Source organism: Ixodes scapularis, unplaced genomic scaffold (genome assembly GCF_016920785.2).
Source record: "Ixodes scapularis isolate PalLabHiFi unplaced genomic scaffold, ASM1692078v2 PGA_scaffold44__24_contigs__length_19508400, whole genome shotgun sequence".
Lineage (NCBI taxonomy): Eukaryota > Metazoa > Arthropoda > Arachnida > Ixodida > Ixodidae > Ixodes > Ixodes scapularis.
In genome coordinates, this window is record NW_024609873.1 from 15328778 (window position 1) to 15400866 (window position 72089).

Genomic DNA, 72089 nt, shown 5'->3' on the forward strand with positions numbered 1-72089 from the left:
TATTTCTTGGCCCCGCTGCCATAGGGAAACGCGGAGCAACCTGGTCACCTCTAATAAAGCTGGTCGTGCCCATAAGATTTAGCTCAGAGAAGTTTGGTCGACAACTTGTGGTACTTTTTACTGTGAGAATTGTAAAAAAGAAGTGTAAATTTCGCCATATGTTTGTAAAATAAATTTTTGAAAAAGAGTAAGTAAGCCTTCGCTGCGGATCAAACCAGGGTCCACTGCGTATAAAGCGGACACCTTTCCAGTGTGCAACGCCACCGCTTCAAAAAGTAGTTTTGACAATTCGTTTTATAAGAGGCCCAACAAGTTTTGTGTCGTTGGTATAGCCATTTGCGGTCGAGATGTACGACGTAGTGCGTATAGCTTTACTCCTCCCCAAAAGCTCTAGCGTGGCTCTAGCTGTGTCCTTCAAGTGGAGGCGCGGTAGATACTAAGGTCAGAATCCATAATCTTTATGCAACCGCAGTGAAGAGTGCAAGCGTTACGTGTAGCAATTTGAACTAACTGTACTGTTCAGCACGGTAAATTTTTCTCAAGGAGTACGAGGATGTTCTATGTGTACGCTTTGATGCTCGTGGTCTCCCTGGTTCGGCCTCGAGGCCTAGCGAACCACGCGTATGCTTTGTTGCTCGAGGTCTTCCCGGTTTGGCCTCAAGGCCTAGCGAACCAAAGCTTAAAATTTTCATACACCGCCTCCGCTCTGCAGCCAAGGCTAGCGTCGCGCATGAGCAGTGCGACATCTTCGTTGCGGACGAGAAAACTCAGTTTACAAATTTTTCTCATTGTATGGGTTTTCATGTTGATTACTCCTGAGGAGTAAAGCTATACGCACTAGCTCGTGCACCTTGACCGGAAGTGGCTATACGACAATGCGGAGAGCTCTTGCCATTTGGGTGACCCTTTTCGGACGGTGTGTATATTACTGGCAAACTCCTTGACCCTTCCCCCCGCCCCCCGACTGCGTTCAGGCCTCTTCGCAGTGAAAGTCTGCGGCTGCTAATGCCATAACTATTAACCCACGAAATCATTACCCTGTACCTGCCGCTTTGCGCCGTTCATTGAGCAACCCAAGCTCCGCTGTTCCCCATTGCACCTCTGGAAAAAGAGTCCCATACCATTTCACCGAAGTTCCGTCGAAAATGCATTTTTTCTGTGTTATTTTAAAAGAAAAGTCCTTAATATCGCCAAATGCAAAAAAAAAAAAAAAAAAATCTAGAAAAAAAAAGCAAGGTAGTTTTGTGGATCCAAACGGGTTCTGCTGTGTCTGAAGCAGACACCTTTCCACTGGACTACGCTTTCCCTTCGAAAATTCGTCGTAACCATTCGTTTTATACGAGTTTCGCGTCGTGCGTATAGCCCTTTCCGGCCGATGTGCACGACGTAGTGAGTATTGCTTTACTCTTCCATGAAACTCTCGATTTACCCTGCAAAAACTGGTGTTGTCTAGAAAACTACGCCACTACCCTTTTCTGTTGCGAGACCCGTGCAACGGGCTTCTCCGAAATGCGAATCTGAAGCATTCGCTGAAGTCGAAACATCATTATCGCATGACCATAGCGCGTAAACAAAACAGGTTGTTTGAACAGATTTCATCACACTTCGAACACATTTCTTGGTGTATTTCAGACTGGGCTGTCTTCATGCTTTAGCCCAGTCTTGGGTTTACCAAAATGCTTCAAAAGTGGTCGGTGAAAACCACTTTTGCAACTTTGCACCCTCTTCTAAGTAAGAAGGACATAGTTCTAAGTCAAAATGTGACGATGTATCAATGAGAACTTGATTGGACCATCATGTCTGACTACAACTTTATTTTAGTGTGGAAACGAAAAGGTTTGCCGTGGTGGAGTTCCTCAAAGAGAAGTGTGGAGGCTGTCCCGTCGTCATGGGTCATCGAGGACAAGCGAGGCGAGCAGCTATGCTACTGGCCTGACAACATGTCCGGAGTGGAAATAAAAAAATTATGTGAAAGTGTCTCACATTCCTGATGGAGGGTGGCCACGCAACACTGTAAGGATTTTGCTAATATGCAGTGGGTTCTCTTTTGTTGTTTGTACACCTCTACATATTTTGTTAAATCATGTGGATTTATTTACTCTTCGTTACCATACTTGTTCACATCAGCCTTCATTGCGTCCCTCTTTTGAAGTGCAGCTGCTCTGTTCTCTTCAGTGAGCTTTATTCTCCTGTTGGTGACAAGTTCCCATTTACAGTAATGGTCATAGCAGATTTTTTATGCACTAAAATTGAATGTCAAAAAACATTGGGCATTGCGGGGCATAAACATGTTTGGCAGAATTTCTAGCCTGTGCTACAGCTCTTTATTGTCTTCTTTCACGAGCTGTATATACCGTAAAATACGAAGCAAGCGCCCATTAAAATTTGGAGATAATCGCGAAATAGTAGGGGATGGGCACTCGTTAGGTCATCAATTTTAGATATATTTGTACTGAGCATAATTTTTTAGATGTTAGAAAATTGGTGGGGTGGGGAGATGGCCGGTATTTTAAGGGTATGTGCAAAGTATGATTATAGTTCAACTGACAGTTTGTGTAGCGAAATATGTACCTGTGATGTCTCGTCTTTTGTACATTGAGACTCAGGTTCTGTCCAGTCAAGCTTCAGTCCATTATTGAGGGTGGGAGGGTACTTACGGTCTTTTATTCTCTGTACAGACACCTACAAGAAGGTGAAATCAAAGCAGGTGAAGCCGAGACTCTTTCCTGTCTTGAGACAACTGATGCTGGCAAACCTGATGACGAAGGTGATACTGTTTACAATTCTGAAAATTGTGTTCGAACAGAAAAGTACAATATTGAAATATCCCGTGTCATCGCACCCCCCTCCACCTCCTCCTCCTTCCCAGTCTGGAATTCACCCAAAAAGCTGGGGTGGGAGATCAAGGTAGAAAACACTCAAAAAAAGCTCATCATACCTTTTTGCTTTGTGGTAAAGCCCAGCGGGACAGGAGATATAACAAATTCAGACAGAGTTATGCTTATGCCCAAAACTCATTTGAAACAACAAACCAACACACAGCCGAAAGTTTGATCCTTGTAGCTAGAGAGACCAAACCTCAGCAAACATCTTTATAGTTACCAGATGTGTGCTGTTAGACCAGCAAACATCTCGTCACTATAGATGTTTGCTGGTCTAACTGAATATATGCCCCGCATACCCCTTCTGTCAATCTGACTTGTGAACACCTTCAGGTTCCTTGGTTGAGGGACCATTTCTTCTGTCAAAGTGTGCTTAAAGCCGCAATCTTACGCCTCTAGCCTTTGCTGGCGTGCAGGCCTAACAATGAACCTTGTGGGATTTCCCTCGCTGCTACCCGTCTCGGAGAATGATACAGCACACCGGTTCAACAACACGTAAATATTCAATGACCGCTATCGCCTGCGCCGCAATCCCAACAGCCCCCGCGCATCCGCTGCGACGGCCTTTTATCAGCGGCGGAGCGCCGCTCGCGTAGCCAGTTGCCCTTGGCCCCCTCATGGTCAAGATGACAACTTATGATTGTCGGAGGGGCAGCCTGGGCCAACCGCTTGGAATCGCCAGGTTGCCCACAACCTGCACGCCAAAAAGAGTAGTAGGAGGAAAAAAATTCAAACCAAGTCAACCAAGCGATAATCAAGAGAGAGTGGCAGCTGGGAGAGCAAAGTTGGGCATTTTGCCAATTAGGAATTGCAGGCTCTTGCGCAAAGTTTCTTGTTTGCTGTGTGTGCAGCCTGCATACAACACGGGTGGCCGGCTGCACTGCAGCAGTGTAGATGAGGCATCCTCTTCCTGTTATTCTATTTATTTTTCTCTGACAACGATGACACTTGACTGCACAAACCGCAGTTGTGACATCACAGGAGAATGCCTGTGTGTTCGCTGGGGGTATTTTTTGCGGAAGGCATCTTTCGGTGTATTTTAGGTAAGTAATAGAATAAACTTTCCTTTTGGAAACAAAAAGAAGGTTCGGCCTGTTACTCAAGCTTTTTTTTTCTTGGCTACAACCCTTCTTGAGTCTTGTGCACAGACAACATTCCAGAAAAAGGGGCATTTGCTGACCTCGCAATCCACAGATTGGCTTGTTTATAAATGCGAAGCATTTCTGGTCGAACCCTTCTTTATTTACGCGCTGGTTGGTCGCTGGGTTGTGAGCTCCCGTCCAGAATCATGTATGCACGAAAGACGCCAAAAGGCCAAAACGTATTCGAATGTCGGCACAACGTCTTGAAAAAAGAAAAATGAAGAAGGGAAACAATAATCAATGGGCGGTACGAGGAAGGCGCAGAGAACCGAACGTCGGTACGAGCTTTTGAATAAGGAGAATAGCAATCAACACCCCCAGAGAAATTTACTACACCCCGCCCAGATTTAGAATTCTGGGTAACTCCCTGGATGACGTGTCCTGCGATCACGCAGAGATGGGCAAAATACATGCAAATATGTATCGAAATACAAATACAAAATACTTCGTCAAAAATGTATTTAATTACAAATCTAAGTACATTTCCAAAAAAGCATTTAAGTACAAGATAGAAATACAACCAAATGTATTTGGTCTCCTCCGAATACTTTTTGTACTTTTCTGGGTATCTCAAATTCTGAGATACCCAGAAACCCTGCAACGGGTTTCTGGGTATCTCATTTTAATTTTGCATCGCACACTCGGGAGTTAGCGTGCGAGGCTCTAGTAGCGAAATAGAAATATATTCACAAAAAAAATGAGAATAAATTATATATTAAGCTTGGACGTAATAGGTGAAAAAAGTACAGAGTTTCAAGCAGCTTTTTTTTCGATTACATATTACATCGATTACATACCAGCAAAAACCGAGACGACCAAGACGCGCAGCACTAGCTAGAGAATTTTTTATTGTTGCAACTCGCACCTGTTACGAAAATCTGAACGACCCGCGCATTTAGAATGATCCAGGCAAAAATATGGATGGAAATCAGGCTGGAAAGCATCACAAGTTGTGAAAGGCACTTATTTAGCCAGTCTGCCTGTGAACGTCGATTTCGTCTCTATTCTTGCCCTGGACTAGCACCGTAATCACAAAGTCACTAAACGCTTGTGCTTGGTTGAGAGGCACTGCATTCGGTGCATAACGTAGTTTTCTTCCTGCTCTGGACACTGAAAATAAATTTGAAGGATGTATTTTCGCCCACAAAATTGTATTTAATTACATTTGTATTTGAAATACCCACGTTTCTGTATTTAAATGCGCACGTCAAATACATTATTCAATTTGTAATTAAATACAAATGCAAAATACACAAAGTATTTGAAATACGTATTTCAAATACTTGTATTTGAAATACTGTCCATCCCTCCGATCACGTATGATTAAGCAACTTTGTGTTGCGTGATGATCATGTAAGATTAGCACTAACCTTAGGACTAATTTACGTGCTTGCACGACACAAGTCACGTAATTACGAACCTCTTAATTCAGCGTAAAAGTTTCAGGTCAGTTTCACAGCAGTTATGGAGAAACATTTACACAGTACAGTACTACAAAATGCTTCGCATTTCAAAGAGAAACTGTGCAGTGACTTAGCCATGACTTTTTACATATTGATCGTTCCATTCCTTTTAAAAGGGACATACAAAAACACATTTGCTTGTGAACAAAATATCATTCTATTATTTCATTAGATTTTCTTTGGCACTAGCGTCCTTCGACCTTGGGTTCACAATAATTGTCGAGGATGAACGAAGGAAAGCTTTCTGCAATCTCCTTCGTTTTTATGCTTCACTTACTCCAATCTTGCAATCTCAGTATCGAGGAGGACAAAGCTTTTGTAGGGGCGGACAATGTCTTTGTATTTTATAGAGTATGTGGTTCTTTCCCATAAAGTGGGGTGGGCGATGTCTTGGTGATGATCAATAGCTCGGTATATTGCGACAGGTTGATTGCACAATTAATAACTCTTGTTTTAATTTACCTTCAGTAGCAGCCGGCGGATCTCAAGACAGTAACGCTCCCAGCAGCACACACGGTAGAAAGACTTTGCCAGCCCCGCGTGAGTGTTCAGTACTACACCACAAATTTATTGTTGGAATGGTTTTGACTAATGAATAATTAAAATATTATGTTCCTTTCATCGTATGTCAATGGCATGCAGTTGAGGATGGCCGGCATGAAATAGAAAACTGCACGCAAAAGGAAGGAAGGAATATAATAGACAGATGACATAAAAGTATTCCAAATTCTATAGCCTGCTCTAGTAAGATTGATGGCAGATAATGCGACGTGAGAGCACAGGTCTCAAGCATGATTTTAAAACAGAGCACTACTTTTACGTCTCCATCATAAGTATTACCACAAGAGAGCCATGGAGACAGTTTGGTCAGTAGTGGAGACTTCACTAGCAAGCCTGCACCTGGAGTCACACATTTCTCCAGCATTTGCAGTGTGAACTGATTTTAAGCAACATTCGAATAGTCGCATCCACCTGTGACCAAAAGAAAATGTATCATGAGACGATTGGAGCTTGCGAGATGTCGACAGCACTTTAGAAGTTGCTTCTTTTGAAAAGTTTGCAAAACATTGTCTTCAGAGAAGCTAAATATAGTGACTATACATTCTTAAATATGGTGTTACGGTGCTATAATTAAGACAAAATATAGATGCCGGCCAGCTGCGGTAGGAACATTTGAGTATTTACTGAACAGCCGCCGCAGCACGTGCCCGAACATACTCTTCTATGTTGTCTGTATCGGTATATACCTTAAGTCGTGTGATCTCTCTAGAGCAGACAATTCTTTGTGGGAGTGCAGGTTAATTAAAGCATATTCATAAAACCATTTCTCTAGCATAATTCTGAGCAGTATTTTAGTATAACCAGATATTGCAAGTAAGGGGTTTGATTGTGCATTGAATATTGAAATATTTACCAACTAGAATTTATGTTTTTTGTTTTCAGAAAGTACTACTACATGGAGTTTCTAAATAATGTTTCGACTCTAAAATCGCCCGCAAAAATAAGGGACTTGACGTATGAAGGGAAACTTACCTCGAATAGATCTTTTACAGGTCGGATATGCACATTATAATTTTAAGTGTCAATTCTGAGTACAAAGTCGTATTTTAAAAAATACTTCATGCTTTTAAATTGGTCCAGTTTTTTTATTTTCTATTTTTTCACACTAGAAGTAGAGACTTAAATCTTTAATGGGTGAATGCGAGTAGTAAAATGTGTATTCAGGTTAAGGTGTTCATATGGGACTAGTAAAATGCGTATTCGTGGTAAGTTTCAAATTATGTTCAGTTGCTTATTTTTGAGTCTTTCAAAATAAAGTTACAAGCTAAAAATAATGACCCGTCAAAAATTGGCGACTGAGCGTATAAGGTTGTAATTTATCTCTAATACACATTTTACTTGTTCCATTTACACGTCAAAAATTTACCTGTAGTTCAAGTGTCTAAGTCCGAAAAGTATAAAAAAATAAAAACTCACCAATTTAAAGCTTCTTTATTTTTTGTGCTTGGAATCGAGACAACATTATGCGTAAATTCGACCTGTAAGGGCTTATCCGAGATAAGCTTCTACTTAGTACGTCGAGTCCCTGATTTTTGCGGGCACTTTGAGTCAACTTTCTTTGAAATGCCCTGTAGATTCCGTGTTACACTGTAAACGACTTTTTGTTTTTTGCTAGGTTCGTTAATTTCGTGGTATTGGCAAATCTGAAGTTTTGGAATTTTTGCAGGTACTAATTTTCGCAAAATGGAAGGGCTTTTGTTCTTTATTCGTTCCGGAGACCTATCTTTTTGCGAAATTAATGAAATTTAAGTACCGGGGAACATCAAGACTTCTACAGTACTTTCTGACATTTTTGCATTGCATAGTTTAGGAAAATTTTATAATCGGTCAAAATTAAACAAAGTTGTTATTTATAGTTGGAGGTCGTCTTGGCAAAGCATCCTCTCAAGGTAATAAGCATTTCACATCTCGCTCTATACTTCATTTGATGGCATTTACATACCTACCTTTTGTTCTCTAATACATGCACTTGAGGCTTAAAGCGGCATTAAAGTGGTTCCAGAAGGAGATCATTTTTATGTTATATCGTTTAAAAGGTATTAGTACATACAAGACCTAGATTGAAAACAGCGTCATCATTTCGAGACAAAAAAAATCATGCGGACTCTTTTTTTCTGGCGAACTACATTCTCTGGACCAATGAAAGTCCTACAATACGTGCAGATTCTTTACTATTTTGTTATAATTTGTTTTGAAAAGAGTGATGCGCACACATTTGGATAAGACTCCGCTTTTTGACTACGGGCGATGCCACCGCTTGCAATTGGCCGACAAATGCCCTTCGTCGACCACTTCACTCTGGGAAATTTCCCAGGGAAAAGGCGTGTGGGTGATCTTTGGGAATGTTTTTAACATTAAAATATTGCGTGCAAGATTGTAATTTTGGGTTAGTTACAGTGCTTGGAGTGTGTAGAATGAGTTATCGCCATAAAAATGTGATTTCAAAAATCCCTTCAGTGCCCTTTTGCTTTTGATCTTTGCCATATGCTGGCATTCAATGGAAGATTCTATCATTCGTAGAAAGCCAGAACAGAAATTAATCTTTTACAACCCTAGACTCTAGAACAAACAAGTTTGACAACAGACGCAGTTCCATTTTGTTGTATTCCTGAGTTTCACTTTGTAAAAGATGCATTTCACCAGCTCGCCTGCTGCCTAACTACTTCATAATCAGGGCATCTTTTAATACATGTGAAGGTTTGGTTTTTTTACTGTTGTTTCCTTATTCTTAGCCTCACTTCGGGGAGATCATTTCCTTGAGCCAGGCAAACAGCGGATGAGGACGGAGCCACAGCTGGTGACATGTGAGTCTAGCATTCAATTTCTGAATCCGGCGCCAACTGAGAGGGGGGAGGGAAGAAAGGTAATGACATTTTACACGATATGTCTGCTTCAGGAGAGAAATATATTACATGCAAGACATTGGGACAATGGCCGTAATATCTTTGTGTGCCGAGGTTTTGCTGGAAGCTCGGCACCGTGTGCTATCTCACATGTCTGTCGTATGGGAAATAATATGAATGTGTGAGACATTCAGGCAAACTGTTTTGTCCGTTCTCACACAGCATGAACACTCAGAATAGGTTTGTGACCTCTTGTGAAAAGAATAATTATTTTTTGATGAATGGTAAGAATTGGTGTTTGCTATGGCTGTATATATACAATCTTGCCATGTGCCTTAATGGGTGAATCCGGCTATTTATTGAGCAACCCAAGCAAAATACATTCTCTGTATACCCAGACGTTGCTGTTCCCGGCATAATAGTTTGCACCCCTACATTAAGATTCGTTATTGAAAAAGATGGCGATACCCAAATCAGCATTCACGTTTCACCGCGCTTTCTAGTTGCATGACGTCACAAATGAGCATTTTTCTACTCAGACAGGAATCCTAAGGAACACATTACCTCCCACTTTTTTAGTGTTAATGAGCAAGGGCTTTCACACCATTCATTATGCACCATCAATCATTTTGTAATCAGTCGGAAGTTGTACAGCCTAAACAGCGAAAAACAGACATCAGATATAAGCATTGGTTCGATGCTGCCAGTGACGACTTTCACTTTGAAGTGAACGCCAGATTTTCATATACTGCCGGTTGCCATCTTCTGACAACACTGTCAACTTGGCTGCTATAGCTTGCAGTGCATGCTGCAAGTCAGATTTAAAAATTTAGGATATTGATTTTCTTGTTTTTTTTTACAAGGTTATTCTTTAAGTACAATTTATGCTTATGTTTCTGGCACTGCATACTTGCTGATAGATTTGTTCAGTTGTTTTGGTCGATAAATTTTGATGTACTATTGCAGTCGTAATTTTAGGATTTTTTAACATTTAGATGGCACCTGCTAGAGCGACAATATTTTGGCCCATGATAACAAGCATCTGGCAGATAATTTTAAAATATTGCCCACTGCTTGGCTGTTCTTTTGGGTATTAGTTATAAAGAATTTGATGTATTGGTTTCCAGTCTAGCAGGGGCTACTGAATTCTGGTGATGAGAGCACAGCGTCAGCAGAGGCGCTGGAGCACACTACCACTCGTTAGTCTTGTAATCACAGATTTAGTCGTGTGCTACTTATTATAGCTAAGCCTTTTATCCAGGTTGCTGAGCATCTTCAAAGACATGAAAACTTTCCATAAATACTGAGGTAATGATGTCAGTCGTGAATAAAAATAAGGGCAATCTTCGGCAAAACAGTCAAGGTGATAATGGTACCATACTCATTTCTTAACCTTTGGTGGTGCATAACTAAAGTTACGTGTTTTCGGATAAATCTGAAAAAACTCCGAAGAACACTCGCCGGTAAAGTTTCTGTCAACTCGGATTTATCCGAAAAACAGAATTCCTAGGTCACAGCGACAAATAAACAGGAAAAAAAATACGGAGTTTTACAACTAAGCTTTATTAGAGCACAAGGTCAGTGGTCCCGAGGAGATGCTACTTTAGTTTCCTTTGAAATTTGAACTTGCTGGAAAAAAGGGGTTTGCTTTCTAACACGTTGAGATTCCTTCGGGACAGCGGGCCATAGTACCTGGACGGTATTTATGTTGTTTTCAAATTTTTAAATTTTATGCAGCAAAATAAACTTTGTATTTCAAAGAATTGGGAATCTAACAAAAATAAACTCCCATAGACACCGAATCCCCAGCGAAAAATAAACTGCGAAAAACACTGTCCGAATTTCACGTGAAAAAAAAAACACGGAATCCTATACATAATGACAAAAAATAAAGCAAAGAAACGTGTGAAGAAGGGTTGCCAAATTTGTGGAATGTCTATGAGGTCCCATCGACGTTCGGCAAAGTGTATGTTGAACAAACCAAGCGATGTTTCAACGATAGGGCGAGGGAACGTGCCTTGTCTATCAAGACTATCTATCAACTACAGTGCGTCAGATGCCCATGTGCCCCTACCTTGCATGGGTCGAGGATTCTTGGCAGGCTTAAAAATGAAACTGAAAGGTACATTTTCGAAGAATATAACATTAAGGCGAGGGAAGAGACAGGCTTAGTAAGTGCTCCGTCAATGCATCTAACGAATAAGGGCTCCACATTCCTGCGCCGTGTTCTCGTATGTTGTGTGCTCCATGTTGTCGTATTCTTATGTCCCTGTCTTTAAGGCGCTTATTCTACATGAGGTGTACATATTTACTGTGAGGAGAAAAGGAGGCAGAGGCCCCTAGAACTGCCACTTTTCTCTAGAGGATAGTGCAGTAAACTTTCAGTTTCCTTTGATTTTTGTTTTTTAGAATTCAGCTGACGTGGAGTACGGCTTTTGTGCTCCTCTGTACTAATATTATATTTCTGTCTTTTTGCCGGTAGATATATGAAATAATCATTCTGTTAGGCAAATTTGAGCTTTTCATGGGAGTGCAAATTAGCTTAATTAATTTCAGAACAAAATGCGTTGGAGAACAAATCTCGTTAGATATATATTCAAAATGGAACTAGAACAATTGAAAACGAGCGTGTTGGTTAATAGATACAAAACTTGAAAGTATAAAACAGAGAGGACGAGGACGAGAACAGGACATCTTTCAAGGTACATGAAAGATGTCCTGTTCTCGTCCTCGTCCTCTCTGTTTTATACTTTCAAGTTTGGAACTAGAACCTACAACTTCCCAGAAAAGAAAGTACTATTTATTGCTTCGTTTCACTCTGAACTTGTCGTAAACAACATTTAAAGGAAAAGCAATAAACCCTTTGTGAAATTCAATCAGTCCACTTTCATCACTATGATCATCATCTGAAAAAATGGCATAAGTTCCGTACTAATAGCGGCCTTCTGTTTACTGGTGAAGGAACAAGTTGAAGAGACTTCTAAGCTGAGTATTCAAAGCCTGTGCATTCGAGACGTAAGCACGATGCGAAGTAGGAATTGAATGCAAGAACTGCGTAGCAGCTCATTGCTAACTTGGGCCCAGTCAATTTGTTAGTAGCATACACTCGATTTAAAAGCACGTTTAGGTATGGAACTTTATCAAGGCGTCTATCTGTGTTGGCGCTGCGTTTTGACTGGTTGCATCTTTGTGGCCAACAAGACTAAAAGAGATGATCGAGAAAGAACTGTAAACAGTGAAGGGCACATTTTCGTTTGCCCTTGACTTGTGAAAGTGACGGTGCCCGATAAAATACTGCAGTCTACAGGTTTATTGCCGCCATTACTACAACAAAAGTTGACCCTCTATTTCAGACCCCAGATGGCACTGAATTTCAGAAAGGGTCTTTTCAAATTCCTGTAATAAGATAAATAAACATCCCAAACAAATCGGTTTAATAATTAACGAGAATAATAGCGAAAAAGTTGCGATAGGAAATACATAGCGATGGGGGCTGCGATAACCTCTGAACGTTTGGTTCTTGATTTTAATGCTTCGGTAGACCTTACTCCGTAGGAAGTAATAGAGTAAAACCCTTTTAAATCGAGCATCACAGGACCGACAAAAATATCCGAATCATTCGAAAGTCACATAGAATTAATAACAACACAAATATTGTTATTTCTGTGGCGTATTCTTGATTTACGCATGTCGTGCAATGGCCTTCTGCTTTTTTGCAGAAATGTGTGCTGTATGTCACGCGCACCTCAGTGATTGAGAATGTCTTAGCAAAATTCCTGAAACACGGCAAGCCTTTGTAGCATCTTACGGTGCGATGCAGCAAAGGCTCCTCACAAGTCGACCTTGGCCGAAACATGCTTTTCACCGGTGGCTTGTACATCTACGATAATCTCATTGTTTTGGGTGCACACTAGCTCCACCTTTATCTCATTTATTGGAGATCATCAATACGATGCTGGTTACAGCTATCGTAATAAGGCATGTCCATTTTCCTTCGTTCCTTGAAATTGTGCTGCTCTTCGGGGTTAGTTCAGGTTAATCATTGCCATGCTCGACTTCCTTCCAAGTCACAGGCAGGCAGCATACGCTAATGAACATGTTGCTGAGACCATGTTGATAGTTTTAATGATCTAGTTTCAAATTAACACGGATCAAATGAACAAGGCTTTACCATACTGTAAATTACTTAATTTTCGAAAGTCCCTAGGTTCCGCGAATGTCCTACAATTCACAAAAACTAAATATCACAGACATTTCCAGTAAATATTTAAACACATTGGAAGCAACATTCAGATCCTACCACGTTGCAAAAGTTTACACCGACGAAAATTTAAAATGTTTGAGCTTTGACTGATATCACGAAAAATTGAGGTGTCAGTCTGTGACTGCAAAACGTTTTAAGACTACTCAATTTCTTTTTTGTCACATGCGCTCGCTATGGTGCCCTAGGGCACTCTTTTATTTATTTTGCTTGAAAGCACGATCGGTCAGTCGTTTGGATAATTGTTCCATCTCCGCTGACTTCAGAAATTATTTGTGTTAAGTGACATGGTTACCTTTAGCTCACCTGCTATGTGTTTACCTGTAGTGAATGCAGGCTGTACACGCACATTGCAGCAAGAGCGAAAATAATTACCAGTGTTTTTCGTGATATGACGAATTTTCACAGAGCTTGAATAAAAATTACTGGTATCGCTTTGATGACACAAGATACGATCACAGCCAAAATATTACAAAAAGAGGACGACGCAATCCCAATTAATAAATATATTAAAAATGTGACCTACTGCGCCCATCTGCTCCTTAGCAGGACGCCAGTGGGTTAGGGATCGCTGAAGCAACACTCGGCTGGTGGTCAACATCTCGAAACTGCTAACGTGATTGGGCCATTTGCACGTGGTGAGGGGTGCGTGTGATGTCATTGTATTCCTTCTTCCGGTAGATTTCCACTGTTGCCGTTGCCCCCGAGCTCCTAGTCTCAGTTTTGTCGATCATGTCCTACTACTAACAATACCGAGCCAAAAAGTACATCTTCTAATTCAAGGACGTTGACCGCACTAAAAACAGTCGCAATCCCAAAATAGAAACATAAACCGGAGTTGCGCTTTAAAGAAAATAGAGCTTGTAGTAGGAAACCTTTAAATTTGGGCAACTTCCAGTCGGCATATAAAGCAATCTGTTATTTTCACTCAACCCATGCTACAGTAAATTTTCAATGTGCGACCCTGACGAAAACAATCTTGCATATACTTAATTAGTCTTCAATAGCATTGGCTGTAGCTTACTGCACAGCAATCAATTGTCATGGAGTAGAGTTGTCTGTGGTGGAGTGTACATAGGGGTACACCCTGTTATTTTTACCCTTGCAGTGACTTTAATGAAAGATGGTTATTTTATTTGATTAAGGTTTTGTTTCCACCGTCTATTTTCTGAAAAGAAAAAAAGAAGTGCCATAGAATCAAATCGAATTCTGAGGAGCTAAGTCATAAGCAATATTGTCACGAATAAACAGGCGAGGAACCAAAGAATAACTGGGAAAACGAAAACGTTTAATGGGGGTGAACTTGTGCCCGAAAATAAATAGGAAACAAACGATAACAGCAAAGCGTCGCGGGCGTCGAGGTCGCTGAAAGAGCAGAGTCGAACTCTGGGGCGAAACTGACTCGACAAGGTCACGGGCGGCCTCTTATATAGAGTGAGTCACTATCTCGAAGATTCGGCGGAGAAGGTTCGGGCGTAGCGCGCTCGGGGCGAGAATGAACAAGCACTTTCCAGAACAACAAAAGCAGGGATAAACGTTATCAAGAAGTTATCAAGTTCTCGTTTATTCTTGCTTATAGAAGCAAGAATAAACGAGAACTTTCTACAAGTCCGTGACCCTGCGCGTTGCAATATTTCATGTACATACGAATAGTGCTCATTGCTAACATATCTAATGCTTGATTTGCTTTGCTTATCATTCAGCCTCTGAAACCCATCTGCTCAAGATCGTCCTAGTAGTCCGTGCTCGAAACAAGCACATTGAGCAACACAACGGGGAGCTCTTGGCCACGATGGGGCAAGTGCTCCGGCACCTGGTGGTTGTAGAGCAGTGTCCGGAAGCAAGGCCACAGGAACAGGCCAGACCCGATGTACCCGAGCTCTTCGAGATGCCAATCTCTACAATGGAGGAGTTTTGGGCTGCTGATAAGCGCCTCAGGAACGCCACAGACAGGGCACTGCTGGCATTTATGTCTTTTTTTTTTAATTTCTAAGTTATGAATAAGAACAGCTGTTATTGTACAGTTCAGGCACGAACACTTCTCACTAAGCGGTCGGTTTATCGGTGGGTCAGTTTGTAACCACGTACAAAGAGCGTCACGCAAAACCAAGTATAACAAATCGTGTTACACAACCCTACTTCACACCTAATCATATGCCCTTACTTGACTTCTACTATACCAGAGCAAGCAGCAGCAGCAGAAAGAAGACAAAGAGGATAGCGTTAGTTGCTGTGTCTTCCTTGGCACCACAGATCTATGATTGCTTTATTGATACTGATAGGTGGAGTCTGTCCATTAGCAGAAAAAAGTGTGGCAGCAATAAAGTCTTAAAAAAAGAACTAAATAAAGGCCGCGTGTGCTCCACTGTCCCTGAGCCTCCACGACCTCCTGTTGACCCCCTACTTGCCACCGCTGCCCCGTCATTTAAGCCAGCGAAAGAACATTCTTCATGCCTCCTTTGTCTACGACTATGAGTTTTTGACAGGGCATTGCCGCACGGGCAGAAGGCACTAGAGTTTTCGTAACAGATTTATCGTAACTGAAACAGGTTTCGCATATAACAGTAAACAAAGTTTGAAGGGCCACAGAGTAAACTGAGCTATGTAAATGAAATGGATTGTGAATTCTGTCCATGGCTACTAACAAGCAGTGTAGGTATGCCCATAGCTGCATAGCACATGGTAGCCAAGCAGATGTTTATAATCACAAACTTATGATGCCATCAAACCAGCATGTGAATGAGCAGGAAAGGTTTTTGAAAATAAAACTACAAATGCTGTTGCAATAGTGCACAATAATGGAGACTGTTGCTTGTCAGCCCTTCCCTGACATCCTGATCCTCTTATTTCTTATGCTGTGTCTGTGTCATTCTCAATAACACTAGTGAGGGATGTGACAAACATTAGCTTCTTGATGGACATTAGCTTCACTGGATTCAAGAAGTGCAGCATCTAGATTGCACTGGACAGCTTCATGGATATCATACTGTAAACAAGGGGTTCTCAAACATTCTGGTCCCACGGAACCCCGGTAAGCCTAAAAAAATTCCGCGAAACCCCCCAACCCCCTCTCCCCCCCCCCCCCCCCCCCCGCCCCCCAACCTCCCTCCATGCATTTTTGCCGACAGAGGGGCAACACAAGCACAATCTTAGGCGATCTTTGCTTCTGTTGCTTCTCACATATCCCCATACTGATCGCGATTTATATACAAAGTGGAATGAAGGCACTTTGCACAATCCTGCCGCGCGGCATGCCCGGCAGGATTGTGCAATTTGGGTGTTCGTGGAAACCATTTTGAGAATCCCTGCTGTAAACGACCCTTTTTCGCGTCCTCAATATTTCGCAATTTTTTTTAATTCGTGGCTGCTAATTTTCGCTAGGTGGTACAGTCTCAATGTGTTTACATTTTACCGGAATTGTTTGTGAGATCTATTTTTCTGAATTTTAGTCGAATCACAATATTTGCGAAAATTAGAGCCTTGCGAAAATTAAGTCATTTACAATATAAAACATTGCCTTCACCACTGAGCAGATTCAGACGAGGCTCCTGATGTTCGCTCTGGAAGTTTGAACCGTCAAATAATGACGCCACAAGTGTGATTGACAAGCAAGATTTTTCCAAATACGCAGCAAGATAACCATTGCCTTCGTTGGTTTAAAATAATTACGGTTGACTCACATTCGAGCATCTTTGTTATCTTTTGTTCCTTCTATAGGATGAGGATCAAGCCACATTGCATGCAATGTGGCTTGCCACATTTACGTGGCATTCAGATTATTTTATTCTTTGATGTGTTTGTGCCAGTTTACCTTCTCGACATGTCGAAAACTGGTTCTGCTTTTCCGGGAGGGGCAGCTGCTTTCCCTGGGCGAGAGTACCTCTTTCCCGAAGGTCATTTAAGACATGGTGGGGCGGCTGCTGTCCAAGGAGGGGCAGGAAAGATTTTCACTCCTTGGAGAGCGGTCTAAGCTCTCGTTCAAGAGCACAAACGTGTGCAGTGTCATCATCGGTAAGAAATTACTTAAATTTATTACTAGCTATTAATTAGATGGAATTTATATAACAGCATATATGCGCCGAATATGTTTGCTAGAAAGTCTTTAAATATAGGTACTCCGCAATGTCTAAGACGTCAATTCATGTATTTTATATGATTTATTTACATTCTCTATCATTAATTCCTTCTATGCATGTAATCCTAACGCTTCGAAATAAGCGTGAGAAAAAGATTCTGTTTGCCGTTTGGTTAATATTTTGTAATGTTTTTCAGGTTAATTATCAAGTGAATATAATTGAGGTCTGAAGTCCTGAGATGTTAGTGTTTTTTAACCAATCGTACGGTTGAAATTCAGTGGAGTTTCATGTGAAACATCGATACGCTTCCGTAGGAATATGCTCTAGCATAAACAAATTCACTACCTCCCTATATGTGAGACCGGCATTAACCTAAATTACCCAGAAAAAACAAACTCTGCAAACGATTTTGAATTTGGAAAATGCCATATTTACATGCACTAACATCAAGAGGGTATTCCCAGAAAGTTTCATTAGTGTGCACTGCAAGGTTAATTTTTTATAAATTATTTTCGGTCCACCGATGCTTAGGGAAAGGTAGAGGTTGGAGCACTTTAAATGCATTTTTCTCCATTCCACTTTTTGGCACAAATTTCACTTTAGAGAAACTGTCATTCTGTTATTATGTAACTTTGATTCATTTTTAAATTTTTATGGGGTGAAATTTTAAGGGGAAGATAGCTATAAACTTCCACTTTTATTTTTGTAATTTTTCATGCTAAAAAGTGTTTGACGAAGAATGGAAACTTAGAAAACAGTATTTGTGTTTATGTGACTTTTTTTCATGAAAGATGTTATATTATACATATATAGCCCGTCCCGCGTCATTCTGCGGAATGACGCAGGACGGGAAGGACGTGTCCGCCTGCGCTCCGCAAAAAGACGTATGCGGCTCGTGCGAGGCTCGCTTCTACGCGAAGCAGCAGTTTCTTGTCTGCTCGGCAGGTTGCAATCGCCGTTTTCATTGTAAGTGCTTGAACGTCACCCATGAAGAGTACAATTTCTACATGAAGAGTGGCACGAGCGCTTTCAAGTGCTCGGGCTGCACCCGAAGGAGTAGTGCGTCACCGAGGAATGACGCCGCTGCTGGTATCGGAGGTGTGGTTCCCGCTCCTGTGGCGTTCGTCGAACCATCGAATGTGACGCTCGATGACGGTTCCGTTCCGCCCGCTCTGCTACGCCTGATCGAAAGCCTGTCAAGCAAATTGGACATCGTTACGGCAGAACTCAAGTGCCTTAGGGCGGACAACAACAGCCTTCGCTCCGAAGTGCTTTATCTCGGTAAAAGTGTTCATGAACGAATGCCTCTCCCGTCTTCTTCATCAACCATGTACGCGTCCGTCGCAGCGCTGCCGCCTGCTGCACCAACGTCAGTGTTGAGACCTCGAGCTGCAGATTCGCTTCTCAACGCAGTTTCAGGGACGAATCTGGGTGGGGCTGGCTTGGAATCGAGTTCCTCGAAGGGTGCAAGAGCTGCGGGTGAGGAGGACGCTGTGGACGACGGCTACACAACGGTGGGGCCCCGACGGCGAACCAAGCCGTCAGCTGGAATAGCTAAACCAAGTATGGTGACCGCTGTCCCTCGGAAGAATCGTCGTTGGGCACTTTTTGTATCTAGGCTAGATCCGGATACGAGCGTGGACGATGTTCTTGCACTTATCGAACCTCTTGTAGCAGGGAGGCAGGTCCTGTGTTCAAAAATGTTTACACGATTTGACACATACTCTTCCTTCCACATCTCGGGTGACGAGTCAGTTTTCAACGCAATTAACAAATCCGAGGTGTGGCCTGAAGGTAGTATTTTTCATCAGTTCTGGGTCGACTGGGCAAGTGTCGTGTTCCTACTGATGACGGAGTAGAAACCGTTCATGACGCACAAACTTAGCGTGTTTTTCCAAAATGTACGAGGCCTGAGGACTAAGGCCGACGAGTTTTTGTACAATTCAACTAATTCAAGTCATGATATTATATGTAATTCTGAAATCTGGCTTTGTGATGGTATATCAGTCTCTAGTTACTTCAACTCCATCTACACGGTCTATCGGAAAGATAGAGACTACTTGTGTACGGGGCAAACGATGGGAGGGGGCGTGTTAATTGCAACTAAAGTTTCCGTGGCATCGCATAGGCGGTTTGATCTCGAAACTTATTCAGAATGTGTTTTGATCGAGATTAATGCAAGTGACGGATTTAATTACCTGATAGGAACGTACTATTTTCCCCCGTTATCTGATGTAACCACTTTTATTCAACATTTTGAATCTCTCGGTAAGCAGGTCGATTTTGACAAGTTTCGTGTTCAGATATACGGAGGTTTTAATCTTCCGGGTGTAGAATGGTTCATTGCAAGCTTTAAAAAATAATACGTTAACAGCTAGAAAGGCCTTTTTTTGTTGTCTTTTATTAACTTGAGTGGTCTAGAACAATAAATTCAATACCGAATTGCGCAAGTAATATCTTAGATCTCGTTCTTTCAAATGTCCACACTCTAAGCTTAAGTCTGGCTTCCGATCCTTTGGTACAAGTTGATAAGTTTCATCCACCTTTAATAGTCCAGTTATCTCTCCCGTGCAAGTCGCGGATATCGTCAAAACCATTAGCTTCAAGTTTTTTAAAGAGAGATTACTTTGGCTTGTATAAATATATTGAAACTTTCGACTGGTCTAGCGTTCTCGCCATGTCTGATGTCGATCGTTCTACCGAGACTCTAACGACAATTGTAAAAGATGCCATCGACACTTTTGTACCGAAGCGTTCAACAAAGCCATCCAAATATCCTGAATGGTTTTCCAGGGATTTAAAATGTTATTTGGTCAAGAAAGAACATTTCCACCGTCTTTACAAAAAATGCGGCTCTTCACGTATGTACACCAAATTCAGTTTATTTCGGGCCTTGGCGAAGAAACTGTTCAAGCGCGATAAACGCATGCATCTTGACAGCGTAGAAAATAGCTTGTTTCGCCGCCCGAAGACTTTCTGGAAGTTCACGAAGCAACATACCCGTGACGTTAGTCCTATCATCTGCTTACGTGCCTGTTCAGATAACGCCCCGGGTTATGTTTCATCACCTCATGAAGTTGCGAATGTTTTCGTTGATTATTTTGCCAAATGTTTCTTTGACAATCAGCAATCCGTTCTACCGGAGGATAAGGAGCTGATTTGTCACGATTTTTTGAGTTCCATAAGAGTGGACTCTCTTGATGTTGCCGAGGCGGTAAGAAAGTTAAAACCCAAGTTTTCTTCTGGCGTAGATGGTGTACCAGGCTTTGTTATCAAAGGTTGCGGTCAGCTGTTCATTCCTATTTTGAAACACATTTTTAATATGTCACTCAGTTCAGGCGTTTTTCCTTTGCTCTGGAAAAAAGCAGTTGTTCCTATCTTAAAGGTGGTGACGCATCTATAGTTGCGAACTGCCGTCCAGTTTCCCTGCTTTGTGCTTTTTCCAAGGTTTTTGAGATTGTTGTGCATAGCAGGATGACTTTTTATTTCCGTCAAAAACTAAGGCCCTTGCAGTATGGTTTTTTAAAGGAAGGTCTGTGGAAACAAATTTGTGTACCTTTTAGATTACTGTGTGCCGTTTGTTTTAAACAGAGAACAAGTAGATGCAATATACTTTGATTTGTAAAAAGCCTTCGATAAAGTGAGTCACGTGTTGCTTTTGTCCAAGTTACATCTGTATGGTGTCTGTACAGAATCGTGTAACTGGATTAAGAGTTATTTGTCTTCTCGATCAAATAGTCTTCGGGTCGCTGACAGTTATTCCAAAGAGTTTTTTTCAATATCACGCGTGCCCCAGGGTTCAATTTTCGGTCCTCTACTGTTTTTAATTTTTATAAATGATATAGCGTCATGTGTAAAGAACGTTGAACTGCTTTTATTTGCTGACGACATCAAGTTGTTCAAGAGTGTTCACTGTCCTTTAGATTGTGATCTGATACAACATGATGTGTCTAATATAGCACAGTGGCGTAAACAAAATCAGTTATTTCTTAATCCTTTAAAAACAAAAGTGATATCTTTGTGCAGACGCCGTGCGATCATAAATAACACATATCATCTTGAGGGAAATCCGATTGAACGCTTGTCATTTGTAAGGGATCCTGGTGTGTTCATTGACTGCGGATTATCTTTTAAAACTCATGTCTCTTTTGTTGTCAGCTCTGCAATGAAAGTTCTAGGATTTATATCGCGTTTGACCAAGCATTTTAAAAAGCCCCATTGTTCAATACATCTTTTTCATTCCTTAGTGGTTTCAAGGCTCAAGTTTGCTTCTGTGATTTAGAATTCAATTTCTTTAACACAGGCTTTGATTATTGAACGTGTGCAAAAACTATTTGTTCGAAGTATTTATGATAGATGGATTGTACGACGCGTGTATTATGACTATGAATGCTTACTGAATAGATTTTCGTTGAAGCTTTTATCACACAGAAGAACAGTCCATTGAGTTGGTATTCCTGCATAAGATCATTAATGGGGCCATTGATTCTTCATGGCTTATTAGTGAAATCCATTTCCATGTTCCTTTCCGTGCGACGAGACAGCTCCCCTGTTTTGATATTTGCTCACCATGCCGTGTGTCACCTCTTTCTCGTTTACAGACATTGTATAACAGCATTGTGCCACCTCATATTCACATCACCACACCCCTGCCTACATTTCGCTGTCAGATGGACGAACTTCTGGTCACTTCATAGCGCGTCACTGTATATGCATATCTATTTCTTTTTAATGAGTAGGAGTTTTATTTAAGAGTTTTTATTGTACGAGTTGGTGTACCTAAGAGAAGGCCGCTCGGCCGTTTTAGGGCACCCGAAAATAAAGATTATTATTATTATTATTATTATTATTATTATTATTATTATTATTATAGCTATCTGGTCTGAACTGTCCCAAAGCAATCTAGCACATGGAAATGACAAAATTATAAATACTTTCAAAATTATAGTTTTCCTACGCAGACACGCCCACTTTCATCTTTGAACATTTGTAATTTTTGTTTGTACTTCACTCAGGTGAACAAAATTTGCCACAAACGTTATCAGCATCAACAAAAACAAAACCTGTAAGTGTCATTTAAATCGGACAAGTGGTTCAAACATTCACTTTTTTGGGTAGTGACCCCCCTTAAGGGCATTGTTTTTTTAATAAAAAAAACACTAGTATAGTCTGAACAGATCCTGACCAGTACCTTCCATGGAACTAGTATGCAAGATATTGATTTGAACTATCATTTTACTAATCTGTATGATTCAATAATACTTTTTGCAGGGGCAATACGAGCCCGACTGCCGTCATATGTTATGGAGGCAGCGGAGAAGAAGCTAAGCAGGAACCTTTCGGGGGCACCTGACAGAAAAGGCGGCAGGGCCAGGAGGGTCTCGAAAAAGTCCCTGCCTGTCGAGGCTCAAGAAGCTCCTGCGTCCTTGGCCCCCTCCTTTGACGAGGAGCTGGACCCCCTTCCTGAGTTTCCCCACCACCAGTTTGATTGAACAAAACACCCCTGTCATGGTAACAATCTTGTATGTTCCTGTTATGTATATACACTGTAAAAAAATCCCGTCAAATTACTGGAATTGCCAGTTAAATTTTGATGCCGGTACAATTTTCGTTGTGTTGCATCTTACGTGCAAGACAGTAATGAAGCCCTACGGTTTTTGCCCGTAACTTGACCTATAGAGGCACGGCAGAAAACCGCAACTCTCATGCACGTGATCCACATATACGGGAATTGTTCCGGCATCAAGCATTAGCTGGCGTGTTGTCCACAACTTGCGATGGCAAAAAACCGTAACACTTAATGACTGAGCTGCACGTGATGTGCAACGACGGAAATCGTTCCGGCATTGAAAATTAGCTAGCGTGTTGTCCGTAACTTGCAACGGCAAAGAACCGTGAATCTCAATCACTGAGCTGTGCGTGATGCGCGATGACAGGAATCGTTCCTGCATACAAAATTAGCAGGTGTGTTGTCCACACCTTGCAGCGACGGCCAGAGCCTCTGGAACTGCTAGCTGCAGTGACTTAACAAAATGGACGTCTCAGTGAAGAATAAATATAGCATTTTACCGCTATATTTATTGGTCACTGATGAGATGTCTGTTTTGTTAAATCATTGCAGTTAGCAGTTCAACTGGCACTGGCCATTGCTGCAAGGTGCGAACAACACGCCAGCTAATTTCTCATGTCGGAACGATTCCCGTCGTCACGCATTACGTGCAGTTCAGTGATTGAGAGTTACGAGTTACAGCGTTCTGCCGCGGCAAGTTACAGACAACACGTAAACTAATTTTTAAAGCGGGAACAATTCAAATTAGATATCTAGTGCCCAGGGAATGTGACTAGGCTGTGGGCCCAAGCTACTTTCAGGAGTTAATGCCAGCTGCGCATCCCAGAGATTAACAGCTGCTTAAACACTGTGTTAGAAATTGCAGGGAAGTGCACACAAGTTATAGTATTAAGTAAAACACGTTTATACCTTTATTCTTCAGAAATAATTAGTGGGCCATGTCCAGCTTTCATGTGGAGGGCAATCTATAATTTCCTGAGCAATCAAGTAGATATGAAGAATTACAGAACCTGGAAAACAAAGCAAAAAGTATGGAATGTGGTTAGGTCGTGAACAGAATGTGATTACAGAATAAACCACCCAATTTCCGTAAACTATGAGTTACATGTAAGCGCATTGAAAGAGCCTCAGCTGAACTCTGGCGGGCACTAAACAGTGAAACCAACTTGTGACTTACGATACGAAACCGTTTTAACGCGAGAAGTTCGAAAAATGCCTTTGAAGACAGAATTGCCGTGCCCAATGAGTTACTTCAAGCCTGCTGTCACGAGTTAATTTCAGAAGTTACTGTCAACTGTGCCTCCCAGACCTGATTAAAACCATGTTAGTAGGGTTGTGCGAATATTCGGAATTTCGAACAGTAGTTTCGAATAATATACTATTAACTATATTCGCTTTGAGAAGAACTGCACTATTCGTGTTTTTCGTAGTGTTGGCTGCGGCGGGCTAGTCCCGTTGAGTGCGCTTCTTACCGAGCACCATTGTACTGTGGAGAAGCAATACCCGCAGAAGCGAGCTTTGCGTGTGTTGCTTTTCTGCATTACAGGAATGCTCGGTAAAAAGCGCATACAACAGTATAACCTGCCAAAATAAACACTGGGGAAAGTAGAAATTCGCAATTGCGTGTTTGGAAGAAAAGCATAGTACATTGAACGCGGGATCGTGCACGCGTGCCGGCTGTATTTGAAAATAAATGGAAAATTTTTGAATGTGTATATCTACTTCGTGGTAAAAGTTTCAAAATTAAACTGACTGTTATGCAAGAGTATACTATTCTTAGGCAGGGATGCCCTTACAACCTTCGTCTCTCATGCGCGATTCATTATTTTAGAGCGCAGATCTTAGGCGCCCGTTTCCGGCTTGAGCGGCGTTAGCGTCGGCGTTATCGGGCATTGCATTATGGGACGTTTCCTATAATTGCGTCACGAGGGTTACACCGTGTTGGCATTCTCACGAGAATTACGAGGGTTTTCCTCATGAGGATTACCCTCACGAGGGTCCCCAGCGTTACCCTTACGAGGGTTGCAAGAGTTAGTTACCATCGAAAGGGTTACCCTCACGAGGGTTATGAGAGTTACCCTCAAAAGAGTGACGAGGGTCACCCCCTGAGGTCACTTGACCCCCTCCCCCTCTGAGGTCACGTGACTTCAGGGAATCCCCTATATCTCAGTACGCATTCATCCTTCTCTTCAAGAGCTGCGCTCTAATCCGGCGTTACAGGGAATTGTAAACGGCTTTAATTTTTTTAATTCATATTGAAGAAAGATTAATTATATTGCAAGAATTGTAAATTCACTCAATTGGGCACCTCTATAGGATTCAAATTATGTTAACATCCATGGTTTACTTGCACTCTCAAGACATCAGAGTTTCTGCGGTCACAGTTCATAAATATAGATAGAATATACTTGGCTTATAAACGAATAAGTGGAACAACCTTTACGAGTTTAGCTGGGTTTTCGTCCAAGCATTATGGAATGATAGTAAAGAGCGTGGAAAAACTATTCGATATTCAAATCGAAAATATTCGGCCAATACCTCTATTCCCTTCGAACTCAAAATCTACTGTTCGCAACAGATCATATTGTAGTAAAAAATTTCAAGCAAGTGCACGTAAGATGCAGCACGAAGTGAAACTTGTTCACGCCTTCATTCTTGAGAAATAATTCATGGGCCAAGTCCAGCTTTCATGTGGAAGGCAATCTAACTTCCAGAGCACTCAAGTCCACATGGAGAGCTACAGAACCTGGAAAAAAATGTCGAATGTGACTAGGTTATGAACAAGAATGCGATGACAGAATAAACCTCAATTTCTGAAAACTACGGGTTACAGTGTAAGCGCATTGCAGGAGCCTCATCTTAACTCTGGCGGGCACTAAACAGTGAAACCACTTCTTGATTTATGATACGAAACCATTTTAACAAAAGAAGTTCGAAAAATGCCTTTGAAGACGGAATTGTTGCTTCCAGTGAGTTTCTTCAAGCCTGTTGTCCCGAGTTAATTTCAGAAGTTTCTGCCAACTGTGCCTTCCAGAGATAATTAAACACCATGTTATTAAGAAATATCAAGCCAGTGCACATAAGATACAGTACGAAGTAAAACATGTTCATACCTTTATTCATTAAATAATTAATGGGCCACGTCCAGCTTTCACGTGGAAAGCATTCTCTTACTTCCTGAGCAATCAAGTTTATATGGAGAGCTACAGAATCTGGAAAACAAAACAAAGAAATGTGGTATGTGATTAGGTTCTGAACAGAATATGATGACAGAATAAACCTCCCGATATCTGCAAACTATAAGCTACGCATAAGCAGTGCTTGAAGCCTCCCGCAAATTGGGGGGGTCCCAAAAGAAGGGACGATGACAGGGGGTTCTGACGAATTGTATTAGAAGCCCAGAAAATAAAAACCACTGCTGACTCTGTCCCCACCGTACCTGCAACCATCAAAATGCTAATCCCCAAATGTCACATCCCTGAAAACAACCTAGTTTATTGCAAGATGGGATTTTGGTTTCACTAATGCTTGGGAAGGAGGGTCTCAGACCAACAGTTAGAATCAGGGGGGGGGGGGGGGGGGGTCCGAGACCCCCTAAGACCACCCAGACTATAAGCCCTGTACATAAGTGCAGTCCAGGAGCCTCAGCTTAATTCTGGCAGCTGCTAGACAGTGAAACCAACTTGTGACTCACGCTACGCAACCATTTTAGCAAGGAAAGTTTGAAAAATGCCTTCGAAGATGGAGTTGTCACATTCAACGAGTTTCTTCAAGACTGCTGTCACAAGTTAATTTCAGATGTTACTGCCAAGTGCACCTCCCAGAGATAAACAGCTGCTTGAATACCGTGTTAGTAAGAAATTTTAAGAAAGTGCACACAAGATGCAGTGGGAGTAAAACAAGTGCATACATTTATTCTTGAGAATTAATTAGGGGGTCACGTCCAGCTTTTATGTGGAAGGCAATCTTCATAACTTCCACAGCAATCAAGTCCATATGAACAACTACAGATTCTGAAAAACAAGAAAAAACAAAAAAGTGGAACGCGGTTAGGTTTTGAATAGAATTCGATGACAAACTAAACCTCCCAATATCTGCAAACTATACATTAAACGTAAGTGCACTGCAGGAGCCAGCGTGATTTAAGAAAGCTGTAAACCCAAATTGAATTACTTGAAAGGGGCACGGACACAGAAATTAGGCAAGTTAGAGCATTTGTTACATGACAGCACCATAGGTTATTGGACATACACGAAATATTTCAGAATATTTAAAACTCCAATAATTACAAAATTATGTTTTAATGTTTGTCGTTTTTATCTAGTGACCAGGATACCTTGACACAGCTCCTACTGTGGTGACAGCAGCTCGTCTATAAACCACGTGACTCTGATTGAGATGTTGATCTCGTTCTTCTCTACCCGCGTTCGCCACGCCACGCATGTCCGTTACTCAGGCTCTGTACCTGTTTCTTCCTCTGCCGTCTCCCTCCAAAAGTGACGTCGAATTCGAAGGAGCAAGCTGTGCCAGATATTCCAACTGCCCAAAAGTTGGGAGGGAAAAGTGGGGTAAAGGAGCACGTTGGGGCGAGTGACGCCTGGGCGCCTTCTTATCTATGCCTGGAAGTGCATACAAGAGATCAACGAGTGGCACCGCCTCGCCGCTTGGGACTGACTAGGGACACTAAGGGGACAAGGTACGTAGATGTCGTCACCGACGCCTGAAAACATGGTTGGCTCGCTGATTAGGTGGACCCGAGGGTCCCGCAAAAATTAGAATTTTCGTGTAAAACTAATGCGTTCTTTCATAAACAAATTTGGCAGTTTTATAGTATCATGTAATGGGCTTCAGCGACATACTTAGAGTTCATTTTTCTCATTCCTGAAATATCTAGAACCAGTTGAATGCTAAACTAATTTCTACACCTGCTTTTTGTTTTACACGTACACATAAACTGTTTATCTGTACGCAAAATAACGCTTAATCTATTTAGTATTTGTTATTGCGGCTACAAATTCTTCCCCCCCCCCCCCCCCCCGAATGCATTCCACGAAAATGCCCTCGAGGGTAATAAACTTGAACTGAAGTAACTCCCATGAAGCATAGCGTGGATTTTTCATGGTGCTCGAACAACCAAAGCAGAGTCACAAGTCGTCCTACTCGTCAATATAGTTAGGATAAAAATCTATGGTGACTAAAATTGTAGTTTGGCTTTTTGATACGTCACAAAGGAAACATAAAAAAACAGGTACGGATAGAAGTGACTCGGCAAACAAAAGGATTACTCTCAGTGGAGGTTTGCTACCAGGAATTAAAAATAAAACACAAAACAAAAGAAGAGAACTTAAACCATATGGCACCACCTAACCCACGTGTATATCAGTTTTTGTATTGACCAAAGGGGAGCAAAAAAAAAACGATAGAAGAGAAGACACCTCCAGGTGCATTGTGTGGTGGGAAAAATATTATTCGCTTTTGCCTAGCCATTGCAGGTCAAGCGAAGCCCTATATCAAAGAGAGCCCTCGGTGTCGAGTAAACATTTGGCAGTAAAGTTACCAGATGCGGTTGCATGAGAGTTCAATAACATCAGCTAACTGCAGGCTATCAGGATAGAATCGCAAGGATATGTGGAAGCTGGTGAAATTTCGACTCGTGACAACGACAACTGCTTCCTCATCCGGTCCATCTCTTCGGTAAAAAAGGATCTTGATTACCTCCAACCAATAAACAAAAGCAAGCATCCTCCCCATTGACATAACGTAGGTGGCACAGGGTGAGTAGTTGATGTGTGGTACGTACCTTAGAAATAAACCAGAAGTGCAAATGGTGAACTGTGAACTTGGAAATAATGCGTCACTTCAATCTTTTTTTTTCTGGTTCTTTGAAAATCAAATTATTTACAATCTTTCTTATCTGAGCCAGTTATATACAATTGAGAATGGAGGGAACCAGGTTTGTGAACATACGGAGAAAAACTATTTTCCTTGTACCGAACCACACTCCAAGTACAAATCTTGACTAATAGAGTAGCCTACAAATGAGATAAATTAGTGCTGTATCCTGCATGCCAAAAGATGCAGAAAGGCGCTAGCCCAGTGTGATGCAGATGGGTGCTGTGGGAAGCTCTTCGAGTTCAATATTGGAGATGTGTGTTGCATTCTAGAGGTAAACAATGATGCAGTTGAACTTCAAACCATATCATTATCTGAGAATGCTTCAAAGGCAAGAAAGAACAAGTGGCTAATGTTTCCATGCATTAACAGATAAAATTTAAGCATCAGTAACAAAACTTACAAAATAACTGCTTGTAGCACTTATTGTAGCAAAAACATGACTTTTGTAGCACACATTTCATTTCATTTATTTCACACTGCAAACTTAAGGACATGACGTCCTGAAACCAAGAGCACACGCAACAAAAGCGGCACAACCAAGTACTGGGGTAGGGTACCACTAGCAGACGATAGTTGCTTGAACGACGGCAAGCTGAATTATTCAAATACCGAACCTGCAGCAAAAAGATGTCCGAGCGCTCCATCATGGCTGTGGTAGCGTGCCCCGAATGACTGGCGGTGGATAGCGGCTTTTGTAGAGGCATCGTAGCTGAAGACCAGTGCTGGCAGGCTCCTAATGCTCCCAACTTGAAATCCAGCAAGATGTGTCCGAGGAGCCACTGTTTTCCGGCGGTTGGCTCGAAAACAATCAATTCCGTGGCGTCCTGTGGTTCGTCCAGCATACGGGCCCCGCCATTGTTGGCGATGCTCAAAAGTAGTATAATCTGTAGTCAAAAGATGGTAAGTGCTTCTTCACGGCTATGGTAGCGTGTCCCCCACAATTGAGTTTTTTGGAGCAGGCGATTCTGGTTTATCACATTGTAGAAAGCGATGCAAGTACTATAGAACTTCCCGCAGTTCCTCAGAGTGCCGTAAAAACCATCGTAAGCGCAATTATAACACACAATTATTCGCAGAAAAATGATTGCTGTTGGAAGTGTTGTAATAAAAGGGGATAGAAAGCAAAAACACACAACTTTGGCAAGCCTTTAAATCATGATGCAATTACTAAATCATTCCCATCTTCGACAACTGCAAACCAACAAAACTATTTAAACATAGCGAATAAACCACACATGTCACAACAAGCATTTTTTTCTAAAATGAAAATAATGAGAGGAAGATTTATACGAGTGTTCCTCAAGTAATCGGTGCCACGGGAACAATGATTAACACCGGTCTTCCTCCCGCGCAATGCATCAATAATCGTTCCAGCCAATGAGAAGCTACTACAAAAGGAAAACTAAGGGTTGGACACTCTTCTCGGAAAGTGGCCGCTTTTTGCATGAGGACACATTTTAATAGTCACTTTTACGTAGGCAAATATAAGCGAGTAACTCGGGGTTTCTCAATTTCATGAAAGAACAAAATTGTTTTCGCATATGGAAGCTCACCGCGGGACGGAAGTGCTTTGTTTACCTCAGTCCTATTTATTATCGAGCGGTAATACATCATATATGCTGAAAGCATTTAATAAATCATAGCGGCCAAAGCAGGTGGCATGTCGTCATCTGCTTTCAGCCAGCATCTAATTAAGAGCCCCAAGAAAGAGTGTGTTCAACTGCTAGATCAGGGCATGTGTTTATGGGCCCCATTAAATTGCAAAATCTTGCTGTTGGTTACAGGGCTGAGGGTGGTTTTTCAACGTAAATCAGGTTATAAACAGATGCTTGAAGATTTTACGCGAAGAATAAAATAACACTTTTCTATAGACACCATTTTTGTTCCCATAGGTTAGGCACTTTTTACACGCAGAAACTGTATAATCCGCCATCTTTAACGCCAACAGTAAATTGCAAACACACTCCATGGTTTAAGTTGAACGCACTCTTGAACGAGGCTCTCTAACATCTAATGACGTCAGTGGTGCCATCCCGTGGTATGTTATGCACGCCCGGCCGTCGTTAGCGCGGTAGGCCTACCTCACTGATCTCTAATATAGGGGCCTGGGAGGCGCTTAGCCTCGCTCGGAGTCGGGCGCGAGTGAGGCCATCGGAAGAACGATGCTTGTCCCAGAAGCCAAGTGTTTGCTGGGTTTTATAGTGTATTTAGTTAATGTTTTGGTTCAAGCTTTCTTGCATTTTTACGTAGGTTTTAATAATCCCCTTTAGTAATCAATCTTGAGAATGAGGAATTTGAACTTGGGCATGTACACTTAATCAACTAGAATCTCGAAATTATCAGACATCAAATGGCTTCCAAGAAGACCTCTCGGGCCTGCATGAACTGTTATTGCGCAACAAGCAGGCTCTCTTGATATAACAAAAGCAAATCAAGCACCTTGGAAACTATTTGGACCACCGCTCGTAAGAGTGGGAAAACCTGTCAAGCGCTCACTTCCGAGACAAGCCGCTTACATCCGGTGGCTTCGTACCTGTTCACTCAATGCGCCGTCCAGCCCTCTAGTGGACATTAGTGGCTTACCTCGAAACAAACTGCCACAGACATGAACTTTTTTCACACATAAACTCACTGATCTCTATGGCAATTGTTCGATCGCGCTTCCCCGCTCCGCGAGTGCGGCTACAAGACGGCAATCTTGCATGTCGAAAAATCGCGTTTTTGGAGCGTTGCGGAGGATGGCCGCAGCGTGCTGAAGATATGTTCTCTACTTGTTCATCGTCATTTGCCAAAAACTTTTTTTTGAACCCTGTGTAAGCCGGATGCTTGCTGATGAGGACAGGTATAAATTTTTACGGAAGCGCAGTGCCACAAGAAAAATGCACAACTCGTTGAAAGCAAGTTTCGATGGTCTTGCGGCATGATCAATGTTTCCTTAGCATGCCGAAGCACTGAGTCTCCGTGCCTTCGCACGCTTGGATACCGATCAAGAATTGGTGCCGCGGCAAAGTTTTGAAGGTGTGTCGTGCTAGATGTCTTTGCAACATATATCGGCTAAAGAGTTCTGGAGCGTCCAGGTGTTCAGGCGAGTTGGTATCAATTAAGGGGGGAAAGCAATCTGTACAGTTGCTCTTATGCACTATTAACCATGGCTGTGTTTCAAATCTACTCTAATAGATCACAAAGCAGCACAAATAGAGCAACGCTGTAGAGCAAGGAGGGTTTTCAAAGGCGAAAGTACAAGATGGCGAGAATGAAAATCTTTGAAGCGCGGTCCATGAGGTCGTGAACAGTCTGTTGACCAATCACAATTAGGTGAGCCGTGCTCAAACCTCAAGTGAAATTAAGTAGGTTGATAATGAGACACCCTGATCACTGATGAGGAGCTGTTGTGCGCGCTATTTTCTGAACCGTCTAACACCGAAAAAACCACGTACTTCCCCCGCACTTTCGTCGCCACTTAGTTACAAATACAGTCGTCAGAGTAAAGTAAAACGCTGCTCCGGAGGCACGTACGACTACAGGGACATTGCACTCGCAAAACACATCCACACGGTGTATATTCTTGACCAGCATCCAAGCGTGCTAAGGCATAGAGACGCAGCGCTTCGGCGTGCCAAGGAAGCTTTGACCACGCCGCGAGACCCGCGAAACTTGCTTTCGACAAGTTGTGCCTTTTTTTCTGCGCCACTGCGCTTCCGTAACATTGTCACGTGTTCTGAACGGCAAGTCTCACGTCTTACATAGGGTTTTAAAGAACGTCTTCGGTGAATGACGACGATCGAGTAGAAACCGTGTCTTCAGCACGCTGCCGCCAGCCTCCGCGACGCTCCAGAAGCGCGCTTTCTCAGCATGACAGATTGCCGTCGGGTGGCCGCACTCGGGCTGCAGCGATCAAGCGGGGGTACGTGATCCAGCAATTGTTCTAAAGATCAGTGTAGAAACTAGAGAAAACACGACATGCTCTCTTAAAATCAGTTCGCGACAGCGCTCACTATGGTTATTCAACGAGCGCGGTTCAGTGTATCATGTTAAAATCGGATTTCTCAGGTTCTTACGGCGCCCGAAAGCAAAAAAAAGTACGAACAGAAAGAGGTCGGAAGAGCCAGCTCAGCCCAGAGCAAACCAAACACCCATGGCGATGAGCCCTGTGCCTGCACACGTCCATCGAGTTGAGTGTGATGCGTGGATAGGTTTCCCTCACGCAACTGAGTCGGGAAGCTAAAGCAAAAAAAATTGGCGCTTTTTCTGATTCAGTCCGCGCAATTGCGTTAAGTTACGCGTCTTTGATTCCTTCTGCACTTCGGTTATCTGGCAAGGCGCATGCAAAAATGAGCTAGCTTGCCTTCTTAGTCCAGTTGAATGGTGACAGATAATCGCGGCGACAACGGAGAGAGCTGCCGCCCTCAACGCCTGTGGTGGTTTACGCCACGTTCACGCGCGAGCGAGCGTCCGGGCGCAGCGGCGCACAGCAAGTAGAGATCACGTGACAGACGGTCGCTCCTCCAGCTCCTCTCGCTCGGATGTCTCCGTCCGCAAGCTGAGTGCGCCGGCTTTCGGGTGGGTCTCCTTCCGCCGTTCAGAGATTTTCGCATTGGCGCGAATGGCACATAACATGAGACATCTGCCAACAAGAAAACTGTCCCTAGAGCAAACGTGGTGTGTGTTATGTGTTTTTACTTGAAATAAAAGGGAACACAGACCTGAACTAAGAAATATGTGAAGCCGTACATTTACGGACTCGTGTCGTCATGTCGCCTCTACGGCGTTTTGCCCGTGCGCGCCTTTCACGGCGCTTTCCAGTTTTGAAAAAGGCTGTTAACTTACGTTTTGGTTTACAGTGTAGGCTACCCAGACTGATGTGACAAAATTGTTTTAACAATTGGTCATAACTATGCCAGGGATGTATTTTCTCCAATAAAGAGCGCAAAAATGTTAAGGTCACAGCTTATGCAAAATACGTTCTGTAGTTCTAAAGATGGGTAATGTCAACCAGTTCACTCGTCTAATTACTCTATTCAATCGTATTATTAAAATTAACTGAGAAAGTTCTTATATTTATCCTTAAATGAATTTGGACTCGTAAGAAACTACCTTTTCGTTTTTGTTTTTTTTTCAATGCAATGCAATGCCTGGACTACAAAGGTCACTGGGCTGCAGATGCTGGAAAGGTTTGATGCTGACGGTAGATATATGCGAAGCATACCTGGCATTCCTAGCAAATACAAACTCGTATCCTTGTGGTTCTGTGCCGGGTATGCATGATCCCGCTGGCACTTGCTGTCACTGACTGGAAAATAAACTGGCTCTGACAGTCACTGGCTGGCAAATAGGCTGGCACTCTCTGTCACTGACTGGCAAATAGGCCGGCACTCACTGTCACTGGCTGGCAAATAAGCTGGCAACAGTCACTGACTGGCAGATAGGCTGGCACTGACAGTCAGTGACTGGCAAATAGGCTGACACTGACTGTCACTGACTGGCAAATAAGGTAGAAACAGTCACTGACTGGTAGATAGGCTGGCACTGACCGTCACTGACTGGCAAATAGGCTGGCACTGATTGTCATTAATTGGCAAACAAGCTGGCAACAGTCACTGACGCAAATAGGCTGGCACTGACAGTCACTGACTGACAAATAGGCGGGCACTCGCTGTCACTGACTGACAAATAAGCCGGCAACAGTCACTGACTGGCAGATAGGCTGGCACTGACCGTCACTGACTGGAAAATAGGCTGGCAGTCATTGTAACTAACTGGCAAATAAGCTGGGAACAGTCACTGATTGGCAAATAGGCTGCCACTGACAGTCACTGACTGGTAAATGAGCTGGCACTCACTGTTGCTGACTGGCAAATATGTTGGCACTCACTGTCACTGACTGGCAACCGGCACTGACTGGCAAATAAGCTGGCACTCACTGTCACTGACTGGCAAATGAGGTGGCATTCATTGTCACCCACTCGCTGGTGTTTTAGTGTACCACAGCTAGCACGCCGGGAATATACGCTGGCAGCTTACTGGGACAAGCTTGTCAACCCAGCGTAACAGTGTTTCGGTAGGTACCCGGTGCTGGCGAGTGACTGGGAATCTCACTGGCCCGTTGTCGCCTCAGTAGGATCTTGCCCGCAGACCGGTACCGCCTCATTCCCAAACCGGCGAGTTGTGCTATTTGAGAACAACAAAAAAAAAACTAGGTAATTGCCCTCAAACGGATATTTTACAAGTTTTTTGTGTGTATTCAAACACACTAGATGGAATCTTTTCCTCATTATGGCGGCCGTAATCACCCGCGGTTTGAGGAGACCAAATGAAGGATAGTGCGTGTTAAATCGCGGGTTTATGTTCGTCCCGATTCATCCGCCATGCTGAAATGATTTTCTTCCTCATTCACGCTAATTTATGTGACGAAAATCATTACGATTGGTAGGACAGTCCTCGTGATTTCTTGCAATTTAGTGTGCATACGAACTGCCGTGGGAAAGTCGTCCGGGGACCAACCATTCACGTTAAAACGACTTACTAAAAGTCCCTAATGTGGCAGTCGTTGTATATTGCTTAGAGAGCCGGAGGCCCCCCACTCTCTATGATGTTAACTCCTTTCTGTTCGCACTCATTTAGCCTAGCTCACATTGCTGCCGGTAGCATTTTATATATGTTTCGCTCTTGGTGAATATATTTTCTCTGCAATATTTGGGGTGTCAAAAAAAGTACAGAAGAATCTGAGAAATATTTTCTGACGTAAAATACTTTTCACATTGTATATCTGCACATAATGAAAGGATAGTTATTCTTTGTACTTTTTACAAAACTTCAAGGACTCGTTTTGTTTTATTAGTGTCTAGTTTTCAACTGTATTTTTTTACGTTTATAACACAAATTCTGGTCGCATTGTTCTTAAAACCTGCACCCTCGTCTTTTGGGCTCAACGACATAGTCTCCCCAACTTAGTGATGCAGGGCGGCTGAGTAAAACTTTGTACCGTTAATTTTACTCGAAACATGGACTTTAAAATTTCAGGGAGTCAAATTGCAAAAGGCGAACAACCAAAAACAAAACAAAGTTTCACCCTAACGGATACCTTTAACGTAGGATGTTTTTCATCCTCATCTTCATGATCCATTCTGCGTCAGTGCTTATCTGTTGTCTTATTTTTACTCCCGATGCTATTTTTTGGTTTTAACTGCACAATGACGTGAGACAAACAATGGAAATAGGGAGACGTATGTAATTGAGTCATTCCCCAGTATCGCATACAGCCGCTAACTAAATAATACGCCAAGAAAAAATGAATAAAGTGTCGAGCCAAACGGCCGAACGCTCCCTCTCTCCTATCTTAGAGAATGCTATCCATGGGGGCACTCCCGGAGCGCGCAATTTGCGTAATCCACGATCAATACGTTACTTAGCACCCGAACGTGTCACATCTCGCATCCCGCAAACGTTCCGCGCAGACTGCATTACGATAATACGCCAAGGGCCGCCGAATGTTAGACGTCACGGCAGTAACTCTATCGGCCTCGAGGAAGTTCTCGGATTGGCTCTGACTCGGATGCCCTGTCTGCTCGCCGCCGTCGCTGTCACCCGTTAGGTGAGCTCGGGTTCATCGCCCATTCATCGTTGTAAATGAAACGCGGCATGACAACCCGAATCTTCTGAGTGTTGGATGGCACTTCCATCAGCCGCTTATTGTTCAGACGCTACCTTTGGCGGCGGACTTTCTAAGGCCGGTGTCCTCAAGGGGCCCGCAGTCATTTTGCTCTTATGTGCGGCGACGCTAATGTTCCTTTGACGGTGTACACGTTCCGAACACAAAGTTAGCTAATATTCGCCAAATATATTGGTATGTGACAAATCGGAATAACTGTCAAGCCTGAGTTCGGCTGTGACGTGTCTCAGCTTAACCTGGAGGGAACATGAGTCTGCTGGAAGCAACACATGACAGACCAGCACACCATGGCAGTCGGCTGAGTGCATGCATGCAGAATGAGTAGTGACTTTCTCGTTCATTTCCCGATGACGGTATTCTTTTTGCTGCCTGGTGTCAGGTAATAGCGGACGGCGTCATGTCACTTATCTTGGCGTTTCATCGTAAAAAAAGGACTCGATACACTTTGTTTTGTTTTTTGACGTGGTACCTGTTTAACACGGACCAGTCTATGGCAACAAGTTTACCGTACGTCGACGTCCGAGCACTTCGTATCATTTGAGCATTATGTGCTATTCTTTTTTTTGTTCCTATTTTCTGAAGTGTTAGAATCATATTGTGTACGGTGTTAATTTTTAGCTTACCTGGAGAGTATACCCTCTTATTGTCGCTGACATATTAGGAATTCTAAGGCGTGCTCAGTCCCAAATATCCTATTATTCCGCTTACTACAAATTCTAGATTATTTGAGCTTTTATGCAGATATCCAACTCAACTCATCCTCGATATTGCGAATGCGTCATGTTTCAAACACTAGAGTATACATTTTGTATCATTATCACAAATCTGTCGTTTAAAGAAACAAACGGAATTTAAGCATGTATTAGTATGAATTTAGGCATGTCTGTGAATTCAAGTGGATGTATAAAGTTTATCGCGCGTATTTTTGGCTTTGTGTATATTGATTTGAGGTTCTTCACCATTAGAATTGAATTAAATTGAATTTAATTGAATTATCGCTCCTCGACCGATTCAGTTGTGGCATGAGCCAATATGAACGCTGAAATATGAATAGCGAAGCAAGACGTGTGAACTTAACACAGAATTTTAATAATGGTGTAGACCGACCGTGAGCCTTGAAACGGTTTTGAGGGAACCATATCTGTAGACTGTTGCAGACGATCGGTAAAGGTCGTGCCCCCTGGCATCGGAAAACTGCATCGGCATTATCGAGAAAAGAAAAATTTCCGTGTGTATATTGGGCGGGAGGGGGGGGGGGGGGGGAGGTATGAATCGCAGAAACTGAAGTAAATAAAATTCGCAAGTCGAAAACATAGAGAACCTAACTTGGTATATCTACTTATAGTCCGGCTCTTCCTTTTTACTAAAATTAATGCGCTTCTGCGACACAAAACCTGGCGCCCCATGAGGTGTCGCCACTGGCAGTGCGAAGTTCTAAAATTTTCAAATGCTAAAGGGAAAGACGATTTTTCCGACAACACTGGCGCTCGATCTTTCTGACGACGACTTGAAGTTGGTTCCTTTTGTCGAAAACAATTTAGAAAATGGTATTTTATACTACTGCCTGGGCACGAAGTGAGGGCGCTTGTTGGCGGCAAGGCATGGGACGGTCGGCTTGAGTGATCGTCAGTGATCCCACTCATGAGTGGGAATGCCGAGGTATGCCAGCGAGACGTGGAGGGCCCAAGGTCTTCAAGGAGTCCAGCCAACAACAAGGCTCGTTCGGAATACCCTGAAAGAGGGCGTCAGTAAAAAAGCGTCCATCATCAACTTCGTTGTTTCTGTGGCCCTGCACTCGTCCTAGTGCCCGGATGAGCCCCGCTCTGCCTCCGGTGTAAGAAGACCGGCCAAATCCGAAAGGACTGCCGCGTACTCCGCTTTCACGATTGCCACCACTACGGCCATAGAAAGAAAAACTGCGTCAAATCTTAGCAGTGGCAACGGCCGGGCCACCTTCGGACGAGACCGGCGATCTAACTATGACCGAAGCGGAATTGAACTTGCTGCCCCTGCGGACGCCTCCGAAAGGATGCGTCCTGCTGCGCCAATAATTGCCAAAACGCCAACGTTTAGAGCCAGGGAACCTACTCTACGGGTCCAGCTGCACGGGTCCAGCTCCCCTCGAACGCTCCCTCTGGGGGACCACTGCAAAGCGGCAAAGATACGCCTTTCATAACGCCTGGTGAAGAGTCGCAGTAAACATCCGAGGTACCTGAACCAGACGGTGGGTCTTCAGCTCCGAGCTGGTGTGCGCTAGCCCACTCGGTCACCAATCCCCCTTTCTCTCACCACGCAGTCGTATTGGTGTGCTTAGTAAGAGCAGAGCTCAAAGGAAAAAAAAACTTCGAGTTGGAGCTCCAGGAAAAGAAATGAATTCCTTTGAGAGGACAGGTCTTCAATTAAACAAATAAAAGACACTTTCTGAGGTGCAAGCGAAGTGGGCGTGGCAGACGCCGCCAGCTGGGTTTTTTTTTTTTTTTTTTCAAAGAGAAATTTAATTACTCTCCGGTTCAGCGAAAAAAAAGGCTGCACAATCGCGATCAGAAGGACGCTCCCTCAAACATAATCTGCGAATCTTAGTGAGGAAATCCTTAGTCTGGGTGTCTTCGCGGAAGATATATGTAAATACAAATCGAAGCTGCTCTTGATTCTAGAGGAGGAATACGAGGGAGCAATGGTGCGATGTAGGCTGCAAACGCTACAGCTCGAGGAAAAAACCGGCTAAAATTTTCTAAACTAAAGAACGTATGGGCGTACGCAACAACCAAAGAACATCGCTACTAGCTGGAGATGAGATTGTTTCGAATCAAAATAGAATGGAGAGAGAACTGGTTGCCACGTTTACAAAACTGTTGGAAGGAGGGCAAGGGATACAAAGAGGGCCTGTCTAGACAGATTTTTTGAAGTTATGCCTGAAACTCCTTCCGAGATCTCGGAAGGAATTAACAGTGAAATGACAGACAAAAAAATTGAATACGCGATTAAAGATCTCAAAGTCAGGAAGTCACCGGAAATTGACGGTTTAGGATCACAGTTTTACAAAAAACTCGCACCTTTGCTAACCCTGCTGCTTAAGTCCGTATATATGGGTATTTTCAAGGGCATTTGCAGCCGCCGTCAATGGGACAAGCATTAACTGTACTTATTCCGAAGAACAACACTGCCTCCAGCGTTACGAGTGTAGATACCTTGAGACCGATCAGTCTACTGGTCACAGACTACAAAATCCTTGCGAAAATTCTTACCAAACGCCTGGAGGTGGGATTAAGCGGCATCTTTGGAGAGCACCAGCCCTACGAATTTAAAGGCACATCCATAATTATAAACGCGCATACAATGATAAACATTTAGTGAAAAACCCGAAACTGACCCATAGACAGACGACGACAAGGACGAGAAGGAGAACGTCTCAAAAACAGCTAAACCTTTATTGAGCAAAGCACACTTTATATAGGGTTGAAAAAAGAAGGAAGGAAAGGGAACCTTTCTTCACATCACCTCTCTCCAAAAAAGGTACGACACAAACTCTCTCCACCAAACACACGACACCAGACCTCTAACAATAGGGTCAAACCAAAAAAAGAACTGACAGCACCAAAGATAACACATAAAAAAAAGGCTGGGAAATTAACAGATTGCACTGGACCTTTCACTAAGAAAGTCAGCTATAAAACGACACCACACAGACACAAAAAGTTTCCAATACCATTAGAGATTTAGAAATGACCTCAATTCCGTATCTAAAGACAAAGAAGGCTTGTTCACTGCATTCCCATGCTTCGTTATTGCGATTGACTCTTTCAGCAGGCGCTTGTGGTCGTTTTTTTCTGTTACAATTGTGGTTGTATGGTACCATAAAGGCTCGCAATTCCTACACTCCTGAATATGCTTGGAGACCGCGGAATACGGATCCTTGTTTTTTTACACAACGTTTATGTTCACCTATTCTATCATTAATACAACGCTTCGTTTGACTTATATAGCATCAACCACAATCAAAAGGGATCTTGTAGACTATACCTGAAATACATGAAACACACTTTTCCCTCTGTTTTTTTTAGCAACCTTTCTGGGCGGAAGCGAACGGAGTTAACGGTTGCAAACTGCTATCTGTGCTAAACACCATGCGTAAAACAAATTTATCACCGACTGATTTTAAATTGTGTGAGATTTTATGAAAAAAACGGTACGACTACTAATTTTTCGTGCTCGGGCATTTTTCTAATTTGTTTGCCTTTTGCAACAATGTACGGAAGCTGGTTCGAAATGAATTTCTGAGGATACTTTGCAACATTAAGCCTGGAAAACACAATTTTAATCGAAGTCATAATGGAGTGCCAATAATATTTTTGAACCGCGTTGTTAATCACGTTTCGAACCAATCCTGCATTGATATGCTTTGAATGGCAACTATCAAAGGGAAGTACTGGCTTAGCCAATTTCTTTGCCATACGACCATCATAAACCAGGGATCAATCCGAGCTGGAGGTCTAAATACTGAAGTACGTTATTGGCTGGTTTTTTTATAGAAAACTGCAACTGCGGTGCCTCTCAGTACACGGTATTCTCAATGAAAGTAGCATGGACTGAGTCTTGGACACATACCAAAATGTCATGCACGTATTTTCTAATAAGTACTGAGCTCGGGTGTTAAAAGTTTGGTCATCTCATGCAATTTTAGGTCTAAGCTCCGGATCTATATTTCTGAAAGGGCCGGGGCAACAGCCGAACAAAAACATGCGCCTTGACGTCGAAGGTAATTCCGCTCATCATAGTTTACATCAGTCGATTTTAGATATAGTTCAAGTATCCTTAGAAAACCATTGATCTCTATACCAGACTGGGGCTGAAACCAAACTTAATTCTCCTCTAGAATAGAGCGGACCCTAGAAAGCAAAATGGCTGGTTGGAGTGAATAATACATATCCTTGATATCACGGGAAAAAATCATGCAAAAGCTCACAATGAAATGGTTGAATATCTGATATAAAACTCATGGAAGAACCTAATGCTAGCGGGCTTTTGAAATCTAAGCACGAAAAACATTCTGAAGGAACGTGGAGACAGTTTTTTGTCACTTGCCATCTTCGTTGATAACTACTCTCAGAGGAAGGTCAACCTTGTGGTCTTTCAAAACGAACTTAATGGCAAACGTATCCTTCAAGTTACCATTCAGTCTAGCAGCCAAGGACGTAAAGTCACTGTCCCTAAAAGTCCTTACTATTTTTTTCTTGTGTCGGCCCAGATCCCCATGCGCAGAATGAAATAACCAGGAAACAGCGAGGTTACATTTCTCAAACTTATTGGAAGGCAGAACAGCAAACAGCCCCGGTTCGTCTGTTTCAAGAAGCTTCACCTCTTTCTCTTCCAGCTTTTTTTAAGCCGGGTTATCATCCTAAAGTTTCTAATATCTTTCCTGTACGAAGCATCTACTTAGGACGACATTCTCTTAAAAACCCTTGACACAAGAGCACTTTTCTCAGCTGGTTGTGACGCCGCGTTAGACATGACGTTAATTGCAGAACAAATATCTAAACGAGAGGGCTTCTTTACATTCACGCAAAACTTCGGACCATTGGCTAGACACTTCTCAGTTGACTTGGTGAGTTGAACGCCAAAGGGATTTACAAGGGCAGTTTTCATCGCGGTAACCGTTGACATGAACCCAGGTTTCGGTGACTTGCTTGTTCTCATCTTCTGCCTCGGGGACCTGAAAGTTGTATTACAGTCTTTCAAATTTAGAGCTTGCCACTGAGTAAATAAAGTCGAGGCTTGAAAGTAAAGGCGTATGTGTTGGTTCGGCTGTCGCCCCGACCCTTTCAGAGATATACCTCCGGAGCTTAGACCAAAAATTGCATGAGATGATCAAACATCATCACCCGAGCTCAGTACTTATTAGAAGATACGTGGATTAGATACTGATATGTGCCCGTGACTCAGCCCATGCTGGTTCCATTGACAATACCTTGTACAGGGAGGCACCGGAGTTGCAGTTTTCTATAGAAAAGCAAGCCAACAAACTACTTCAGTATTTAGACGTTCAGCTCAGATTAGTCCCCGGTTTATGTTCGTCGTATGGCAAAGAAAAGGCTAAACCAGTACTTCCCTTTGATAGTTGCCATTTAAAGCATGTCAAGGCAGGATTGATTCGAAACATGATTAACAACGCTGTTCAAAGGTCTTATTGGCACTCCATTATGACGTCGATCCAAGTTGTGTTTTCCCGGCTAAATATTGGAAAGTATCCTCACGAATTAATATCCAAGCAGCTACCGTACGCTGTTGCAAAAGGCAAACGAATTAGGAAAATGCCCGAGCACAACAAAATAGCAGTCGTACCATTTTTCATAAAATCTCACACAATTTAAAATCAGTCGGTGATAAGTTTGTTTTATGCATGGCGTTTAGCACATATAGCAGTTTGAAACGGTTAACATCGGTCGCTTCCGCCAACAAAGGTTGTTAAAAAAACACAGGAAAAAGTGTGTTACATGTATTTCCGGTATAGTCTACAAGATCCCCTTTGATCGTGGTTGATGCTATATAGGTCAAAGGAAGCATTGTATTAATGATAGAATAGGTGAACATAAACGTGCCCTTGTAAATTCCTTTGGTGTACGGCTCACCAAGTCAACTGAGAATTATCTAGCCAATGGTCCGAAGTTTTGCGTAAATGCAAAGCCCTCTCGTTTGGATATTTGTTCTGCAATTACCGTCATGTCTAACGAGGTGTCACAATCAGCTGAAAAAAGTGCTTTTGTGTCAACGGTTTTTAAGATAATGTCGTCCTTAGTAGATGCTTCGTAGAGGACAGATGTTAGAAACTTTAGGATGATAACCCGGGTTAAGAAAGAGTTGGAAGAGACGGGGTGAAGCTTCTTGAAACAGACAAATCGGGGCTGTTTGCTGTGCTGCCTTGCAATAAGTTTAAGGAGAAATAAAACCTCGCTATTTCCGGGTTATTTAGTTCTTTTAATGGGGATCTGGGCCGACCCAAGGAAGAAATAGTAAGGACTCTTAAGGACAGTGACTTTACGTCCTTGGCTGCCAGACTGAATGGTAACTTGAAATATACGTTTGCCATTAAGTTCTTTGTAATGACCACAAGGTTGACCTTCCTCTGAGAGTAGTTACCAACGAAGATGGCACGTGGCAAAAAACTGTCTCCACGTTCCTTCAGAATGGTCTTTCGTGCCTAGATTTCAATAGACCGTTAGCATTAGGTTATTCCATGAATTTGATATCAGATATTCAACCGTTTATGGTAAAGTTTGCACGATCATTTCCCTGGATATCAAGGATTTGCATTATTCACTTCAACCAGCCATTTTGCTTTCTAGGGACCGCTCGTTTCTAGAGGAGAATTTAGTTCGGTTTCAGTCCCAGTCTGGTATAGAGATCAATGGTTTTCTAATGATACTTGAACAATATCTGAAGACGACAGTGGTAAACGATGATGAGCGGAAATACATTCAACGTCAAGGCGTGTGCATTGGTTCGGCTGTCGCCTCGGCCCTTTCAGAAATACACATTTGGAGCTAAAGCCTAAAATTGCACGAGATGATCAAATATTATCACCCGAGCTCAGTACTTATTAGAAGATATGTGGATGACATTTTGGTATGTATCCGTGACTCAGCCCATGCTGGTTCCATAGGGAATGCCATGTACAGGGCGGCACCGGAATCGCAGTTTTCTATAGAAAAGCCAGCCAACGACGTACTTCAGTATTTAGACCTCCAGCTCAGATTGGTCCCCGGTTTTCGTTGGTGGTATGGAAACGAAAATGCTTAACCAGTACTTCCCTTTGATAGTTGACTTTCAAAGTATGTCAAGGCAGGATTGGTTCGAAACATGATTAACAACGCGGTTCAAAAGTCATTGTTGGCACTGCATTATGACTTCGATTCAAATTGTGTTTTCCAGGCTAAATGTTGCAAAGTATCGTCAAAAATTCATTTACAACCAGCTTCCGTACATTGGCGCAAAAGGCAAACAAATTAGAAAAATGCCCGAGCACAAAAAATTAGTAGTCGTACCGTTTTGTTCATAAAATCTCACACAATTTAAAACAGTCGATGTTCAGTTTGGCTTACTCATAGCGTTTAGCACAGATAGCACTTTGAAACGGATAACTCCGTTCGCTTCCGCCCAGAAAGGTTGTTGAAAAAAAACACAAGGAAAAGTGTTACATGTATTTAAGGTATAGACTTCAAGATCCCTTTTGATTGTGGGTTATGCTATATAGGTCAAACGAAGCGTTGTATTAATGATAGAATAAGTGAACATAAACGTTGTTTAAAAAACAAGGATCCGTATTCCGAAATCTCCATGCATTTTCAGAGCGTAGGAATTGCTTGCCTTTATGGAACTCTAGAACCACAATTGTATCAGAAAAAACGACCACAAGCGCTTGCTGAGAGTGAATCGCAATAACGAAGCACGGGAATGCAGTGACCAAGTCTTCTTTGTCTTTAGATACAGAATGGAAGCGATTTCTAAATCTCTAATGGCATTGGAAACTTTTTTTGTTTTTGTGGCGTTTTATAGCTGACTTGCTCAGTGAAACGTCCAGTGCAATCTGTTAAATTCCCAGCGTTTTTTTAATGTGTCATCTTTGGTGCTGTCAGTTCTTTTGTTGGCTTGACCCCATTGTTAGCGGTCCGGTGTCGTGTCTTTGGTGGAGAGAGTTGGTGTCGTTCCTTTTGTGGAGAGAGGTGATGTGAACAAAGGTTCCCTTTCCTTCCTTCTTTTTTTCAACCCTATCTAAAGGGAGCTTTTTTCAATAAAGGTTTAACTTTGTGTAAGGCGGTCTCCTTCTCTTCTTCGTCGTCGTCTGTCTTTACCTCAGTCTCTGGTTTTTCACTAAAATGTTTAATTTACAGCAGTTCACTTGTGCCCTTACGTTCTGCTCATACAATGATAATTATATGTCAGAGAGGGGAGACGGAACAGTACCCAATCAGAGTACTGCAAGTAGACCTTAGCAAAGCGTTCGGCAGAGGGTAACACTCCTTTCTTTTTGCTCTTTTTGAACGATGCCGCCTAGGCGGAAGGTTAACAAAGTCCAGAAAATTCTGCTACAAAGAGATTGTAACTTGGCGTTTAGTGAACGGACAACAAACTTCCCCAATAGAGGTCAAATCGTCAGTTCGGCAGGAATTCTCGACATTGCTTTTGCTAGTCCCGTTATATTTAGAGACTTACTGCAAATAAATAATGGCCGATGTCAATATTTATGGTGTTCATCTAAGTTGCGAGCCGACAAAAATACTAGCCAATGCAGATGACGTCGCTTTGATCTGTTCGTTGGAGATAGAGCTGGAGCTGTCGGTGAATCATGTAAAGGATTTTTGCAAGGTATGAGGAGCAGGAATGAATCAATTTAAATCAACCGGATCATGGCTTGGCCAGTGGACGTCCAAACCCGAGGAGTACATGGGTATAAAGGGGTCTTGCTCACTCAACAATTGTCTTAGTGTTCGACGGGCAACAAAATCCTTGAGTACTGGCAACGAAGCAATACAAGTTATTTTGTTTATTATTTATTTAGAAATACTAACAGTTTCCATCGGAAACTTTAGTAGGTGGTTACAAGGTAAAATACAAATTCCATAGTTTATAGTGCAATCTTGAAAAAATACAGTGAGGAGGATGGGATTACACTCAGTGGAGACAGGAGATCCTCCTGTGTCTAATTTTTAATAGTATGTATTACGCTTGTAAAAGGAAAAATAATATGAGACCACTAGAAAAGTGTGAATCGATGTGAACAAGTAGAATCCACATAAATGAAGTGATTGCCCAGAGCAGTTGAGAATGATTCTAGAGATGTGAAGTGAACAAGGGTGTCAGGTAAGCTATTCCACTCAGACACTACTCGCGGAATGAATGAGTATTTGAAGAAGTTGTTGTTACTCTGGTGTTCTGCGAGTTGCTTTCCACGATTCCTTCTCGTAGCTCTGGAAATGTGCGAAGTAACATATTTCATTTCGTCTATAAGGATTTGGTCATTTCATATTTGAAACAGGAACCTTAGTCTTGAGGTTTTGGTCCTGTTCTCTAATGGTGCTAGTTGAGCTAAATTGCATAAGTGGGACGGTGAGTCAGAGTAGCGAAATTTATTAAAAATAAAACTTGGAGCCAAGCGCTGCACCTTTTCTAGTTGAGCGAGGTGTGTTTTACAGTGGGGGAACCATATTCCACTGTGGCACGTACCAGTGCTTTATAGGCTATTAAACATTTTAGTGAAAAACCCGAGACTGCAGTAATGACAGACGACGACGAGGAAGAGAAGGAGAACGTCTCAAACACAGCCAGACCTTTATTGAGGACAGGACCCTTTATATAGTGTTGAAAAAAGAAAGAAGGAAAGGGAACCTTCTTCACATCACCTCTCTTCAGAAAAGACACGACAACAACTCTCTCCATAAAAGACACGGCAGCGTACCTCTAACAATGGGGTCAAACCAACAAAAGAACTGACAGCACCAAAGATGACACACCTTTACAAAAAACACGCTGGAGAAACAGTAGATTGCACTGGACCTTTCACTGAGAAAGTCAGCTATAAGACTACACACACACATAACAAAAAAAGGAAATAATGTTAACAAACCATTAGAGATTTAGAAATCGCTTCCATTCCGTATTTAAAGACAAAGAAGCATTGCTCACTACATTTCCATGCTTCGTTATTGCGATTGACTCTACGGAAGCTCCTTGGAAATGAATTTTTGAGGATACTTTGCAACATTTAGCCGGGAAACCACAACTTGAATCGACATCATAATGAAATGCCAACTTGACTTTCGAGCCGCGTTGTTAATCATGTTTCGAACAAATCCTGCTTTGACATGGTTTGAATGGCAAGTATCGAAGGGAAGTACTGGTTTAGCCTTTTCTTCGCCATACGACCAACATAAACCGGGAACCAATTTAAGCTGGAGGTCTAAATACTGAAGTACGTTGTTGGCTGGCTTTTCTATAAAAAAACGCCAGCTCCGGTGATTGTATGTACACTGTATTCTTGATCGAACTAGAAAGGGCTGAGTCACGGACACATACCAAAATGTCATCCCCGTATCTTCTAACAAGTACTGAGCTCGGGTGAACATGTTGGATCATCTCATGCAATTTTAAGTCTAAGCTCCGGAGGTATATTTCTGAAAGGGCCGGGGCGACAGCCGAACCAATACATACACCTTGATATTGAATCTATTTCCGCTCATCATAGTTTACCACTGTCCACTTCAGATACAGTTCAAGTATCCTTACAAATCATTGATCTCTATACCAGACTGGAGCCGCCTCGGCGCCTCCGAGGAGAGAGCACTGGCCTACGGATCCCCATTTTCGAACCGTGGATCCCCACGGTTCGAATCCCGGCCGAGGTGCCCGCAATCTGGCGGAGGCTTATTGCGGAGGAGGCGCCGTGTAACCGAGCTTTTGGTTGCACGTCAAAAGATCCCCAGGTGGTCTAAATTAATCCTCAGCCCTCCGCTGGGGCGCGCCAGATGCCCGTGGGTGGTTTGGCGCGTAAAACCCTCAAATTTGACTTTGACTATACCAGACTGGGACTGAAACGGAACTAAATTCTTCTTTAGAAACGAGCGGACCCAAGAAAGCAAAATGGCTGGTGGAGTGAATAATACACATCCTTGATATCCAGGAAGAAATCGTGCAAACTTTACCATGAAACGGTTGAATATCTGATATCAAAGCCATCGAAGAACCTAATGCTAACGGGCTTTTGGAACCTAGGCAAGAAAAACAATTCTGAAGGAACGTGGAGACAGTATTTTCCTCGGGCCATCTTCGTTGATAACTACTCTCAGAGGTAGGACAACCTTCTGGTCTTTCAAAAAGAACTTATAGGCAAACGTATCTTTCAAGTTACAATTCAGTGTGGCATGGAAATGCAGTGAACAAGCGTTCTTTGTCTTTAGATGCGGAATGGAAGCGATTTCTAAATCTCTAATGGTATTGTTAACATTATTTCCTTTTTTTTTGTTTTGTGTTTGTGCAGTCTTATAGCTGACTTTCTCAGTGAAAGGTACAGTGCAATCTATAGTTTTCCCAGCGTGTTTTTTTTATTGATGTGTCATCCTTGGTGCTGTCAGTTCTTTTATTGGTTTGACCCTATTGTTAGAGGTCCGGTGGCCTGTCTTTTATGGAGAGAGGTAGTGTCGTGTCTTTTGTGGAAAGAGGTGATGTGAAGAAGGGTTCTCTTTCCTTCCTTCGTTTTTCAACCCTATATAAAGGGTTCTCAGCTCAATAAAGGTTTAGCTGTGTTTGAGACGTTCTCCTTCTCTCATGTCGTCCTGTGTCATTACCGCAGTCTCGGGTTTTTCACTAAAATGTTTAATATACACCAGCTCACTTGCGCCCTTACGTTCTGCTCAGGCTACTAACTTTGTTTCGTGGGATGCTGATTTTAAAACCCTTGTTAGATACCGTAGTTTGTTAATTGCTCTGGTAGTGAGGAAGTCAATGTGGGTTTCCCATCTAAGGCTCTGGTGAAATTGTAGTCTGAGGTATTTGTACTTTTCGACATTTTAAAGGGGAGTGTTATCAATGCTGTAGGGAGTTTGCAGAGCACTTTTATTATTGCTGATTATCATGTAAGCGGCTTTTTTGCGTTTAATACCATTTGCCGATTAGAACACCAGTCAGTGATCGCTTGCAGTACAATGTCTAGTAAAAGAAGGTGGTTTTGTGTTTTGACTTCGATGTAAAATATGCAGTCGTCTGCGAACAGTCTAATGTTTACATCAATGTTGTCTACTATGTCGCTACTATAGAGTGAGAAGAGAAGAGGTGCTAGCACAGACCCCTGTGCGACTCCAGAAGTAACAGTGGGTAAAGGCGAACTGTGCCCATTAACTCTGACGAACTGTTTTCCATCAGGAAGCTATGCTTCAATCCAACTAACAATTTGTCCTGGACCACGTAAGGTTTTAAGTTTTAGCAATAATTTCGTGTGTGAGACTCTACAAATCTTTGTAAAAATCTGAAAGGATAATGTCAGTTTGGCTACTATTATTGTTAAATCATGCACACATTCTGTTAGCTGCATTAGAGTTGAAAGTTGAGAGTGAAAGCCATGTTGACGGCTGGTTAATAGGTTTTTGGTTTCTATAAATGCAGTGATGTGTTTTAGTACAACACGCTCAAGGATCTTGGAACAAGACGATGTAAGCAAAGTGGGCTTATAATTTAACGGGGCTCTCTTATCGCCTGATTTGCGAATAGGTACCACATGCGCAAGTTTCCAGTCAGATGGTATTTGGGCTGTTTCCAGTGATTTAATAAATATTAGTGTCAGATACTTAGCAGACCATTCCGTATAACGTTTAAGAAATACGTTAGGGATATTGTCTGGGCCACGGGTTACAGATCTTTCTAGTGTCTAAACTTAGTAGGATGGAGAGGATGACAGGCTCAGATATGGTGATGTTATCAATGAATGGGGTCTGGTTGGGATTAAAAAGGGGTGTCCGTCTGTTATCTGTTGTAAGTACGAATGCAAAATAATCATTAAATGCCAGAGGAAATTCTGAGAGCTCGTGAGAGAGCGATTCGGTAGCGCTGGGTTTCCTTGGGTTCACGTATCTCCAAAATTTGTCTGAAGAAGTTCTAATAAACGACTGATGAGTGGAATTTAAATACGATTGTATGTCAGTTTTTGTTTCTTGTTTCAGTTTACTATTCAAAACTGAAAACTGGTTTCTGTTAAGTAGTTCTTTTTGCTCCTTCGCTCTTTTGCTGAGCCGGCTGAGCTTGCGATTAGTATGAATAATGTCGCGAGTTTTCCACGGGTTATCCTTTATTATTTTTTTATTCTTAGTAGGGATGAACTTAACCATACAGTTATGCACTGTTTTTTAATTTCATAATTTATTTACGGAAGCATGGTCATCAAGAAAGAGTTCTAGAAATGGAGCGTTTTGCATATCAAGGAGATTAAAAATTTTAACATCGTCCCTTTGTAATAGTCCGGCAGTACAGAACATGGAGAGGAGTTGTTAATTGGTGGTCGCGTTTTGAAGGACGCCAAGACCATTGAGTGATTAGAGATGCAGCCTAGGATATTTACCGTGCAATCAAGTATTTCAAAATGTGGACTTACAAATATAAGGTCGAGTAATGATTGAGATGAACCATGAATACGCGTGGGCTCTCTTACTGAGAGATCGGCATTTTAAGTCGCCCTCACTCACACTCCCCTTCAGCCACACTCACCTAAGCCACTGCCTCAACCTCACCCTCACAGCTACACTCAACTTCAGCCCCTCACTTACCCTCATTCTCACAGTCACACTCACCAGCAGCTTTTCACTCACCCTCACTTAACCTCACGGTCCTTACGCACTCATGGCCCGTACGCGCCTCACGCACTCGCCGCCCTCGCGCCCCTCACCGCCCTCATATCCCTCACGCTACTCATTGCCATCATACCCCTCACGCTAATCACCGCCTTCACGCCCCTCCCTCACTCATGGCCCTCACGCTGTCGCCAGGTCTACTGATTTATCAGTAGATCTACAAATTTCGTTCCGGGTCTACAATTCACTGAAAAAAAAAAAGAAAAAATCTACTGACTTTTTTTTTAGTAAACATATTAAAATGTATTGCTTGTGAACTCATATTCTCTTAAAATTAAAAACGAAGCACTGGCTAGATGGCCCAGAAGCCCGTCGACGGTGACATCCGGGCCAGAGCCATATATGGGAGCGTTTGGCCAGTCTCTGATCTCGCCGCCGTAACGTCCCTCTCACGAGTGAGCCAATTAGCCCGCGGTGCAGAGCGAGAGGCGTGAGCGCATGCGCGTGAACTCTCGGCTGCTCCGAGCTGAGCCAATGGCTGAGCGGAGAGGGCTGCCATTTTCATTCATTCGCCCGGTGGAATGGAATGCATGGAACCGACATGCAAATTTCGGCTTTCTACCTTGATTTGGCAGGCACTGGCAAGAAAATGATATGTTATTCTTCGGTGGCTTGAAAAGCTAACGAATTAAGTTTCTACACGTTTGAACGAAAACTTTGGGTCAGGCGAAAAATAAATAAGCCCATAGCAGACGACGCGTAGCCTCAACATTGCTACGTGCCAACAGCGTCGCGTCAAAAACTTTCCACAACCCAGTAAGGAAAGATGTCAGCTTGCAGAGGATTTCCATTGGACATGTACGCGCGAACTTGACGGAACGTCTTGTTTTGGCTTCGTTTCAATATTAGCGACAGATGGATGTCGCACTGTCGCACCCTTCTGTTGATCCTAAAAGTGGCTCAGTCTCGATTTCAAAGAATAATCCTAGAAACCGCAACACTAGTCAATGCTCATAAAAAAAAACATTCACAGTGCCATTTTACTTTGCCCTCCATAAAACAGGTAAGCTTTAGTTGGGTATACGTGAATTACTCAAGAACTGGTGTTTTTTTTATCATTTTTATTCGTGAATATTACCATGGTATTTGTTAGTCTATACCATTTCTTCGAAGTGTGGTTTAATGTAAATAGCAAAACATCGCAAAACACAGATTTCGTAGAATCTACTGATTTTTTGCAAATCTAGTGAATTTTTGGGAATCAATCTGGTGACTTTTTTTTTCTCCGTCCGGCAACACTTCTCAAGCACTCACCGCCCTCACTGACCTCACGCCCTCACGCCCCTCACACACTCACTACCCTCACGGACCTCACGCACGCATACCCCTCACGCCCCTCATATACTTATGGCCCTCACGCACTCATGGCCCTCACGCCACTCAGGCCCGCTTCAGGGGGAGGGGGGGGGGGGGGGGGGGCGGGGGGGGGGGGCATTTCGCTCAGAAACGAAACGTAGCAACACCAGCAACTCGGGCCGCCCGCGTTCATACGCAGCAACTGATTGCTGCGATTCACCATCATCATCATGAAATTTTATTTTTCTTGCTCTATTTAGACACAATTACGCGCTATAAACGTGATTTTATGCATTAAGATCTCGTTAAGAGTACTAACGCATCTTTCTGAAACAGTTTATTTCCAAAAACAATAAATTTCAAACCGGAACCAATTCTTTTGTTGTCATCATTACCGGTACGAGGTATCACGTGAAAATATCGCGTCCCTAATTGAATGCAGCCACTTCAAAGCTATTCTAATTGCTCCAAGTTGCTTGCTTGTTTCGAGCCGGACCCGATCTCAGCAATTCGTGTCAATCTAGGGAAAGCTAGGGAACAACCCGCCAGCCACAACCAAAATATCTGAGAAAGTTGGGCTCGCTTCAAAAAATCCTCGTTGATGAAATATTAGTACCACGCAGTCTGTAACAGTTTCTTAGTATTGCTAGTTTGTCTCTAAAGTCCAGGAGTTTTAGGATAACCGGTCGGGCTTTTCCAGTTGTTTGACTACCCAGTCTGTGGATCCTTTCAATTACAGATAGAAACATGAATTATATGATATATCTTCAATTATGGTTTTAGATACTCCAGCTTGTAATCTGTTACAGTTCTCATTTTCTTTTTCTTCTAGTTCGAATATTATTAAGTTGTTTCTCTGATTGCGGTTTTCCAGTCGTTCATCGTATCTACGAGGGTACCAATTTTCCTACCTTATTTTATTGATGCAGCTTTTACACAATCTATTTCTTTTAGCTTATCTCCTATGGCTTCCAGCCTTCTATAAGCTTCTTTTTTGCTAGCTTGAATTTCATGAACGTCGGTTGCAATTACGGTAAGTTTGTCTATTATATTTTTCAATTCAACAGGTCCTGGATTTCCTTCAATGTCTCCACACAACAAGAGCAGGCTTTTCAGCGACAGTAAAATATCACCAAGACTACAGCAGAGGTACCATGGGCACGGCAGCATTACGAAACACACGTTATTACTGTCATATGAACAAGGATAACGTTTGCTCACTTGCACATTGAACACAAATGGGTTATCGACTGTCATGTTGTCGAAGCCGCCGTGCAGGGATGACCGTATAATGAGCGAATGGTAAGTAAGATATCTCCCCCTTTTCAGTATTGCGTTTGTCTGCAACTCTGTCTTTTTCTCGAGTGTAAGGTACGCGGCACAAATCATGCCATTCCTACGAGTAGAGATTTGTAAGTTCCACAGACTATGTGTCACATTGATTTGCATTTTTTTATTTTAACGAATGCGTAGAACCGATTTCTTTCTGAACCTGCTCAAGGGGGTGTGGGGCTCATGAAACTAGAGTTAAAAATAAAAGTCCGCGTTTTCTGTTTTTCCGAGACCAGGTTTATCCGGTGTCAACACGAGCACTGAAACGTCTAGGGCAGGGGTTCTCAGCCATTCATGTTTCGCGGACCCCTTGTGAAATGGCGGTGATGATGGAGGACCCCTTTTGTGGTGAGGGGAAGGGAAAGTTCAGGTTAGTTATAATAGTTATTTAATAAATGGATATAACTAAGTGCTACTGTGGAGTAAATTTCTGTTATTGACATATATACAAAAAAACTCACCCTAAAATTGGAACATTTCTCCTCAATCTTAGAAAAGACAACTTTTATTGCCGAGCTTCACTGGTGAGGCTGGAGGCTGGGCTTCGTGAACTTCTTGAAAGCCTTCGTGGACCCCGATATGTGAACCACGAACTTAAGGGGGACAGTACTTGCCTTCCTGGATAGTGAATAAGGTCGAAGCCTCAATTTAAGCACCAGTACTCAGATTTTTTTAAAAAGTTAAAGAGGCGGTTCACTTTTTTTACGCCAGGTTTTCTTGGGACGACCTGATCCAGGCGAACAGAAGGAAGCTTTATTGGGATACTGTTGACCTAGTCATTCCGCCATCGTTGTGCCGTTCCCCGCAGGGAAGTTCAGAAAGATCGGGAGCGTTAAAGATGTGCGTTAATACCCCATTAAAACAAGCATGAAAGTCTTCTTTGTAAAGTTTCACGTAGACGTGCTGTCCGTTAAAACATGTCTTGAGAGCAAAGGGTTCTTTGTAGCATGGTCGGTCAATTGTGCACTGTGTCCTTAAACGGAGACTTTGCACCATGTTTTTCTGTTCTGTACAAAATCGTAAATATTGTGGTCTGAACTTCGACATGATTTTAGCATCAGTGCACTGTTGAACTGGGACATCTTGAAATATCTGCAGGTTGAGGCAGGTGAAAATAAAAAAAAATGCCAAGAAGTGATAACGCTGCTTGGGTTGCACACTGGTTGCAGATCCCGAATGGACCATATGCTGGTTTTAGAAAGGGGCAAACCTGCTTGGCGCCGTTTTGTCGAAGGCTTTGCATACACCAATAGCCTCCTGGAACACATTAAAATGCCCGGTTTTGAGTCATGGCCAGCGATGGAAGTCGCTTTAAAAAACGTTATGCTGAAAAGAGGAACATTTAAGCCCTATACATTGTATAATGCTCAAACCTCTATGTGAATGTCCTGGGTAATGCATATGTAATAAGGTGTAATATTCTGTGAGATCTTTTTGGCCTGGGTGGTTCTCTGTAATACTTTTAACTTGTAAATAAACGCTTCTGAAAAGGGGGGAGAAGGCGTTTAACTAATCGAACCACGTCGTAAGAGGTTACTGCTGATCCGTTACAAACTGAGGTGTTACAATGTTTTACCTGAATCATTGAAAAATGTCAAACAACATATTAGAATAACCAGAGCAAGCGCACTAGCAGCTGCAGCACAACAAAACCAAAAAGTAACGAAACAACTGACCCTGCAAACACTTTCCCAACTTTGCAGGAAAGACGGAATCTCCATCCCACACAAAAAAATAAGGGCCAGTAGCGAGCGACGGCGAATAAAACAAAGACGTTAGCAGACGATGTTAACATACAAATATAAGAGCAAATACCTCTTTCGACGACGACGACCACTGCGTCGCTTATGGAAAACAAAGTGGAAAGTAGAAGCACCTCGGGTATCTTACGCGCGGGGGCGTCAGTAGGATCATTGAAATTGAGTGGTGGTCGCCGTCGTTGTTGAGTCCACAACAAAGAACGCAGAAACAAAACGGTCAAAACTGATCAAAAAAGAAAAAAGAAAGCTTCACTTTTTTCACCTTTTTTGGTTTATTTAATAAACATCAAAATGCACATATGAAGGTATCAGAATAGAAACACAATGGAAGGAGAAAATATGAGGTTCTTGCGGACGACAATGGAAGAAAACAATAACAACAACAAAGTTAAATGCGCCCCTCAAAATTTCAAGGCATAGCGTCGCAGACGAGCCGATGGTAATAAGAGCCAAAGCGAAAGAAAGTAAAAACTAAGCCAAACAAGGCAAAGCAAAATCAGCGGTGGTTCATTGTCAAGTAAACAAAATAGAGTAAAAGACACACAAAAAACATAAAAGCAGGAAGAAAGAACGAGGCGACGTAGCGTCACCTGAAACATAATTAAAAAGTAGACTGAAAAATTTATGAGGTTGCAAGACGGTCCAACGGGTGCCGGTCTTTATTGTAGGAGGCGCAGAAGATGTTAGTCGTCCCGGCGCTAACAATCAGAGTTTGTGTACCGAAAATTACGTAATCGAAATCACCTTTATATGCGCTACGTCCCTATCCTCTTTTTTTTCACATTTGCACGAGCGAGAAGTCTGCTTGTTTGTAACTCCGCTTCTATTAATTTCAGTAATAGTGTCTCATTTCCATATGCACAGTCGATGAACGAGAACATTCCGATGATGACACAGCATGTCACGTTGAGTCATCATCGGAATGTTCTCGTTTAAAAAAAGAAAACAGCAACCGCTCGGGGGAAAATGCAGTCAGTGCCAATGCGCCAACATAAATTCATCATTTGGCCAAACAGTACACAGGGACCAAGTAAAGAATGCATATTTCCTTCAGAAACTCTCTATACAATCCTCTACAACCCCTCTATACTTGGGCGCCATCTATCCCAGTGAGAGTGAAGCGCGCTCGTTGCGCCGAACACAGTGTGGTCGCCGCGTCGGACAGAGAGCCAACACCTAAATGTGTATCTTCCACCATGGTAATGACCTAGGGATAGCTTCTACGCGGGCCTAAATAATGTTGCGAGGCAATCACCCTCGAGCTGAAAACTTCGCAACCAAGACTTTTTGCTTACATTTCAAACTTGAACAAAATACCTTTTCCTTTTTTCTTTGGGTGGGTCGCAAATAAAACGATTGATGCGCGTCATTTTTAAAGGAACCTATTGCTCTGAAGTGATTGAAGCACACTGTTTTAAAGTGCTGATAATATAATGATTTTACTTAGATGGAGCATATTGCCGCCCGCAGAGCCGAGAAGGCAACGCTTGGTCACGGTCTTCTAGAAGATTCCCGGTCATCCTCGCAGCAGACGTAACTTTCCCTCTGCTTTGTTATTCTCGAAAGTGCCAGTTCATCCTCGCCCCGAGCGCGCGACGCTCGAACCTTCTTTGCCGAACTTTCGAGATAGTGACGCACGGTAGATAAGCAGCTGCCCGCGACCTTGTCGAGTCAGTCCCAGTTTCGCTAGCGCTCTGTAGTGCCGCCGAACCGCCGCCCGCTTTTCTGCTACCTCGACGCTCTTTCGTTATTTATTTTTGGTTGGCACAAGTTCGCCCATTAAATCTCCATTTTCAGTTCACTGTTCGGCTTTTCGTCACCTTCATTCGTGACATTTCTGGTGGAGGTGCGGGGTAACGCATGTCCCTGCACCGTACTCCTCCGAGGGCCCGCAGTGCAAGTCCAACACCAAGCCCACGAAGACCCAACGAAGACACAAGCAAGACCTGATAAAGTCGCCGCAACCAAGAGCTAACCCGGAACTCGGATTTCTGCCAACCAAGATCAAGCAACCAACGAGGTCAACGATAGACCCCCAGTCGTCGCAGACCTCGACCACCGCCGGACCACGGCATACCACCTGCAGATTGACGGGCTGACGGAGAGACTAAACAAGACCATCGCCGACATGATCTCGATGTATGTGGACGTGGAACACAAGACGTGGGATGAGGTGGTGCCCTACATCACGTTTGCGTACAACACGGCGGTTCAAGGAATCACTGGGATTACACCTTTTCAGTTGGTACACGGCTGAAAGGTGACGACGATGCTCGACGCCGTGATGCCTCACGACCCGACGAACGACGGCACCGACGAACGACGGCACCGACGAACGACGGCACCGACGAACGACGGCACCGACGAACGACGGCACCGACGAACGACGGCACCGACGAAGGACGGCACCGACGAACGACAGCACCGACAAATGATGGCACCGACGATGCTTAGTTGGTCACCCAACGAGCAGAAGTACGCCAGCTAGCCCGCCTTCGCATAAAAGACCAGCAACGTGTCAAAGCTGGCCGGTACAACTTTCGTTGCCGAGACTGGGAGTTCCAGCCCGGAGACAGGGTGTGGGTGTGGATGCCCATTCGTCACCCCGGCCTTAGTGAGAAACTGTTAAAACGCTGCTTTGGACCCTACAAGGTTATTCGCCGCCTTGGGGACTTGAACTACGAGGTGCTCCCCGACGGAACTCGCCCATCAGGACGCCGCCAGCCACGACCCGAGGTCGTCCACGTAGTTCGACTCAAGCCGTTCTACGCGCGTTAGGATTGTGACACTGCATGTTTGTTTTGTTTCGCCGTAATTGTTTTAGCCATTTCCGTTTTCCTTTCGTTTTGCATCGGGGCGATGCACTTTTAAAGGGGGGGATAATGCCGCCCGCAGAGCCGAGAAGGCAACGCTTGGTCACGGTCTTCTAGAAGATTCCCGGTCATCCTCGCAGCAGACGTAACTTTCCCTCTGCTTTGTTATTCTCGAAAGTGCCAGTTCATCCTCGCCCCGAGCGCGCGACGCTCGAACCTTCTTTGCCGAACTTTCGAGATAGTGACGCACGGTAGATAAGCAGCTGCCCGCGACCTTGTCGAGTCAGTCCCAGTTTCGCTAGCGCTCTGTAGTGCCGCCGAACCGCCGCCCGCTTTTCTGCTACCTCGACGCTCTTTCGTTATTTTTTTTTTTTTTTTTTTTTTGTTGTCTCGAACATTTCGTCACCTTCATTCGTGACTTTTCGTCACCTTCATTCGTGACAATATGACGCTGCCAGCTACATCCCCTGTAGGCTTCTTTGACGTCTATAAGAAGAAACTGCAAATGTTATTAAAAACAAATGATTTCGATGAAAAGGCTAGCAAGTTTTTATCCCGTCTATTTAATTGTGACAACGATTTGTCCTAACAAGATCAATAGACGCCTACAAAAATATAAACAACCGCGGGATGTTGTAATTTCTGGAGCGTTCAGCGCTTCAGAGTGTGCAACTCCCGCGGTAAAGCATGTGCAAAAGTGACGGGCAACCCCAGCCGAATGCAGCTAAGGGAGTTCACGGTTGCGCCGATAGGGGCGCCGCGTCGCTGGCGTCTCTCTCGTACGTCCATCCAAAGAGCAGATTCGTTGGTCTACCCAACAGTCTCAGACCAGACTGTTGGGCCGCTGTGCTTTTGAGCGCTGGCGTAGTGTATATCATCTTCGCTACCGAAACACAAGCACTTTGGGCTTTTCGTCCAATCACCAACTTTCAGTGTGATTGAACAAACAACCGCTTTTTTTCGATTCTTTTTTTTTTTTTTTTTTTTTTTTACGCTCGACGCTTTAAGCTTTCTAACCGTTCCGCGCATGGTGAAATCGAAAGTGTATAGTATACGGTGTACGGATCGCTGCGCGTCTGTGGACAGAAAATGATTTCAGGGATTAGAGACGTCTCTAGTTTGACAGAGATTTTGCCGAGTCAGTTGCGTGCCGCATGACGGCGTATTACGGAGTCTACCGCGTGGCGAAGTGGTGTAACAGTTCTTGAAAACCAAAACTCGGAGTGCTCATTCTTCCGTTTCCAACAGGCGACAGGTGAGCCTCTATATCAAACGTTTTTGTCAGCCTTCGAAACTAGAAGCATTGAAATATATGATCTTTCTCCATCTTTCTATTACAGCATCGAAATGGATTTCGTATGCAAATCGCAAGGACTTCGGAAGCCTGCCGATGAGCAAGGTGCGCCAGCGTCGTTCGTGCAGCGTGCACGCCGGCGCTACCGCGTTTGCAAGCTGTAGGATGATTCGTTTGTGGAAAAACGAGTGCGCCACCGTTCTTGTTACGAATCCGTTGCTGCAAGGACTGGTTCCCCCCCGTGAGTTGCTATCAGAGCAATCTTTAGTAAATTTAACAGCTTCGTGTTTATATCTTATGATAGAGTCCCTTAAAAGCACCCACAGTCAGATATATAGCCCCTCCAAAACATTAGTTTCTTTTTTCTTCTTTGCGTTGTCAATTAGTGAGTATGTTTATGGTTTAATAATCGATTATTCTTATGCGGCTCGTCCGCAACCCTGCCTTATTTAACTTACAATGCAAGCCTTTTGCGTTATTTCGGAGTGATTTGTTTGTTTGCGTATCAGCATTTTTGTTTGTAGGAGTTGTTTACAAAGCCATCAAGATAATTCGATGATAAGTGCTGTTCTCTTAGTTTGCACATTAAAGTAATTAGTTTTGTTTTACATATTTGACAATGTTTGCTGCTTTACTGCCTCCTACAGTTCTTGGTTCCTCTTGGAGGATGGTGGACTGCCGACGGAGTTTGTAAATACTTGCTTGAAATACCGCAACTCATTTGAATGGTGTTCACTAAAAAATTTAAATGAACGTGCTGTTACTGTTTTATTGCCCCGGTAATGTCACGCGAAGCCCACCGCAGCTCGTCTGCTGGACCGGTGCCGTGCTGGCCGCTCGCAGCGGCCAGTACGGCACCGGTCCGGCAGACGAAAAACGTGTGAGGCAAAAAATAAAATAAAAGGGGGGGGGGGGGGGGTAGGGGGAAGCGGGGAGGGTACACGCCGCACGCCGCACGCCCACGCCAACGACAGTGGTGGCGCCATCTGGCCGTCTTTCTAAATCGAGATATTTTAGTCTCACACCGTCGGTAGTTTGCCTTTCTGCCACTGACGCCTTGTGGCGCTAGTTTCTCCTTACCACGCTGGAGGCTACAGCTGCACTGGGCTGGCAACCCGTTGTGACATTAAGCCCCCCATCCACCACCGCCCCCCCCCCTTCCCCCAAAGTTGGCATTCGGACGCTGAATATTGAAACTACGCCAGCATAACATATTTACTCAAGCAATAGGCGCAACTGTCCAAGAGCAAAGTCTCGGGTTCCGCGTTTTATATTAAGCCCGCACATACCCAATCATGGCAACTATCAAAAAGATGCTAGTAATTTACGGGACAGAGTTAGCGTTTTCACGCGAGAATAATGCCTCAACATAATTGTTTCTTTAATTTTTTTTACGGGAAATGACGTTATCGATTTTGTTGCTCGTTACGTATCGTATGGAGAACGCAATGATAGGCCGTATATGTGTTCTGCAAGAAAGTAGACGTGACAGGCTTGCTTTTAAGTAGTGCCTCCACTCTGCGATTACCGTATGTTCTGGACTACAGTTTGGTCACGATCCATGTTTAAAAGTTGAAATTTCACCCGATTCAGACTATCTACAGGAGCGGACTCTACAAGGATTTGTTTAATATAGATCGTTCATGTTGACAAGACTTAAAGGAGTTTTTGAGTAACGGAGTATATCAATGTTGATTTATGTATGATTCAAGCTTTTTTGTGAGATAGTACAGCACGCATCGGTCAAGGTGTGCTGCGTATGAAATGTTTTACGTTCGGACCAGGCACTAAGCGCGGACTTTGCATGGCCTTCGGACTATGCACCGGGTGCTGACTATAGTCCGGAAAATACCGTAATTACAGTATTCAGCAGTATACAGTATACAGTATCCGACAAGCAATGAATCTCTGCGGAAGCGTCTCGACGCTAGGATAAACATACGCGAATCTCGGGATCATCGACAAACACGTTCAAGAAAACGCTCACGCCCAGTGCATCCATTGTCGCATTCAGTTTTCCGATCGCACGTAGAAACTTTCCTCAAACGATACTGCCGTACCCTTTTGTACCTCTCTCGTACACACGTTGATTACAGGGAGCGATCTGGCACTATCGACGTGAGCTATATTGGAGGGGAGGTTTATAAAAAGAACGCTTTGTGTTGCAAACTTTCTCTTATACTGGGGTCTTTCCGAAGGAAAGATGAATTACCTGTCGCTTTATAAGTTCATTGCAAAATATTATGTTAAATCGCGCGCCTTGGTCGAGAAGGGGGAGGGGGGGGGAGAGAACATCACAGAAAGGTTTTTCGAAAGAAAGAAGTCAAACACTTGCGCAACGGAGGTATCTCGGCGAGTTTACCGAAGCACCAAGGCTTCCACGGCTAAATCCGGAGTCTCATAGGGGGTGCAGCAACAATCAGACGAATGGGAATCTCCACTCCCCGCGATTCTTAAACTCTAAACAACTGCATAATAAAAATAATTCCAACAACGCAAATGACGCGTGCAACGTGAACCCACGAAAGAACGGAGCGACGCGCCTCTTAACTATCAAGAATGCATTTTTTCTTTGAGAAAATAACTTTTAAGTAGGCTCAAATCGAAAGACTGTCTTTCCGTATTCAAAACCCAAGACGTAAATCGTATCGAGTGACTTTATGCCTCAGATTGAAACGTCAACGATTCTTCAGACTCATCATTTCATTCCGAGGCTCGTGGTTTCTAAAATAAGACATCGAATATTCGCGCATGTTTTCATGGGAGTGGATAAAACTTCAACCTTTATGGTGTTTCAGCACTGTGCCATCCTTTTAAAGCCTTTTTTAGGGTGGTGTTGTTTTTAATCAGTCAGCACTTGCGAGTTAGAAGACCCACCTTCACGAAGAGGCTGCATCGACTTTGAAAGGCCGGCTGTCTTGATGGCTTGGAGCACGGCTCGAAGTCATTTCAGGTGCTCGTCAAAATCTTGTGAAAATACCACGACGTCGTCGATGTAGACGAGGCAGCTCTGCCATTTTAGACCTGCCAGCACAGTGTCCATAACATGCTGGAAGTTAGCTGGCGCTGTACAAAGCCCGACCGGCATCACTTTGAATTCGTACAGTCCGTTGGGAGTGACCAAGACGGTTTTTTCCCGGTCGTGTTCGTCGGCTTCAATCTGCCAGTAACCACTCTTCAGGTCCATCGACGAAAAATATCGGGAGTGGCGCAGTCGGTCTAACGTATCGTCGATGCGGGGGAGCGGATAGAAGTCCTTCTTCGTCACAGCGTTCAGTCGACGATAGTCCACGCAGAACCGCAGGGTTCCGTCCTTCTTCTTTACAAGGACGACTGGGGACGCCCATATACTTCTTGAGCGTTGAATGATGCTGCCATTGAGCATTTCCTGGACTTGATCCTGAATCACATTCCTTCCCTTTAAGGAGGCTCGATACGCTGACTGGTGGACAGGGGGCGCGTCGACATCGGTAACAATGCGATGTTTCACCATTGGTGTTTGGCAAACTTTCGAGGACGTGGCGAAACAGTCACTGTATTCAGCGAGGATGGTCAACCAGTTGTCGGCGCTTAGGAGCTGGGAGCTCGGCGTCGTTGACGAGCGGCGGCGGCGATGTGCTCTTCTGCTGTGACGACGAAGTTTCCTCGGAGATTGCGGTGACCACGGCCTGCACCTGGAGCTCCTCGATGTGGCCCACGATGGTACCCTTCGTTAGGTGCTGCGGCTCCTCTCGGAAGTTTGTCTCAAGAACAGTTATACCTCCTTCTTGGAGATTCGTTACGCCTCGTGCGACGCCAATTCCTTTCTCAGGGAGCAGTTGGACGCTGCCATCCAGAAGAGCTTCACAGTGCATGGCTGCGTCGGTTATGACGGTGACGAAAAGACTCGACCGCGTCGGTAAGTTCACATGGTCGGCGATAACTCGGATCGTGGTTGACGTCGTGTTGTTCTCCACCGGCGGTAAAACTGGCTTTCGCAGCGTCAGCTGGTTTGCCCCGAGGTCAATGATAGCGCCATACTCGCAGATAAAGTCCACTCCGAGGATAACGTCGCTTGAACAGTCTTGCAGAACGACGAACTTGACAGGGCAGGTTTCACCGTGGATCTCGACGCGAGCAGCGCATCTCCCGACTGGCGTGATGAGATATCCTCCGGCGGTTCGTATTTGGGGTCCATCCCACGGCGTCATGACTTTTCGAAAGCGGCGGGAGAGCCTCCCACTTAAGACTGAGTAGTCTGCTCCGGTGTCCGCATGTGCCGATGCGTCGAGGCCGTCGATAACAACGTTTAGGTTGTTGGACACCGATGTAGGAGCCTCGTTGTGATGCGTAGCGTCGGGAGAGTGAGAGCGCTCCGTCGTTCTTGGAGGCTCTTTAAGTCGGTCGTCTTCGGCAACTCCAGCTCCAGGGGTTGCGGCGCCTAGTTTTCCCGGCGACGAAGGGGAGGCACACTCTTAGAAAAAAGGGTATGGATAGTCCTCCCTTAGGGGAGGAACGGTCTTGTAACCTATGTTCCTTTAGAAAGGGAGAAACTTTCGTCTCTGAAGCAGGGGAGCAACGTTCCTCCGTCGCTCTCATCTCAATATGGCGGCCCCGAATCAAGCAAATCGAGCCCAATAAGGCTTGACGAGGACGCTACGTCTTTTGTACGGGACGAGAGCAACAGCAAATAGAAGCGCAACACGAGTTTTCCGCAAACTGTTTATTTCCGAAGCCAGATTCCCCCCACAGGTACAGAAACATGCGTTTCGAAAGCAGTTACTCAGTCTTCTCGTCGACAGCACTGCGATGTTAAACGGGGACAACCGATACCGAGTTACTTCGCGCACTTTGCGTCTTACCTTTGTTGTTCCTCGAGTCACAATTCCTTCGTCAACCGCACATCACGGAGAAGGGCAAACTCAATCCGCAAAACCAAAAGCCGCTCTCAAAAGAACGAACTCGAAGCCGCTGTTTATCGCGTAGCGTGAAATGTTAAATCGCTAGCCACCAGATGGCTTGGTCAAGCAGAGTATAATCGCAAGTAGCTAGGCTAGTGGCGCTAGGTACCGACCGCCCAACTCATGTTCTACAAAAAATAATTTGCACTTTTCAGGCCACCACTGCGCTTGGGGATCCTCTACTATACACACATTACGCTTATTACAAGCTTCATGTGAACATACATTGAGCACATACACGGCACACACATACATACACGCAACACCACACTAACCCCAACACTACACCCGTGCTCTGCGTTTCCGTCTTTTATACTGGTCGTTTTGAACGTACAGAACTTTTCGGTGACTCCCTAAGCAATAACAAATATTCCCAGCATGTTGATTTTTTCCCAGCAATGTCATACCTCTGAAAGTATTTTGAATGGCTCAGGGGATGAATCTCTTATTGAAAAATAAACGCTCGATCATGCCGCAATTATTTGAAGGCCAATAAATCGAGCCGCTCCAATGCGGTTCGAAGCCATGAGTTTGTTTCCCCACACGGCACGTCGTAGCCTGTATTTCTATTGGTTTTCCTATTTGTGCTGTTCGCGCAAAGCTGCAATTGCCGTCTTGAATTAATCTCTGTAGAGCGGATATTCACTCAGCTGGAAGTGATGCTTCACGGGCTGAGAAATAGCTTTTCGATCAACTTGAATGCGGTCAAAGCCGCGACTTGCGGCAGGTGTTAAGTGCACGGAGCTACGCCGTGGCGAGCACGAAAACTTCTAGCGCTCATCACAGCGCGCCACTTGGAGGGCAGTTTCTCCAGGAACGTAGTATATTTAAACAGCAAAATAAAGTGTAGCTTTTTTTTTTTTCTTTTCGATTTTACCTACTATTGTTTTTTAATGCCGAAATTCCAACTGTAAACATACGTACTTTCCGTCACGATTTCGTACCGTTCAATCCTTGGCCCAGAGCGCAATCGCTCTCGGGGACGAGACAATTCCGACAGTCACATGGCCACTGTACGATAACGATAGGAGCTTTTACTGTTCAGACCAGCGTTCCAACATGACTATTCGCACGTTGATCGATTGCACGTAATCCCTCAAGTGGTATTAAACTGTTTAATGTAAAGCGGAATGTCAACATGCGACACCCCGCTCCCTCCGATCACGGCCCGACCAACGGCATCAATGCCCGACAGTTTACGATCTCATCTTGTTGTTACACCCCTGATACGCGAACACAGTCACATCGGCGATAATTCCAGTCTTCTGTTCACAACCCACAACACTGCCATCACGATGTTGCAGCTATGTTGCTGACACGCACAAATACAGAACCACGTTGAACGCCGGTTGCACTCGGCATCGGAAAACAGAACCGAATTCAGGACGGAAGGCACCCAGGCTGCCGGCAGCAAAACCAGCCTGTCTTGGACGCAGTTCCTCCGGTTTCCATAACATCGAAAACGTCGACACAGTTCCGCGTGGTTTCGCTACTGCAATGATTGTAGTTCCGTCGGTCCGTCGGTTCCGTGCAAGTTTCGTGCCGCGCGAGTCCCCCAATCCGCGCAATCCAGAGACGGCTATCCCCCAGTGTACGTGGCCCTGCTGGCGCTGCTCCGGAACTTCGCTGTTTCTAGCGGCTTCGTTTGCTCGTTTGATAAAATTAGTGATAAAAACGTCAATGCAGCCGAAATGTTCTCCACGTTTAGACTAGAAGACGGAATTACAGGCGGCCTTCGCTTCCGCTGAGGCTCAATCAACTCAACAGCTATTTATTAAACAACGTGCGCGACCTGCTCGATTAACGAAACCGAAAGAAGATGAGTTGGGAGTGTTGGGAGGGCGAAAGCTTTCTCCCGTCTGCCTGGAGAAGGAGGAAAACGTTTCGTTCCTCCACTTTTCTCGTGTCCGCTTGGGGGCGCGTCAGTAGATGGGAGGAAGACGCGCCGTTGCTACTTTTCTCCTCCATTTTTTCTTAGAGTGCAGGCTCTCTCGGCGGGGTAGGTGCATCGGCGAAGCTGGACGTCGCGGTGACGGCGACCGGAACTCTCGGCGGGACGCAGGCTCGGGGGACTGGGGTCAGCGCAGGTACTCGTCGATCTCCCGAGGGCGTTCACCATACCGGGGTCGCGGGTCGTTTGGGTGGAAACCACGCAGCCCAAGACGACGGTAGGGGCAGCCGCGTTAGATGTGGTCGGCTTCCCCGCAATGGTAGCAGAGCGGGCGTCGGTCGGCCGTTCGCCACACATCGGTCTTCCTCGGCGAGGGTCGCTCCGGGCGGACGTTCTGGACTTGTTCTTTGGCGTCGAAGGTTTTGCGGCTTTGAAATGTCCCGTCGAGATGACGCCTGGGTTTGATGGGCAACAGGCGGCGATGGGCGGGCTACGGCGGATTAGCTCAGTTTCGGCTCCTCTTGCGCCAGCATGTTGCTGGGAACCTTTGGCCGGAGCGTCCGGTGAATTTCTTCACGGACAGCTTCAGCGATGGAGAGGGATGCCGGAGGACTGGCCGCAGGTAGCTACTTTCGGAGCTCGTCCCGGACGACGTCGCGGATAACCTCACCGATGTCCCGGGTACGGGCGCCGATCTCGTCGTTGAGCAGCGTGGAGGCAACGACGCCGGGATGTCGTTGGTAGTGGGACGCGCGTGCTTGGAGGGTGCGCTTCATGTTCGTTGCCTCCGTGACAAACGCTTCGAGGGTGTTCGGAAGGTTCCGTACGAGGCCCCTAAAGATGTCGTCCCTCACCCCGCGCATGAGGACGCGCAGCTTCTTGTCGTCGGCGGCTTGTGGGTCGGCACGCGCGCTCAGGCGCAGGACGTCTTGAACGAAGCTGGTGACTCTTTCGTTCGGGCCTTACGTCCTTGTCTGAAGGAGGTCCTCGGCTGTCTCCCTTCGGTGCTGAATGGCGAACGTCCGTCGGATCTCTCCATTCAGCTGGTCCCATAATGCAATTGAAGTTTCACGATTCTGGAACCAGTGTCGCGCCGTGCCCTCGAGGGAAAAATAGACGTTTTGCAGACGCTGTTCCAGAGTTCAGGAGCTCGAGCTTGAAGACGGCGGCTGGCACGATGCTCCGAGTGTTCAACGGAGGGCCGTCGGGAAAGGGGACTTGCAGAACCTGTTCTTGTAGGGGTACTCTCGACGGGTATCATACCCCGCACCTCCACCAAAATGTCACGAATGACAAATGATGAGGCGCAAAATAACTGAAGAAACTAAACGATTAATAAGGCGAACTTGTGGCCAATAATGGAAGGAAAAAGAAAAATTACAACAGAGCGTCGCGGGCGCCGAGGTCGCTGCAACAGCAGGGTCGAGCGCTGGGGCGAGACTGACTCCGGTTCGCCACGGGGAGCGCCTTATGTACATGCGTAAGCTTCTGGAATAATCGATGTAGAATGTTCGACGCGTAGAACATTCGGACCTCGAACACGCGCAACAAGATTCTCGTATTTACCAGTAGGCTAAATTGCAGGAATAACAAAATGTGCGTCGCTCCCGGGAATCGAACCCTGGCTTTTCGCGTTGGAGGCAGGCACGATAACCGTTAGGCCACGCGCGCGCTACCTCCTTGGCTAGCTGCGCGCGCGGCAATACGTAGTACAAGAAGGTTTTTTGCGTGGAGTCTAGAAGAAACAGCCTGTATCACGCTTTGCGAATTGACAAAGAGGAGAGCCTTTAATATGTTGTTACTCATATATGTTCAATTGGCTAGAGAGACATCATAAAGCTCAGCAGAAAAAAAATGCTTGCCATACCGTACTGTCGCAAAGCTTTTGCAGATGCTGCAGAATATACGGCACGACCAGCAAAAGATGAAGATTTCGACCGATCAGTAAAAAATTCAGTATAATCTCTATATGTCTCCTGCACTGACTGAAACTCCTACTGCAGGGCTTCAGGGGAAATAGCCCGTTTATTATAATTTGTGAGCGACCAGTCGCCGAAGATCGGCACTTCGTCCCACGGAGCAACTTTTTCATTGTGCTTTAGTATGACAGAATAATTGAGTAGAAACTGGAGGGAGACACAAATGCTTTGAATGCGGAAGTTAATAGGACGTACAATAAATGGTTTGTTTTCAAAAAGTTCGGAGAATTGACAGGTGCAATAGGTACTGTAGGGTGGATGTTGTGGATTAGAATAGACAATGAAAGCGTAAGAAAGGCTAAGGTACTGTCTACGGTCCTCTAGAGACATCTGAAAGGTTACTTCATACAAAGTCAACACAGGTGATGTGCGAAAAGCACCCGCAGCCAGTCGAAACCCCAGGTGGCGAACCAGATCCAGCACCTTTAGTGTAGATGGACCTGCAGATCCATACACAATTGCACCATAGTCGAGGCGAGACCGAACTAAGGAATGGTAGAGCCCCAGGAGGCAGCGCCTGTCAGACCAACACGAGTTGTGGGGCAACACCTTGAGAACGTTTAATGACTTTAAGAATTTTCGCTTCAATTCCGTCAAACGAGCGTATTGAGGTACAATAGTGAGTTTCTTGTCGAGAATTATGCCCAGAAATTTGTGTTCCCGGCAACAGGTATGTTAATGTGGTCTAAATGCCAGGAAGGATCAAGGGACAATCCTCGGCGGAGCGAAAAGGTAACGCAGACAATTTTTTGGGAGAAAAATTGAAGCCGTTTTCATCTGCCCATTCGCTCATACTATTGACTGTAAGTTGTAGTTCTCGTTTACAGCTGGAGAGGTTGCAAGAAGAAACAGAGATCTGCACATCATCCACACATAATGAGTAAAACACAGACGGTGGTATCACGCTTGCAAGACTTAATTTTTATAGCAGACAGAGTAACACTTAAAACTCCTCCTTGATGGACTCCATTTTCCTGAGGGAACACATCAGACAGTGTAGAACCCAGGCGGACCTAAAAAGTCCGGTCGCTTAAAAAATTCTGTATACACTGGAGCATGCGGCCTCGTAATCCATAGTTCTGCAGGTCCCGAAGAATTCCGTGCCTTCATATGGTATCATAGGCCTTTTGTAGATCGAAAAATACGGAGACACAATTCTGCCGATCTACAGGTCCCGTCAAAGTAAAACGGAGCGCCGGATCGGCGACCGAACTGCATCGCCGCACTACCTAGCAGCGCCGGCTGGAACTGATAGGCTACATCTGCACATGCCAAAGTGCCCTCCACTGGGGCCCCCGTTTTATTCTTCCCACCTGCACGTTATCGGTGGTTCGAGCGGCGCAACGCTCTTCCTAGAATCGACGCCTGATAGCACAAGGAGGGGTGCTCATCAACAACACTCGCCTTTCTCTCACACTTGCCTTTAGCGTTATCTCCCCGTATGAGCCCGAGCCGAACACCTGGTGGTGTTTATCGGAACAGCGTTTGGCAGCTTGAGACGCCGATAATGCGAGGATCAAAGAAGAAAGACGGAGGACACCCCGCGAACGGTACGCGCGCATGCGCAGACGGCACCTATCAGTTGCAGCCGGCGCTGCTATATAGCGCGGCGATGCAGCTCGGTCGCCGCTCCGGCGCTCCGTTTTACTTTGACGGGGCTTGTACAAATGCCACATAAATAAAAGCCTCCAAACAAACCAAACGGTCTGTGGCTAATCGTCCCTCCCGAAATGCACACTAATTAATGTCCAAGGTGTTTTCTTCCTAAGGAAAATACATCGGACGCCGGTTGATGAGCCTTTCATAAGTCTTCCCAAGACAACTAGTGAAAGCATTGGGACGGTAACTCGCCGGAAGAGAGGGGTCTTTAGCAGGCTTCAGGAGAGGAATAATTTGGGCGCTCTTGCAGAATCGAGGGAAAGCAGCTACTTTTCATAGATGATTAAAAAACATAAGCAAATTAGTTTATGATGCTGGGGACAAGTGCCTCAGCATTTCGTAATGAATCCTGTCTGGGCCTGGTGCAGACTGCTTTTTTACACCAAGCGCCACTTCCAGTTCGCACATACTGAACGGTCTATTGTAAGCTCTCCGGTCATATCCTGAAATGGAGATTGATTGGTTTTCAGCAGTAGACTGAAACTTCGTAAACTTTACACTAAAGTTGGAAGAACTAGATACGTCTTGGAAGTGCATACCAAGAACATTTGCCTGATCGTTGAGAGATTCTCCAGGGAAGGGAAAAAGAGGGATTCGGAAGGGTTGGTAGTGCCCTCAGGCTTTTCGCAGGCGGTCAAACACTTTTTTTGCTGGAACAAGGCTATTTAGAGAAGAGGAAAATTTGATTCATGAAACCCTTTTTGGCCTGTTTTCGTGTCCCATTCGCCTTAGCCCTACTTTTCTTGAATGTAATTATGTTTTGATTGGTAGGGTACCAACGAATAATTCCCCAAGCTTTATTTTGGTCCTTGCGAGTGGTTGTGCACTTTTTATTCCACCACGGTTTGCACCTCTTAGGAAGATGTCCAGATGTTTGCGGAATAGAATGTGAAGCCGCACTAATTAAACATTCAGGGACATAAACTGTCGCATTGTCGGGGCTCATAGTACAAAGCAAAGATGGATCAGTCACAGACTCTAATTCAAAAAATAGACCAGCTGCATTCTCTAACTGCCACCTAGGAAGGTGAGTCGGAAAGAATGGAATCGGTTTAACGCTTTCTAAAATAATGAGAAAATGATCGCTGCCAAAAGGGTTGTTTAATACTTTCCATTAAAAAGAAAACATGGGAGTAACGATGGAGATGATAGGGAAAAATCAATAGCTACACAGTGTTATGGGCGGCACTAAAAAAAATGTCGCTTATTTTTGGGCAAAAATGCATAGCACGGATGATAATAAAACTCGTTCAATGACTCCACCACGAGAGTCCTGTCGAAGACTACCCCACAAGGAGTGGTGGGAATTAAAATCGCCAAGAATTAAAAAGGGCACGGCAGCTAAGCGATGGGTCTCTGAAGTTCTTGCAAATGCAGCGGAGTGTTGGGGGCAAGTAGAGCGAAACAAGGGTAATGAGGCGGTCAAGAAAAATTCAAACTGCAACTGCCTCAAGTGGAGCCTGTAGAGGGACTGGAGCACAGGCACCTCCACTCTGTACTACCACTGCTACACCACCCAAAGGGTTTGATGAAATGCGGTCCTTTCGGAAAACCTGGTGACGATGTAGCACTTTTGTGTGGGTGTTACTTAGATAAGTCTCCTGTAGGCACAAGGCCACTTGACGAAGCTCACGAAGAAAAAAAAGTATGTCATCAATGTTACAAAAAAGGCCGCAACAATTCCACTCCATAATGCTAAGATTGTGGACCATCGTAAAGTTTATAATAAAAAATAAAAATAACTGTCAAGAGTAAGCAAATTTTCTACTACTTAAAGTCTATCTTTACACGCGGAGCATTTTTCTTTTTCGTGTGGTCATTCGGCTTGCTCGTGATGCCACCGGAGGCCGGAAGTAGAGATTCGGAACTCGAGTGGGGTCTGTCGTCGTCGGACCTTAGCTTACTCTCGTCCATTGGCTCAGCTAGAGCCAAAAGGGGCTCCTCGTTGGAGGCCTGTAACGTCGACGGCTCCCCGGTTTCCGAGATCCACCAGGGGCAGAGGAACCAAGTCCCCGTCCCCGCGGAGGCTTGGACGGAGAATCAGGGGGTACAGAACCCAGTATAGGGAACGCAAATTCCTGTGTTCGGGTGGATCCCAACTGACCGGCATGCACCCTGTCATCTCGGGGTGGAGCAGTGTGCACAGTTTTAGAGGTACCTTTTTTGCGACGGGGTGGCCTCCGTCTGCTCGGTTGATGAATCCGAGCCTTTCGCACGGTTGGGAAGGGCACCTGCCTGGGCATCTGAGATAGCACGCCCTGAAAGGTGCACCATTAGTTTGGGACCAGAGAACTTAACTGGTTGTGCAAGGTCCCCATAAGACACTTGCGTTCCCAGAGACGTTACAGGCGGTGCAGGTGCCCGGCGCATCACTTCG

The 72089-nt window shown here is 44.2% G+C and overlaps 1 pseudogene; it reads left to right on the top strand.

Annotated features, from left to right (window-relative positions):
• Window positions 1-1676: 1676 nt before the first annotated feature.
• LOC115331000 lies at window positions 1677-22720 on the top strand (annotated as a pseudogene).
• Window positions 22721-72089: the final 49369 nt, after the last annotated feature.